This window comes from Ictidomys tridecemlineatus, chromosome 13 (assembly GCF_052094955.1).
Source record: "Ictidomys tridecemlineatus isolate mIctTri1 chromosome 13, mIctTri1.hap1, whole genome shotgun sequence".
NCBI lineage: Eukaryota > Metazoa > Chordata > Mammalia > Rodentia > Sciuridae > Ictidomys > Ictidomys tridecemlineatus.
Genome location: NC_135489.1, coordinates 84,844,212 through 84,916,300, shown reverse-complemented (window position 1 = coordinate 84,916,300; position 72,089 = coordinate 84,844,212). Strand labels below are relative to the sequence as shown.

At 38.8% G+C, this 72,089-nt stretch overlaps 1 long non-coding RNA gene and 1 pseudogene across 2 annotated transcripts; both read left to right on the top strand.

Moving 5' to 3' along the window:
- Positions 1-18,367: 18,367 nt before the first annotated feature.
- Positions 18,368-62,952, top strand: LOC144369944 (uncharacterized). 2 transcript variants are annotated; one of them, XR_013429790.1, is made up of 5 exons: positions 18,368-18,872; positions 23,314-23,459; positions 25,720-25,875; positions 26,473-26,679; positions 58,926-62,952. It is a non-coding gene; the product is annotated as an uncharacterized LOC144369944 (long non-coding RNA). The 2 variants fall into 2 exon arrangements; XR_013429791.1 differs by lacking the exons at positions 25,720-25,875; positions 26,473-26,679 and having other exon boundaries at positions 18,369-18,872.
- Positions 33,795-35,059, top strand: LOC144369943 (C2 domain-containing protein 2 pseudogene; annotated as a pseudogene).
- Positions 62,953-72,089: the final 9,137 nt, after the last annotated feature.

The window sequence follows — 72,089 nt, the reverse complement described above, 5'->3', positions numbered from 1 at the left end:
GTCTTACTTAAGTATGATGTCATCATGGAGTTTTTCATTTTATTTAAGTTATTCAATTTATTAGCAGAGTGCTTCATAATATTTAATTATTACCCTTTCAATATACATATTCAATTACACTCAATATTTTTAGGATATATAGTGATGTCTTTTCTTTCATTTTTGTTATTCCCTTTTTTACCTTAATGAGTATAGATAAAGGTTCATAATTTTTATTGATATTTTTGAAGATTTAAGTTTCAATTTCATTGGTCTTCCATAGATCTTTTTATCTATCACATTGGTTTGGCCATTCTAAGAATCTCCTAGCTACTTTCCATTAATTTGCTTTCTTTTTCTAATTATTTTTTTTCTTTTTAATATACTTAAACCTGTAGATATCTTTTTGGCTTGCTTTAGCTGAACCTCACAAATTTGGGTATGCTGTGTTTTTATAATCATTCAATATCAAAAAAGCTTAAGGCGTGGTGGCCTGAGCCGGGCGTGGGCTGGGAGAGCTGGAGGGCAGGGCTCAGTGAGGTAAGGGGCTCTCCAGGCCTGCATCAGCAGCCTTGTAGGTCCTCGCTCCTGTAGGTCAGCGGGTGAGCTGCGCCTGGGCGGCCCTGGCCCCTGGCGACATCAGCAGCTCTGTGGGCCCTGAAGGTGCGGCTGTAAAGCTCTACCCGTCTTCCTCGGCTCCTAGGGCGTTACGGGTTCACCTGCACTCTGCTCACCTTCATGTTTCATGACATGGCCTGGCGACTGCGGGTGAACTTCCCCTACTTCTACAAGGTGGTCTCGGTGATATTCGATGTCTGCTTGCAGGTGCGAATCGAGTGAGCGCCAGCCGCGGTGATGGCCAGGTCAGAGCGAGGCCCGCCCACCAACGCCGGGACTGGACATCTTGTGAAGAACAGCGGAACATCCTGGGGCCTCCAGGACACTTTGGAGTTCAGAGGCAGACTGGCCTGGACCCTCCAACTGTAGACACCCACGGCTGGGGGACTGCTACTGGGCCCGGGCCTGGACCCTGACTGCAAAGAAACTCAAGCAGCGGGTCCTTTGCATTGGGCTACAGAAATTTAGGAGTCCAGCTGACCTGTTGCCACACACTGGCCGAAACTGGAGAAGCAGAAAGAAGGAATTTTGCTGCAGCAAATTCATTTGCAGAGTCTGAGCAAAAAGGCATTGGTCTTTGTAGGTTGTGGCCAGCCCTTTCTCTGGCTTTGTCAAGAGTCTGATCCCTGCAGGGAATTGTCTCTGTTCCTGCAGCTGCCTGGAGAACAACTGAGTGAAATGCCCAGGAGGAGGGGAAGGGCCTTTTTGATAGAGGCCCACCATGGGCAGACACTCCATTCTCTGCCTGCTGGGTTAATCAAATAAATGCATTATGAGATGAAAGTGTCATTAGACTGTGGTGATTTCTTCATCCTGTGTCCCTAAGTGACTGAGAAGAGCAGATATCTACTGCTGACCCTCATTGGGTATGTTCCTGTTTTAAGCCACCACAATTTGAGGATTACCTGTTATACCCAACCTGTCTTGACTGACACATAGGCTTAATCAATTACCATAGTAGTAAGTGGAACCTTTTTGGATGTTATCATTATGACAACATAATGAGCTAAGGACTTAATATTTATTGGTTCAAATCTATAGTAAGGTTCAGGGTATTGATGACTCTGCGTGTATGTATATATGTGTTCCATTAACAACAAAGGGCATATTATAACAATGGCTCCATCAGATTTTTATAGAGCTGAAAAATTTCCATGGCCAAGTGATGTACCAGAGCACAATGCAGGACTCAGGTCTGTGGTGATGCTAGTATAAATAAACCTACCATGCTGCCAGCTGTATAAAAGGATAATACATTGGGTGCAGTATATAATACTTTAACAAAAGACTATGTTTTTGGTTTATGTATTTACTATATATTTTATAGTGTATTCTATTTATTAAAAAAAAAGTTTACTGTAAAACAATATACCATGTCACACCAGCAGTAGCATCACACATTTCATGTTTACTGCATCAAGAGGCCATGCCAAGTAACTGACTTATGTTATTCTACTTTATGTATGTATACTCTATAATGTCATCACTATATATATATATATATATATATATATATATATATATATATATAAATCTTGAGGTATGTATCTTTTATCTGCATATATACATTTCTATATTTTGCAGATAATATACATAGTCTAATGATTGGGTTTTTTTCCACTTGCTTGTGATGTTTTTCCTATATAATAGGAAATCACATGAGTATTTTAAACTTACATATATGTGTGTATATGTTCATACATATATCATGCATACATAGGTACATGTATATACATAGTTTCTCACACAGAATACATACCAGGCCAACTTTGGCATATGGCAGAAAGCTAGGGCAGGAGTGGTCAGTGTTAGCTTACTGTCCTGAGAGGAAGAAAGTGGGCCACATAGATCTGACCACTCTAAACATGATGTTCTGCTGACAGGACCATCTTCCCTGCAGCTGGAGCTATCTCTGAAATAATCCAGAAAAACTGCAGGGCTGGAAAGTGCAGCTATTCACAATGTGTATATCAGAAATAATCAGCAGTTAGAAGGACCAGAACTGGTGAATTTGGCAAGAGAGAGCTGAAAGCAGCTGCCTCCTGCCAGATATGGCCTGGAGAAACAGCAATGTCAGGTACTTCCAAGACAGACCTAGTAAACACCAAGAACTATTCATATCTTAATAACCTTATCTTTCTTGTCATCTTAAACCACCAAATCTTTTAATTAACCTAAAGATATAAAAATTAATTTTGCAAGAATAAATTCTCTAAAAACAAAAAACTATTCTGTCTACCACCCACTTAGGACAATAGCCAACCCTTATCATCACCCAAGGCCTTGCACATGCTAGGCAAGTGCTCTACCACTGAGTTACATCACCAGCCCATCATGGCACTGTTTTAAAAAAACATATTTTCATGACTCTGGAACTAGAGGATTTAAAAATCCACACAAAAGCAGAAATACATATTTGTGCTATGTATATCACATCACTTGAAAAAGAGATATCTGATACTTTTTAAGAAATCATGGAATGGATTAAAAATCCCCAATTTGCCTCTATTGCTCTGACAGATAGCAAGTTATATCTAATAGTGTGTGTGTATAGAAAACTAACATAACTAAATATAATTACTGTACATGTATTTTAAATGGTAGATGGCATGGTCATGTTTTTATTTTTATACTATTGTGTTGAGGTTCTGAAGGGTGGCTACAGTGACTCATGTGATAGAAGGGAATATGCATTGGAAAAGTAAAATAAATTTTACATTTTATAGAAAAAAAGGTATTGTGTCCAACTACAACTAAAAAATAAATATTAAGAAGAGTCCTAGAAAAAATGATATGGCCATTAATTATCTTATTAAAGCAATAATAGAGAATGAGAGAGAGATAGTATGAGGGAGAGGGAGAGAAAGAGAATGAGTTTGGGAGTCATTTTTCTGTTTTGCAGCCAAGGGAAAAGTTAATTGACTCATATTTTTCATTAGTCTTAGGCGTCTTAGCAAGCCTGCTGAGTCTTTGTGTTTCAGTGTTACCCATGCCCAGGGAGATTGCTGCCTATGGCTTTTTAACCCTCTTTTTCCCAGTTGGCAATTAGGCCAGGTTTGAATGTAGGAAATGGAAAACTGGGAATAGAACCATCATTTGATCCAGCTATCCCTCTCCTCTGTCTAAACACATACTACAGGGCCACAGCCACATCAATGTTTGTAGCAGCACAATTCACAATAGCTAAATTGTGGAACCAACCTACATGCTCCTCATTAGATGAATGGATTTTAAAAAAATGTGGCATATATACACAATGGAATATTACTCTTCAATAAAAGAGAATAAAATCATGACATTTGCAGGTAAATTGATGGCGTTGGAGAAGATAATGCTAAGTGTAGTTGGCTAATCCCAAAAAAACAAATGCTGAATGTTTTCTCTGATATAAGTTGACTGACTCATAGTGGAGTAGGGAGGGGGAGCATGGGAGGAATAGACAAACTCTAGATAGGGCAGAAGGGTGGGAGGGGGAGGGAGGAGGCAGGGGGTTAGCAATGATGGTGGAATGTGATGGATATAATTATACAAGTACATTTATGAAGACATAAAGTGGTAAGAACATACTTTATATACAACCAGAGATATAAAAAAATTGTGCTCTATATGTGTAATAAAAATTTTAATGCATTCTACTGTCATGTATTTAAAAATAAAAATCAATTAATAAAAAAAGAAAATTATGAAACATTATTAATGGAGATGAAGAAGAGTGGTACCATTAGGAGAGCAAAAGAGGGCTGTTGAAGTTTTCAGGTGAGGCCCATGAGAGTGAGTATAGGAGAGAAGAAAGAGGGAGAAGGAGAGGTAGGAGTAAGAGATGTGATGTTGAGGTCAGGATAAAGGTAGACTCCCTATGTAGTGAAGCTGCATCTGAGTAAGGTGATGAAGTGTGGCTGGGTGGGGCAGCAGAGCAATAAGGGTGGAGGTTCAGAAGGTGAAAAATGATTTTGTGGGTTAAAAAGGGGAAAACTGGTAGGATTGGGAGGGGAAAAGGGTTAAGGGAGAGTGAGCAAGGAGAACCTATGTAGGGCAGCAGGATTGACACAGAGAGTAAGAACAGAGGGAATGTTTAGAATGAAAAAAAAGAGAAAGCTTGAATGCAAGGTATTTCCTTCTTTTTATTCAAGCACTCACAAAACTTGTTAAGATCCCACAAAATGTTGGGATTGAAGGTGCAATTAGGAATTAGGTGGCCATTTGTATCCATTATCCAGGTCATAGAAAGGCCATGACTTTGTGGAAATTTAATCAGTTGATGGACCTTTAGATCTGGAGCCAAATGGAGGGGGGTGAGGAGGCAGCTGATAGGTGAGTTAGAGGGGGTTTTGGATTGAGATTTACCCATGGCAAGTTGGAGTGTTGAAGCAGCTAGAAGCAGGCATCCCTGGCTCTAGGCCAAACCAGAGAAAAATGAGAGACAACAGTGAAGGGGGATTGTCACCACATGATTCACTGGCCCAGGGCTAAACCCCCTAAGGGACTGAGAGAAGAGGGTTCATTACCCACTACTTCACTAGTCCCAGGCTTGTGAAGCATGTCAAGAGTCAGGGCTTTTGTAGCTCTCCCAGATAGCCATGTAGGCCCAAATGGCATAGAGCCAAGACTGGAGTAGAAAATTGCCAAGGTGGAAGGGATGGGAAAGTAGGTCACTTGTAGTGAGTCTTAGTGCTGAGCCAAGACTTAAGTTTAGTAAGTCTCTGGACTGGAGATTTGTGAGGAGGAGGGAAGGGGAAGGGGAAGGGGAAGGTCACTTACTCAAATAAGAACCATGTGGGGATGTAGGAAAAGCCGTCTGTGAATGGAAGGAGGTGTCCTGTAAAGGTCCTGTGCCTTCAGGCCAGGATATTGAAGCAGCTCAAATCCCTGGAGAAGAGAACATGGTCAAGGGGAGAGCCTGTATCAGATCCTATATCCAAGTCACTGGATCCAGTGAAAGAAAAGTGGTATAGGACTGACCACAGGAACACCAACTACAGAGGCATAAGCAGATTTATTGTCAGGCACCTAAGAAGACTGTCTTGCACAGAGAACTACAAGAGAGGGAGAGCAGCAGCAAGCATGAGAAAGCACCAGGAGAGGGAGAGCAGCAGCAACTCCCCCTTGAGCATTACCTTTTACAGGCCAGAATCATGGCTGCTTGTTAGGGGCATGTTTAGCCTTTGTGATTGGCACAGAAAGAATCACCTGATTTTATGAAAGGCAAGTTACTGTTTCTTTTAATAGCATTTTTTCCTTCCTTCTTTCTTTCTTTCTTTCTTTCTTTTTTTTTTTTTTTTTTTTGGTACTGGGGATTGAACTCAGAAGCACTCAACAACTGAGCCACATCCCCAGCCTTTTGTGTATTTTATTTTAGAGACACGATCTGACTGAGTTGCTTACAGCCTCACTTTTGCTGAGGCTGGCTTTAACTCCCAAGCTTCCTGCCTCAGTCTCCCAAGCTGCTGGGATTACAGGCATGTGCCATCACCCCTGGCTAAGTTATTGCTTCTTAAGAACAAAGAGCAACTTTTTATCTCTCAATGAGAGAACAGAGACCCTTAGGCTTTTATCTCTTGAGAATAAGAACAGTATTCATAAAGTGGGCAAGGTTTAAGGAAGATGGATATAGTTATGCCAACAGGGGTCCTCTCCCAAGGCTTCCCCACCTGGCAGATGTCCTAGTTCCTCTGCAGAGGCCATAGCGAGGAATGGGGTAAGCAGCCACCCAGTGTAATATGGCCAGTCCCACGCGGGGCAGGCGTGGGCAACATAAGGTCCTCAGAGCCTGTCTGGGTACCGCTATCTCCCATGTTCTGCTTCCTGAGTAGGATGACTCTGCAAGGAGAAAGACCGAGGGCCTGGAGCAGTCACCATGGAAGCCATCCCACCTACTGGTTGCCCTCTGACTCTGATGCTCACTGCCCCAAACCCTAACCACTGCTGCCAGCCTGGAGCTTTCGCCACAGCTACCAGACTCCACACATGGCCATCAGATGCTATCTTCACTGCCACTGTAGCCAGACTCCTGTCACTGCTGCAGGATGAAGATGCTCAGGGCTTGATGCCTCTGTTGCTGCTGCAACAGCTTCTGGACTCTCTGGTGCCACCACCACTGTGCAGCCACTGAACTCCCAGACCCCAGATGGACACTGATGCTACTCACCTCTGCCCCAGTGTCAATGCACTTCACCCCAAGCCCACATTCCTAAGGTCCTATAACTGACACCAGATCTGATGCAGCTGCATATTGCTTCTGCCACACCACACTCTGAAGCTCCACATTGCTGCCACCAGACTCCAACATGGATGCCAAATAGTGACCCTTAGCACTGGATAGTGACTTTATTGCAACTGCAGCCAGACTCCTGTCAGCACTGCAGGACAAAAGCTCTCATGGTTGGAAGCCTTCGTTAGCCCCACCACTGCTTTTGGACCCTTCCACTGCCACTGCCACCGGACCACCCTGCAACCAAACTCCCAAACCATTCAGCTGATGCCTTCACAGGTGCCCCAACACCAATGCTCAACTCCCTATGCAGCAAGCAGCTGCTTGTTGCTGTTACCAGAGGCCACCATTCTGTGATGCTGCTGCTCCTGCAACAACTCAATCCCAAGGCTGCTGCTGTGCTGCCCAAGACTGCAGGAGCTGGGGAAGCTGGACATTCTACATGACAGTGGCCTCACTAATGTCCACCACGTGCCACCTGCTTTTCCTCCCCTAGGACTAGCCACCAGTCCTTCTAGACACTTGAGTAATTGTGGTACTAACTGAGGGAACTCATCCAAGGAAAACAAGTGAGTACTTTAAATAAAGGCTTCAGTTCTCATAGCACGCAGTAGGCTGGGCTAGGTGGGTCCAGCCAGCTGAAGAGGGGCCAAGGTGGAGCCTGGGGACTGCTGGCCAGGTCTGGACCTAGACCCTGTGGTGCAAGCTGGAGAAGGATCTCTGGCTGCTCTGGGAGCAGTTTCCTGTTTTGAAAGCTCATATGTTGAATTAGAGGTTTGTAGCAGACATCAACTTCATCAGAACCTCAGTCTGGTGACGCCACAACCTGGCACCTGCCCAGGCAAGTGTCCAACTGTGCCTGGCTCTTTGCTACCAGAAGATAGGTGCCCTGACCAAGGGTGGTGGGACCTGCATTTCAGTTTCCTTACTTGCTTATCTTGGGGAAAACTTGACTGTTGTGCTCTCCTTTAATTTCTCATCTATGAGGATATTTGTCCAATTTGCCCATGGAGCTGTTAAAGATTAGTGAAAAAATTCATCATATTTAACAAAGTCTGGCTGATTCAGTGTGAAGAGGGGCTTCCTGCCAAAGCTGGCTCTCTGACTGACCCCCACCCTCTACCTGCTCTCCTGTGTGGTTCATCTGCCACGCTCCAAGGCAAAGGGACCCTCCTCTGACCTGTATCTACCAAAACAAAAGTGGTCATTGTCAGTTCTCTCAGGGGGTTCAATCCCTAAGTAGCAGTGAGAAGTGAACAGTGAAATGCAAACCAATAATAGGGCAAGGTCATGGATTTTCTTTAAGTTACTGTAAGATTTTCTTTAAATTACTTTTAAGGCAAGTGGGTAATAAGATAATGCAGAAAAACAACAGGTATACAGATAAACAGAATAAAGGGAACTAATTAAGAAATACATCAAGAAAGATTAGTGGGGGCAATTACTAACTCTTGCCAGGGTCAGCTGGTGTCATTGTAAAGCTAGAAAATGGGACCTTCTGAAAATAGGATCTTATTTCCTCATATATATTCTTATGGCCATAGGTATCTCAAAATATTTCTGATGAGAAATTTTCTTAGTAGTTCAGGAGCAAAAAGGTAAATTCTTGTCTAGTCACTGACCCCAAAACTCACATTAACGTAGGAATGACTTGTAAGTAAATCCCCACTTTAATAGGATGGCCACCATGATAGTTCTGGGGAGGATCAACTAGGATCAAAAACTCTATCACCTGACATGAAGGAGTTCAACACCTGATTGGCAAAGAGTGATGAAGTGGACCCCAGTTCTCAAGGCAACCATAAAACAGCAGTAAATTTATAAAGAGCACTATTTCATTTCTCATTCTCTGCTGGGAGATGACTCACTCTCATGAGAAGGCTCTTTGTTTGAGGCTTACTTTACTTTTTACTTATAATAAAGTTCTCTTGCATGGCTTTAAGTGTTTGGCTTTCTTTCTTTGGAACACAAGAACTTAAGTTTGGAGCTTCAACTTCCCACTCTCCTGTGACAACTAACCTGGTGCCTTCATTTGGATCAACAGCCATCTACATGACAGGTATGTGAACTTCACTTTGTTCCTCTCCCAGCTTTGTTTGGTTTGATGTCTAACTTATCCCCTGATATCTTGCCTTTTGCTTTGAGCTTCCCTGTGTATACTTTCCTTTGCCCAAACTGTTCAATATGCCTTAACCAGTGCCATCTTTTCTTACAAAAAATAACTGCAGTGGCACCTTTTTTTATCCTCCTGACATGCAGATGTACACTCTCTCTTGCTTTTTGTGGCATATTTTTGAGCAAGGCCACCAGAAAGGCAATGAGACTCCACTGTTGTGGCTGTTGCCTTATAGTGTCCTCCTGACTCTTTTCAATAATGAGCATCATACCTCCTTCTTTTAGAGGCTATGTCCAGAAATTGGAGGCCAATGAGTTCACCATCTTTACCTATTTATGAATCACCTCATAGGGCACTAGTTAGTTTAAGATATCCCACAGCTAAGAAACCTTTTCTCAGCTGGTATCTTCTCTTCACCAAAATGGTACTTTTTGTCTTTACTGTATATTGAATCTGCATGGACATTATGTCCCCTCACAGTTTCTATTCCAAGGGAGAACCCATCCATCCTTCCTCTTTTCTATGTCATTTATTTTGTTATTTTTGGACTTGCTATGTTTCCAACAGGGTGACACAAAAACCTCTGGCTCCCTCCACTTTTACTACATCAGGCCCATCCTACTCTTTAAATTATCTGCAAAAGGATTAAGGGTCACTCCCCAAGTCATATCAATTGTCTAGAATAAGGTTATTAAACATGTATAATAAATAAGATTACAAGGCTTGAGAAACAGAGTTCAAGCAAATAAGGCATGAGTTGCTGAACTTGGACACACATGCTACACTACATCTAGAGAACTACAAAGGGATGCCTCCTGGTTTAAAATGCAATGTATGTGGGAATGCCTTCAGTTATCTGTTTTGCAGGTCAGTACTGCTGAGGAACTCTTGGGGTATCAACAGTCTGTTATTTCTTTAATTATTTATGGTGTGTGTGTGTGTGTGTGTGTGTGTGTGTGTGTGTGTGTGTTTTGTAACAGGGATTGAACCTAGGGGCACTTAACCACTGAGCCAGCCCTTTTTATTTTGAGGCAGGTTTTGCTAATTTGCTTAGGGCTTTGTTATGTTGCTGAGTCTGGCCTTGAACTTGCAATCCTCCTGCTCACCCTCCCTTTTCCCTGAGATCACAGGAGTATGCCACTATACCTGGCTGGCTTTATTTTACAGAGAGGAAATCAACCATTGACATAAACTACCACCTCCTTGGGGTACATCCTATGAAACTAGGACCATTTTTTTTTGCCTGGAGACCCTAAAGAAGAGATTAATTTTCTTTTGTAATGTTGATTGGCCTCAGTATAAATTAGGGGATAAAAATAAATGGCTCACTAATGGAAATGGAAGTCTAAACTATAATTCTCTTTACCTTTGAGATTCATGTTGCATGAATTAAAGGAAGTAAAATGGCAGAAGTCTCCTAGCTACAGGCTTTCTTTTTACTAAGGAACCAAAAAATTTTATGTGAAGCATTGATGAGACCCTTCTAGTAATGATGAGTCAAAATATTACTGGCCCCCAAACTACCCCTTCCTCTCTTTCAACAATGTACTTCATACTTAGAGCTGTCAAAACCTAATTCTTCCACTTTCCTCTGTACCCACCATTACCTACTGCTCCCACTCCCCGCATTGTGGTTTCCTTCACCATGAGCCTATTCCTACCAAGCCCACTTCCCATTACAACAAAAAAAAATGGAGAATCTGGACCAGTCAGAAGGCAGATGCCTTTTTCTAGAAAATATCTAAAAGAAATCAAGAGGATTTAGGAAGGTTTTCTGATGATCCTGATAAATAAATAGAGGGATTCCAACATTTAACCCAGACTTTGGGAGTAATCTAGAGATGTACCCATAATTTTCAGTCAAACTCTAACAGATACAGAGAGGCATCAGGCCACAGAAGCTTCTAGGATTTGGGGGAATGATTTACATATCCCTAATACCTTATACCCTGTGGGTCCTTCCACTGTTTCAACTGAGCGTCTTCAATGGAATTATGATGAATCACCTGGAAGGTAGCACAGCAATCACATGATTATTTGTCTCAAGGCAGAACTTAAGAAAATAGTAGGATGAAATCTATTAATTGTATGAACCTGGCAACAATCAATCAAGGGGGTGGAGTGAAATTCCAGAGCTCTTGTAGAAAGAATGAAGAAGGCTTAGTAAAATATATGCTCTTAGATCCTACATCTCTTGAAGGGTAACTTATTTTAAAAGATAAGTTCATTCTTCAATTTGCTCCAAATATTAGATAGAAATTATAAAATTGGTAGTAGGCCCTGGGACTTCCCTTGAAGGTAACCACACAGGTCTTTTATGATTAGACTAGGAGGAATATTTAAGGGATAAATAAAAGAAGAAATGAAGGACAAGAGACTAGTGCAATTATTGACTGCAATTCTTAATGGCCACCACTTTCTTCCTCCACAGGAACCTTGAGCCTCTGAAAATGTCCATCAATGTTATAGAAAGGAAGGATATTAGAAGAAAGATCACTCAATTAAGGGCAGGCTTCAAAGTCTCCTTGCTCTATATGTGGCAGGAGAGGCTACTAGAAAATTCACTGCCCTGAAGGCTGAAGGAACCTCAGATCAGACACTCTCAAAATGATGGTCCAAAAATGAGAAAGAATTTGGAATCAGCCAGCACCCAAGACAGTCACCATCACTAGGGTTGGACTGGGGGTAACTTGAGGTTAGGATCATTCATTTACTTTATGATACTGGCACCACCTATAGTGTCTCAACCTTGTTCCCTGGACACTTCTCTGTTGATTCCTGCTTAGTAGTAGAAGTCAATGGAATACCCAATATAAGACATTTTACTTCTTTACCATGTTGCAATGAGAAGATAGCATATTCTCTTATTCTTTTTTGGTAATGGCTAAATATTCAACTCCATTATTGGGTCATGATAGCTTAACAAACTTAGAAGTTTGTCTAAGTTTTCCACTCAAGGCACTGAGTTCCTTTCTTCTGATGTCAGCAGTTGAACAATCAAAACAATTGGTTGGCCCTAGCTTGTTGGTATCTCCCTACAAGGGAATGACTAGGTAAAATTATGGTCTCTAATACTAGATAAAAGGGGAAACATGAACTCATTCTGAACCACTTCTTGTGCAGATGTTAAATTATTTCCTACAAATGAGAATTTATCACATCCAGGTCATGGAAAAAACTTCAGTTTAGAGCAAACCAATTTCCAACCTTTCACAGTCATTAAGCCACATTTTAATCCATCTTCACCTTATCTCAAGTTATGAATGCCAGAATATCAAAGATATAAGAGAGGTTACTATCAAATTTGGGATGAATGTGGATGGGGTTGCAGCTTAGTGATAGAGAGCTTGCCTCATATGTGTGAGGCCCTGGGTTCAATCCTCAGCACCACATTTTAAAAAATTAAATAAATAAAAGTATTGTTCCCATCTACAACTAAAAATATATTTTTAAAAAAAATTTAGGATAAGTATATATGGCTTACACCCACCACAGGACATCTCAATCAAAAGACCACAATCTGTTGTGAATAACTGTTAGAGTCTGTAAACAAGTCTGGATGGCGCCTGGCATATTGCCAGACGGAGTGGTTTGTAAAGTAATGCCAGCGAGCCATTAAGTGTGGAGATTTCTTATTGGTTGACTGCTGTATCTAGTTTATGCTAATTAAGATAAGCTGTGTGGGAATGGATAAATACCTCTGTTTTCCTACAATAAACGGCTTCCACTCCTGCTGTATCAATGTACACAAGTTGTTCGTCACCCCCCAGTTAGTTTGCTGCAGCTGGACTGCGGCAAATAACATAACCACACTTAGTATATGTGGCATAGTTCCATTTGGGAGTCAGGATAGACCCCAAAGTCTCAGTGTCAACATATTGTGATTTTACAGCCTATGATTAGTTTGTGACTAGTTGGTTCTTCAGACCTGGAATTAGATGGCCAGCAACCAAAGGGACACAGTGTATATGTGAGACTAACCCTGACTTCCTGCAGGCTGGATGGAAAGATGTACTGTTAGGTACCCATGGATGGAAGGAAGATGGACATCAAAAATAAGTCAACCTGCATACCTCCCCAGGTATGGACATCAAAAATAAGTCAACCTGCATACCTCCCTGCATACCTACCTCAAGCGTAGGTGGGGACAATCTGTTTTTCACTGGTATGATCATTTAGCTTCACTGTTATCCCCAAAATTGGTCTAGAGGATGTAAATGTAGTACATGGAAATTGTAGCCAATTATATTCAAAAACTCTCAATGACATTGAGAAAAGTATTTCTTTCCTTAATGCAGAGATGGTACTCATGAAAAAAGCAGCTCAGGGTGGCACTGGTGCCATCATTCAAATGAAGTTTTGCATTTACAACTCAAAAGATTTGCATTCCCAACTGGGTGCAGTGGTGTATTCCTATAATCCCAGCAGTTGGGGAGGCTGAGGCAGAAGAATTGCAAGTTCAAAGCCAGCCTCAGACACAAATTTGTGTCTGTTGCTTTATGCCATCCAGTTTATGGTGTTTTGTTATAGCAGCCTTAAAATACTAATACCCCAAGAGAGTCTCAGTGTATTTTTTTCTTTCTCTGGTGCAAAATTACTGTCATTTTTAAAAGAATATACCAGGGAACTTGTAGAAAAGTTTACATAAGATCAGGGTTTTGAGCAACTAATAGATTTCTGATGATTAAAAAAAAAATCAGTGTCATGTTTAGTCAAGTATAGCCTGAGAATCTAGAATCATCCATTCAGGGGCCTCCTTAGGAATTAATGATGCCAACATCAGAACTGAAAGTCCCCCTCCCATGGTCCCCAAGGCGAAAGTGCACATCTCAGGTAAAAATAGGGAATCAGAAAGACAGGCACTTCTACAAGTTTCTACACCCACAATGGAAGCCATGGGGATACATGCTGGCTTCAGGTCAGTGTAGTGAGTGTGGCAGGGCTATCCACCATGGAGGCTGAGAAAGACTATAGGTTATGAAGCAGAACACCATCACTGAGACTGTTTAGGTGTTTAACAGCATGAACTCCTGAAGAGCTGAGAACAAGCTAGCATGGTCCAATCCACTGGGTAGGGGTTGCCTGCAGGTTCACCAAGGCAGAGGTTGCCCAAGAAAAAGCAGAAGAGCTACCTTTAGACTTCCTTCCCTGCAATCTCAAGAGCCTGGCTCCCCTCAAGCCCTGAAATACTCATTTCCTTCTCTTCTGCAGCAGTTGGGCATGGGGCTGGCTCCCTGAAGCTGGATGCCAAAGGAAATTTCCCAACAGCCCAGGACTCTATGCTCAAGACCCACTGAAGGGAAAAAAAGATACTGACCCAGCAAGTAAGGGGTTCTGTGGGGAATACTCAAAACTGTGAGCAAGAAGGGAAGAAGGGGCAGCACTGGGCAGGCACTGTATTTAAGAGACCGCTACCCATTAGCATTTACTAAGTGCTCCACTGGAACCAGCACCAGCAACAGGCCTCACAGAAAGCATGGAGTAATCTTCAGGAAAGTGTTGCCCCAGCAAACAACATTGATGTGCAAGATCAGCTCCTATCTAATATACTATTACCTGGACACACCACTTATTACATGTTGTAAAAATCCTTGAAGTAAATGCAGTTATGATCCCATTTTACATGAGGAAAAATAGATGAGTCAGAGATCAGAAAACAAGGCTGGGGAGAACCCATCAAGGTCTGGCCTCAAACCTCTTATTCTCCCCCATAGGATTTATGGTTTTGAATTTGAGATAAAGAAAAAAATTAATTAATTGAGATGGGAGTGGGGGCATGCCTGAAGTTTACCTGAGATATATAAAAATAAATTTATAAAATGAGTCAATTAGAAAAGAAGCAACACATAGGTGAATACACCTAGGTCTTAGATTTCCTCCTGACCATGAATGCTGGGAGTAGGTGGGTCTTTTTATTCTAAAGTGTTTGATGGACAATGTTAAACCACAGTGATAGTCTCTATCTAGACTCTTCTTAGGGCTGGTTTTGTTTCCAGAGGCTCAACTTCTCATGGGAAATTTGGAGTCCAGCAATTCCACATGGCTTGCCAAGAAGAACCATGACCTGCAGGAAAATAAAAACTTCACTCCCATGACAAGGCACACTCCTGAGAAGAAACAGGAAGGACTGTCCCTGAGAGGCTGGGCAGCAAGAAAAGAAGGCCCACATCTCCTGGCTCACAGGACTCCAGGTTGCTTCAGTGGTCCCTGGGAAGTAAGGGGCTACCATCATGAAGTATCTCTAACTGAGTGGCCCATAGCAGAAAGCTCCATTCACATTCTGGAGGCCATAGACTGGAATCAAGTACTCAATTGGGATGTGGTCCCTCTGGCATTCAGGGTAGAATGGTTCCTTGCTACTCCATGGCTTTTGGTGGCAACTGCTGGCTCTCAATGCCCCCTAGTTTCTGGCTACATCACTCCAACCTCTGTCCCTGTTGTCACATGATGTTCTTCCCTTGAACTATCTTCTTATGAGGACACCTTTCAGATTGGATTAAGGGCTCACCCTATTCTGGTGTGACATTATGTTGACTAATTACATCTGCAGTGACCCTATTTCCAAATAAGGCCACCTTCTGAGATACTGAGAGTCAGGACTTTGACATGCTGCAGGGAGACAGAATTTACCCCACTGCAGTGAGATTCTGACTTCCAGATTGTTAAAGAAGAGCAAGAAGCAGGATATCGCTTCTAAGGGGCAGAGCCAGAATTGTGAACCAGGTGGCCTGATCCAGATCCTCTGCTTTTCCCTGCTGCCCTGTGCTATTTCATACATGAAGGATTTAGCTCAGTACCAGTCTTGTACAAAGTGCTCAGTCAACATTAGTAAGTATCATTAAATGTCTTTTGCTATTTCTTAATAAGTCTTACCAGGAATGAAGACTAAATTTATTCAGTAGATAACTGCTTTATTGTAGGATTTTTATTTTTTATCCCTAAAACCTTCCTCGATGAGTTCTAAGTTTAAGCCCCACCAGCCAGGAAATCCAGAGTGAATACAGGTACAATATACTGTATTAAAAATGTGTGGGACCAGCAGCACTTTAGATTTGGGATTTTTTTTTCAGATTTTGGAATATCTGCATAGACATAATAAGATATCCTAGGGATGAGACTCAAGTCTAATCATAAAATTTCTTCATTTTTATATGTGCCCTTAAAATACAGACTGAAGGCAACTTTATATCATATATTTAATAATTTTGTACATGAAACATAATTTTATAGTGTGAAATTTTCCATTTGGGGCATTGTGTTGGCACCCAAAACATGTTGAATTTAGGAGCTTTTCCAACTTTGGATTTTTCAACCTGTGCTAACAGCTAATACATATGAAGTCAATGCCTGCCTCAGGCACTCCAGTGAAAACTACATAGGCTACCTTGATTAACCCCTTACCAGCCATAATACATCATATCACCCGTTTCACAGATAAGGAAACTGAGGCAGTGAAGAAGCTGGACTTACATCCTTTCTCAAAGCCACAGAGCTAGAAAGTGGCAGAACTGGGATTTGAACACAGACATTTAGGTCTTACCTCCCACTCTCTAACCCATGGTGGGTGCAGACCTTGCCCTCAGATGGTGGGGGACAGGGGGATATTTTTATTTAACCACCCAAAAATTCTCTCTGAATCTCATGGTTTCTAGGTATATTTAATGATTTCCACTGAAACACTGCCATGAGTATCTTCTTGTCTCTCTCAAGTTCCCCAGCTAGGGCCTGCCTTCCTGTCTTAAGAAGTGAAAGTGTGGGGACACCAGCCCATATCTGATATAGTTTCAGATCTAAAATTAGCAACAATGACCTAGCTCCAGCCTGACCCTCAAGAGAAGAAAGGGGAGAAGGGAAAGGGGAAAAAAAAAAAACCAACAACCAGTTCTTCACAAATTAGGATAATAATAAAGGTTCTTTCAAGTGTGGGCGCATATTCTTAGCAAGATTGTAACACCTAAATCAAGTCTAGGCTATAAAAATGGCACAAAAGCCAGAAGTCAGGATACAGGCCTGACTTCCTTTAGGGAGTCAGGGGATTTCCTGGGTGTCAAGAGGCTGGGTGGCAGAGATGGAGCCAGGCAGAGCCTGACTCCCTAGCAGGCACATACTTCTGTCTGTCCCCCATTGAGTTCCTTCTGGGGCTGCCCATACAACCATGGGTGGGGCTCTGGAGCTGGAATCTTCTGTAGTCATCATTGTACCTCTTGATCACCTTCCCAGATACTCTTCAAACAGCCCAAGTGCATACGATGCCAGCCAGGTGGGCAACATGAGGACACATCTTACAGACCAGCAATCTAGGTGCCCACTGGACTGAGCGTTGTGGCTCTGAAAGTCCCCTGCATTTGTAAGAGGCCATGTGTCCCAGGGTCCACCCCTAGCCTGTGTCTGAAGCAGGATATTAAGGCAGGCCCATTTCTGGAGAACACAGAATCACCTAGACAGCTCAAAGATGCCCCAGGGGTTTGCAGAATATTCCTCAGACTGCATAGCCACCTGGGGCCACCCAATTTTCCCCAATTTCTTTCCTTCACTAGGAATCAGGTCTCATCTTGCCCAGCTCCATTTTATCTCAATAAAGCACTTCTCCTAATAAAACCAGTACATATTTAATCCCCTCTTGGAGTCTGCTTCTTGCAAACCCAGACTAGCCCCATGCCTCTTCTCAGAGTTACCCCCTTCTAGGGGCTTCTTATCTTAACAGAAGCAAATGCAAATTTTTTGCACTGGCCTCCAAGGCCCAGGACCTCTCTCCCCTGAACTACTGTATTAGTTAGCTTTTTTGTCACTGTGACGCAAATACCTGATGAGAACAACGTACAGGAAGAAAAGTTGATTTGGGCTCCTAGTTTCAGGTCTGTGTTCAGCTGAACGTTGCTCTGTGCCTGAGGTGAGGCAGTACTTGATAGAAGCACGTGGCTGAGAAAAGCCACTCACCTCATGGTGATACAGAAACAGCACAAGGAGCCAGGAACATTACAACCCCCAAGGCACACCCCTGGTGACATACCTCCTCCAACCATACATGATGTGCCTACAGTTACCACCCAATAGACCACTGATTAGGCTACAGCTCTCAAAATCTAATCATCCACCTCCTGTGTCAGCACCTGGCCTTTTGGAGGACACCTCATATTCAAACCCATAACAATTACTAACCTTGTCCTCAGCTTAGTGCTGTTCTGGAGGTTCCTTGATCACCCCAAGTTGATTCTACCTCAATGCCTTTGCATCTGCTCTTCCCCAGAGTCACTTAACTGGGTCTAAGTTGCACCTGCCCCCTCCTTTCCTGCTCCCTCCTCAGCTCTGGGACTGGAATTTTCACAGTGCTCCTGGCCTCTGAAGGCCATCCATCCCTGCTGGGAGGCTTTGAAAGGGACAGTGTGAAGAACAAAAGCCACTGTTCACAGAGGCAGCTGGTGCCTCCAGGCCCCAGGCCTGAGGGGTGAGGTCTGACTGGAAGACACAAAGGACCAGGGACAAACAGTGATGGAATCCCTTTTATTTACCTGAACCTGAGGGAGCTGTCAAGTGTGGAACAATGAGGTCGATTGCTGGGCAGAGCGGTGGGAGGAGCAGCCTTCCAGTCCTTCTCACCGCTCAGCTCTACAAGAGCTGGTTCCCCAGAGCTGCAGGCGGCGCTGGCCAATGGGGGCCTAACGGCGCCAAGGAGGCGGGGCCGGGCCGGTTAGGGGGAAATCCCGCTCCACGTTGAATTATCAGCCGCGCTGGGGTCTTCGCAGTGTGCGCTGCTCCTTCCTAGAGGCAGGACGAAAGCTTTCTCTAGCCCAGCTAAGGCTCGCAGAAGCAGTGCCCAGATGAGGCCAGCCGTCCCCAGTGGCCCCAAGACCTGGGCACCTTCTGCTTTCTCTCAGCTTCCCGCGTCCGCACAGCAGTCCCCGCCTCGTGGGGAACCTTGGGCGCCGCCGGCGGTTCGCTCCTGCAGAACAGGTGAGCCCGCCTTCGCCGCTAGGGGATCTGCGGTCCGACTAAAGGCTGGCGGAGCAAGGGGAAGTGGGGAGGGGGGCGTGTCAAAAACTCCAGCCCCTTGCTGTAGAATGAAGAGCCACTCGAATTTGGTTGATTGCCTTTAACCAGAGAGGTTTTCAGTTCCATTTCGCAAGCTACAATAGCTGCATTCAATTCCATTTGAGCTCGGTGAACTACATAAAACATGAGGCCTACACTTATAATAATCTGTAAACAAAAACAAAATATCCACTAACACTGTTCTGCAATGACATCTTCCATTGTCCGCAGGGGGGTACTCAAGTAAGAATTCAGAAGCTGGGTAGGAAGCAGTCCAACTGAAGATGCCATCAGATAGTTGGGTAATGAGAGATCAGTAATCTCGGCCACCCCGGACCACCGTGCCGCCGCCTCTGCTGCTCCCGGGCCGCCCGCCAAGGCCCTGCCCGGCGCCGGCACCTGGCCGCGGGCTAACATTTTCTGGAGGTGGAATTAATATTGTATGATTCAAAAGAAATGTATGATTGTCAAGAGCCTAGTGTGCTGTCCAAGGTCTAACAGTCACTTCCCTAGTGGGCAGAGACAAGTTCTATTTGTATTACGGCACAAACAAAACGGACTAGTTTTTAATTGCACAGTTTTTTAGAAAAGCAAGAATCATTTTCTGGATATGTAAGTGTAAATGTAGATGCAATTTTGGCTGTACCTCTTTATCATGCCTGTAATGGCCTATAAGTCTGCACTTTAGTGTTTTTTAATTATTTTATTTCTGGGTACTTATGAACAGAGAAATAACCCAAATATTTTTTCTGCTTAGTGTCTTTATTTATAAAATATACATCTTCTTTACTTATAAAGCTGAATTAAAATATGCAGTCTTAAATATTATTGGATGTTCTTTGCTTAGTCTTTCCAGAAGGAATAAACAGTGTTTTTTTGTTTTGTTGTGTTGTGTTAAGTGGGACCACTTTGTTTCCCTTTTCTGTGTTAGAAAAATGACATTAATTTTCAGTTGAATGTATTTTTGCAAGCATCACATTATTATAGGGACATTTACACCTTTTCACACAAGCTTAAATCCTACATTGTGGGACTGAAGTGCTCTTAAAATAATCTTTTTATTTTCACTGTGTAATATGCAAAGCAAAAGGGAAATTATTTAGTGGGTGGTGGCTGAAAATTAGAACTCATGTTCTAGTTTGATTACATTGGCTGTACCCTCCTTAGATCTTCCATCAAAGGGCTGTCCCATTGCAATCTTACTAAAACATTTTATTAAAATAAACCTTTTTTCCTTTTTATAACAATAATTAGGCTTTGAAATAAAAATATTATTCCTTTTTTTTAAAAGAGAGGGTGAAAGAGGAGAGAGAGAGAGAGAAAGAGAAATTTTTTTTAATATTTATTTATTTTTTTTAGTTCTCGGCGGACACATCTTTGTTTGTATGTGGTGCTGAGGATCAAACCCAGGCCGCATGCATGCCAGGCGAGCGCGCTACCACTTGAGCCACATCCCCAGCCCAATATTATTCCTTTAAAATGGTGGGCTTGCCATCATTGAAGATGTCACTCAGGTGGCCTTGTTTAGCCTTTTTTAAAAATCAAGCTTTAAAATCATCTTTATAGTTCCATGGAAGTACTTATATATCTGTCTCATAGTTTTCAGCTTTAGAACTCTAAATATAATAGTAACTTAATTCCCAGATTTGTGTTATTTGCTCTATTATAGGTAAGTTTATTTTGTTTTGTTTTAGTACATGTTTTTCTCTGATAAGACTCAGGAATTCTGAAATGTGAAATTAAGTTTCTCAATTCTTTCTCTTGTAGCATGAATTAATATATTTATTAGTAGCACTTATGATTATTGACAGAATAATTCAGCGTATATTCAAATGACATGTGCAATATTCATCAGTCACCTCTATTTTAAAGTAATTTAATTGTAAACTTAATGATTAGTTTATTTACAAATGAGATTTTAGATATTAGTGCAAATTTTCCAGTAGGTAGCTCTTTTTTGGCTATGAATATTTGACTTATCAGAGATCTCTCATTTGCCTATTAATTAGGGTGACACTTTTGCCCTGATTAATTAAAATACAAAGTAATTCTTTGAAAACAAATTATTATATTCCTATGCTAGAGAAGAATTTAATCATAAGGGGTTTTTTTTGCCCTATTCATTATAATTGTTTTTCTTTCCTTCATAATGAGTAAATTATCTTTAAATAATGGTAGAAGACTTCAGTTGCATAATATTCTGAGAGGCACTTAGATCTCAGCACTTGATTGGCCTCCAAATCCTTCCTTCTATTACTGGTAAAAAAAATTATATATAATATTGAAATATCCTTATTCTTCTTTTGAGCCCTAATGCTTATTTACGTTTAAAAAAATGAGTTTAGCTCAACAATCCCAGTGAACAATATATTTTATTTATTCTTTTCTGTCTGACATGGCAGTGTTTTTCTTGTGCATCTTTGCTTGTTGGTTAATTTTGGTTAAAGGAACCATTACTGAAGATCACTGTTTCCATACTTGTTTCATACTTCATGTATTTTGAAGTACCTTTGTTTACTTTTAGTATTTGTGACTTGAAAACTTCACCAAAATTGAGTACCTTTTGGTAGTTTGTAGTGGGTTCTTTAAAATGTTATACTTTGCTTGGTACTTGTATTAAATATGTAAAGGTAAAAGAAATAATTTTTCTGTATTCTGCCAATCATTTTATATAATAAATCATTCATTTTTTCTTAAAACAGTAAAATAAAAAAAAAAAAAAAACAACTCCAGCCTGGAGAGTCACAGGCACTGGGGGTGAGGGTCGCAGCGCAGGAGGGGCTGCAAGCCATTGTGCCTTGTCTATCATTTTTAAATCCCTGAAATTGAGGTTAAGTTTATTATCCTTTAAGATTTTAAACTATTAGCACTGCTGCAAGGATCGCTGTGATTAAGTACTTTTGTTATACCCACTTTGCTTTGTGTCTGTATGCTAATATGGTCGCCCAATAAGCTTAAAAATATCAGTCAACATACATTTTAGATTTGCCCCATCAGATATATTTTGGTGATTTTTCTAGATAGTGTTAGACATCACATTAGGGAATAACTCAAAGCATTAAGACAAAAGAGTCTTAAAACCATTATTTTGTGTCTCAGTTACCCAATAAAATTTTCACTACTCCATTTTGCCTGAGGAGAATCTTCCAAGAAATATAATTTTGATGGTTTAAAGCTGTGGCTGTCAAAGTATGGTCACCAGCTCAAGCACAGGGACACCAGGAAGGAACTTTTTGAAATGCAATTTCTCAGCTTCTACCTCAGACCTATTCAGTCAGAAACTCAGGGCTGAATCTCTACAATCTGTGTGCAGCAAATGCTCCAGAAGATTCTGATGCATTAATCATTTAACTATTGCAGAACCATAGTGGCAACCGGGAGGGTGAGGGTAAAATCATTTTCACCAAAATAATCTTGGCAAAATCATGTATAGAACAAACTCATTGGCTAACTTCAAAGCAAGCCTTAGTTATTCATAATGCCACCAGGGATATACATAGGAATATGTTCTGCCAAAACGTGAAATTGTTTAAATTTTTCAATATCAGGGTTTCATTATTATATTGCTATCCAATAAGCTAGAGAACTTCATTTGAACTTGATTAGTTATATTCTTACTTTGTTCACCACTTTGTTATATTCACCACTTTGTTATATTCACCACTTTGTCCAGTAGTGGCCAGCTGGACTGTTGACACATATCCTTTCCACGATGCCCTCAGTCTGTGCAGGTCCCTACTCAGAGGGGTTTTATATCATAGACTGCAGAAGTAGTGACATCATCAGCATTAACTGATTAGTTAGCTTCTCTGACCAGCATCCTAAAGAGCAACTGTCCTGGTGTACATGTAAGAAAGTAGCTTTCTACAGATAGCACCAACTAGCCCTGGATTTCATTGTGCGTAAGAGAAAGCCCAGGTCCTTTAAGATAATACATATAAGGACTTTCCAGTCCAGGCTTGTTCTCAGTGTTCCCTTAATTTGGCGAGATTTTTGGGAACAGAAAGGGGGCATTTAGGGATATGGAGTTTTACTGTTCCCCTTTCCTTTAGGATAAGAAATTATACTTGGATAAGCTATTATACAGATCACCATGGAAATAATGATACAATATTCTCATCTAAAAATAATAACAGTACTCATATGACTAGAAATGGTAATAAGGGGATTGAGTCTCTCTATAATGAAAACAATGATAAATCTGCATCTTAAAACTTAATTTGGAATTAATATGACAACATAATATGCAAAGCAAATTTGAAGACAATTATCATTGTATGTGTAAATCATTAATATTTGGGACAGATAATCAGAAAATAATTAAACAATATTATTTATATAATTTTTTTCTTTCTAACATCAGCTTCGGAGAGATGGACATGGAAAAATACACGTAAATACATGGTGTTGCCACATAAAAGCTTCCCTGGGTGTTTTGAAAATCTCTGTTATAATGGAGTGGATATCATTGATTTGTCCAAGAAACACAAACCAGAGATACTCATCATGGTAAGAAAGTCCTAATTTGTACTTAATAGAAAAGATAGATGCAATTTGTTTCATTGATTCAGTTTTAAATATGTTTTTTCTAAAGGAACAAATAATACACAATTTTGTTTGTTTGATATAATTTTATGCGTGTTTGAAATGGATGCATGTTACAAAATCATGAAGTATAATCATATAGCAGCTTTTAATCCACTTTTTGAGGTGATGAGAACTCTGAACATGAGTAGGCTTTCTTAACAAATTGTAAGTGGGCAATAACATATTAATTAGGCCGAATGTTGTAAAGCAGATCTCTGGAACTTATTTATCTTTAGTAATTGAAATTTTAAATGAGTTACATGGTAACTCTCCATTTTTATTTGCTCTCAGGTCCTAGTAACTGCCATTCTTTTCTCTGCTTCCATGAGTTTTGACTGTTTTAGATATCCAGTCTAAGTGGAATCATGCAATATTTGTCCTTCTGCAAATGGCTTACGTCACTTAGTATATGGTTCCCCTGGTTCATCTGTTCCTGCATATCACAGGATTTCCTTTTTAAAGATTGATAATATTCCATTTCATTTTGGCTATTGTAAATAATGTACAATAAACATGGGAATAAAGTATTTTGAGATCCTTATTTCCCAACAGAGTCCAATTATGTTCTTTAACTTGTGAACATGATGTTTTCCCAACACCATTTGTTGAAGGGACCATCCTTTCTCTGTTGTATATTCTGGGCACTCCTGTGAAACATCTGTTGCCTGCATATTTGTGAATTTATTTCCAGTCTTTATTCTGTTTAATAAATAAATATTTATTAGGTCAATATTCCTATCTTCAATACCATTCTTTTTCAAATTCTATAGCTTTATAATATATTTTGAAAAAAAAGACATATGATTCTTCCTGCTCCCTTCTTCTTTCTCAAGATTGCTTTGGCTATTCAGGATTCTCTATTGTTCTATATGAAATTTAAGGTTGTTTTCTATTTCAATAAAAAATGCCATGAGGATTTTGGTAAAGAATGGATTAATTTTGTATATGACTTTGGATTATATTGCCATTTTAACAGTATTGTTATATCATCCATGAACATGAAATGTATTTCTGTCTTATTTCTTTTATCTATGTTTTGGAGTTTTCTATATAATCCAAGGTTGTTGTTGTTTTAACCGCCTTAATTAAGTTCGTCCTCAGTATTTTATTCTTTTTGATGCTGCTGTAAATGAGAGTGCTTTCTTAATTTCTTTGTCAGTTTTCTGTTACTGTGTTAATATACCTGTGATAATCAATTTATAAGGAGGAAAGGTTTATTTTTGCTCATAATTTCACAGGTTTCAGTCTCTGGTCACTGGACCCTGTTGCTTTGGATCTGTGACAGCAAAATATATCCCGCAGGATGATGGGGCAGAGGAAGCCACTTTGCCTCATGGTAGCTAGTTAGCAAAGAGGAAGAAAAGAGGGGGCCAGAGTCCCAATACCCCTTTCTAGAATATACCCCCAGTAACTCAACTTTCTTCCACTAAGCCCTACCTTCCCAGTCAGTAATACCATAGGCTGAGAATCAGGCTTCTAACACATGAGTTTTTTAGTGCTAGGGGTGGAATGTGATAGGTTGGATCTTGAATGTCCCCCAAGGGCCAATGTGTTGAAGGCTTGATCTCCAGCCTGTGGCACTATTGGGGGGCAGTGGAAACTTCAGGAGGTATGGCTTTTTGAAAGTAAACTAGGTCATTAGGGGCACTTTGAGGGACTGTGGGACTCCATCTTCTCTCTCTTTGCTTCGCAGCTTCCATGAGGCGAACAAGCCTCCTTAGTCATGTGTTTCCACCATGATTTGCTTTCTCACTGTAGGCCCAAAGCAACTGAGCCAAGCAACTACAGACTGAAATCTCTGTAACTGTGAGCCAAAATAAATCTTGCCTCCTTATGAGTTGACTAACACAGTTTCCTTAGAAACAGACTTTTTGCGTGTTAATTTTTTTTATCCTGCAACTTCACTAATTGTTTTCATTAATTCCAATTTTTAAAATATTTAGTATTTTTTATATCTAAGATATCATCTGCAAAAGAGATAATTTTACTTCTTCCTTTTCAATTTTGATGTTTTTATTTCTTTATCTTGCTTAATTGCTGACTTTTATTTAGATATTAACTACAAATGGTAAGAGTGGGCATGCTTGCTTTGTTCTTTTTTTTTCCAGTTTCCAAAATTTTATTATCAATTATGTCTGTAGTTTTCTTACTATTATTAAACTAATTTTTTAAAAAATCCCAGACAGAGCTGAGCAATTTACCAGCACCATCATCAAGCAAACTGCAAATCTATCCTTGTCACAGAGCAAGAGGACACTTAAGATCAACCCAAGAACATCTTTAAGTATCCACAGGATACTGAGCTTGCTGTGCACTGCTGCAGCCCCCTGCACAGGGTGTAAGTGTTTTTCGTCCTTAAAAAGCTTCTGTACACAGAGGTGGCTATTTTATCCTGAACAGTGTCTTGCTGAGGGGCAATCACCACCTGGCTAATAAAGACTCTCCAATTTGGACAAAATTCAGCCTCAGAGCTTTCTGGAGGATCTGACGTTTCTCTGGCAAGGAGGGAGGGGACTGTCACTTTCCCTTTAGGAGGTTCTTCCTTCACCTGTCTTCCTGGTCTCTTCATATCTTGAAGACTGGGAGTGTACTTTGATTTCCAGCATTGCCTTACTAGAGCAGGGGTCTCCTGAGGCCACACCTCCACTCTCTTCCCTTGACTCATACCTGGCCTTTGCCAAGCTTGGGCTGGACTTGAGGCTGCCTCTTGCAATTCCTGTGATAATCCTCCCATTCTGGGATCTTCTCTAAAGACTATAAGTGTAAGTCGGAGAAAGCAGGCGGCCCTCCAGTGTAGTTGGAGGGACCACTGAGGGCTCATAGCTGCCACCCAGTGGGGTTCCTTTCCAGGCCTTCTGCATCACTGCAGGTGAGGGATCAGGGAGGAAACTCTGCAGAGAGGGAACTGACATTTTTTAATCACCTTTTCTCCTAGACGTTTCCAAGGAACTCTTTCTGGGAAACTGGAAACCTTCGCAATGGAGTTGACAATGGAGTCACAAGAGACTAAGGGAAAGTTCAACTGTGTAAGAGGCAAGGGTGGTCTCTTATCAGAGTTGTGATTCATGGGATCAAGGACCTGGAGGTGTGGACTCAACCTGTGTCTCACTTGAGACCTTATAATATTTGTTTCTAGCATCAGGTGAGTTCCCAGACTAAGGAAGGAAAGATTCTGGGAAGGAGATTGCTGATCCTTGGAAAATGCTAGATTGCTGCTGGGATAGAGGAGTTGTTTGTTTGTTTTTGTGGGTGTTAGACTTTGGAAAAGCATAGTTGACAGTAAGCCAGGATGCACATACATAAGTGGATATTATGCCCTTATTAATCTCAACCAACTTTATGCTCAGATGGTCTTGCAGGATTTTTTTTCAGTAGTTTCTTGGTTGAGCCTATAGATATGTCACTTTCTGAGTCACACTTCCATGTCCTCTTCAAGTCACTTTCTGAATCCTCCTTTTCATTCCCAGAGCCTTTACTGAGGTGCTTCTTGAATTCCAGGGTAGATCTTCCACATCGCTCTCTAGGTCTTGCTCTGGTCCCTAGAGCAGCAGGACCTCACTTTCTGCACAGCTTTGCTACTTTCACAAGCAAGTTCAGAGGACTGGGTGGCCAGGAAGGGGCCATGCTTATCTTTTGCCTGGCACCCACAACACTTCCTTGAGAATTTTCCCTGAGCTCTGTCAAGACCTGGGATGCATGAAATTTGCAGGGAGGGCCAGACTGCTCTTCTTCTGTAATGAACCTCCCTAGACTGTGTTGCTCTGGTTGCTCCTGGAGCTTGGTGCTGTTAGAATCCTGAGGAAGGATGGAGGCCAACTTGAGGCTCAGAGAGGTGTGACTGCCCTGGTGATGGTTAGAGTGGATTGGTTATTGGCTTCCTGAGCTTTTTGGAGCAAAGAGGGTAAAACCTTCCTGTGTTTCTGTTGCTTCTGTAAGGGGTTCCACATGCTGATTTTTAGCTGGGATGAGAGGCCATACCTCCTCTTGGGATATAGGGCAAATTTTTCTGTGGGTCCTCTTCTAGGGTGTAGATAAAGGTGGTAGGTTTGGGAAAGGTCTGTGTGGTTCTGGACCTGAGCCACAGATGGGGGCAGTGTTTGTGTTAAAAATTGGGATTGGGTGACATATTTGGGCAAGATCTGGTCCTTAGAAAATTGTGGAGATTTTTGAGCCTGGGATTGAACTGGGAAAGAATCAGAGACTGTTAAATGTGACAGCTTTACATTGTGCAGAGGAAGACCTCATAGAGATCCAAGCAGTAGCCACCAGGGACTCACTGTGCAGAGAGATCAGGCCCCAGAACAACTGACTGCATTTGTGCTCTGAAGGTCCCCCAAGGCCTTGTGGTAAGAGAAATGCTGAAAGAAATAGGAAGATGCTCTAGTTTCCTTTATGTGTTCCAGAAGGGTTGTGCAGTGGTGTCTCTCTTGCCCCTCGGTGACTTCAACATTTTTCCCAGAGAATCCATGTTTGGGGTCATTGATTTGAAAGAGGACCCATTCTGAGCATTTTCCTTTCACATTTTTGATTCTACTCTTCTGGTAATTAGCATCTCCAGCAGTTTCTGGATGTGAGGGTTGATCAAAGAGAGAACACAGCCTCTACTTACTGGTGTGTAAGGTCTCCCCAGAGTGTGGGGGTCTGGTCTATTTTATAAAAAATATGATAAACTATTTTGAACTATAGTCTCTTCACTGTGCTGTAAAGTACTAAAACTTATTACTTTATCTATTTTGGTACCCATTAACAAATAACTTTTTGTTTTGGGCACCAAAAATTGAACCCCAGGGGAGCTTAACCACTGACCCACATCCCAAGCCCCTTTCATTTATTTATTTATATTTGTTTTGTTTTTTAATTTTGAGACAGGTTCTAGTTAAGTTGCTTTAGACCTCACTAAATTGCTGAGGCTGGCTTTGAACTTGCAATTCTCCTGTCTCAGCCTCCCAATCTACTGGGATTAAACATGAGTGGCACTACACCTGATGACAATTAACTTAAAAAAAATCTAAGTATAGTCAGAAGAAAAAGTACCCAGAGTTAAATATTTTAAACCTATTTGTACAATTATGCCAACTTAATTTTGATGCATTGCTTGATATTTTACAAAGTGTAGGATTCACTTTGGAACCTGAGGACATGCAGTTGCCTAATCAGGCCAGATTTTAAGATGTGAACTTGGCATGCAATTTTAAAGAACTCAAGTGAGAGCTACCTCTTACTTTTAGCATTTCCTTTTAGGAAAATGTTGTAGTTTGCATCTGGAATGTCCCCGAAAGACTTATGTGTTGGATACTTGGTCCCAGTTGGTGGCACTATTTGGAAGGTGGTAGAGACTTTAGGAGGTTGGGCCCCTTTAAAGATGGGTCACTAGGGGTGTGCTTTGAAGTATTATTTTGTCCCTGATTCTCCCCCTACCTCCATTTCCTGGCTATGAGATGAAGAGCTTTATTCTGCCATACCTTCTGGCTCACTAGAGGCCCAGAAACAATGGAGCCCTGTGACTATGGATGAAAATCTCTGAAATCATTAGCCAAAATATTTCCTCCTCTGAGTTTTTCTCAGGTATTTTATACATCCACACAAAGCTGCATGATTCAGAAAAGAGAAATGTTTGACATTTCAGATTATTGGCTGACCTGTGAGTGCAGAAATGTGAATTTCTGCATGTAGCGTAAAATTGATTTAAGCAATCACTGTGTAATATTTATGTATCATACCTACAATAATTTTAATTCTTGAAATACTTTTAAAAGACGTCCTTTCCCTGAATTTTTAATGGCAGATTTTTATCTACAATACTCACATGATTCTGATAAAAACAAATGGAAGTGCTCATTAAATATTAGAGTAGATGTTGCCAGGTAAAGTTATAGGAACGGAAGCTTACATGGGAAAGGGACAGCATAAAAGAGTCCAAAAACAAACAAGCAAACTAGTTTGGAGCAAAGTTCACATATCCAGAATAAATCTATTTATTTTACATCTTTTCAGGCTCCCAAATATCACTAAGCAGAGGGTTTTTGTAAACACAGCAACAGCATTATCTCAAAGTAATGTGCTATAATTGTACACTATGGAAGTATAATTTGGATATATTAGAGTTTGGATCTGGAATGTCCTACAAAAGTCCATGAAGTTCCCAGGGTAGTGCTCTTTGGAGCTCACATAACCTGAAGGGAATGGGGTCTAGGTGAAATTTTTAGGTTATTAAGGGTGTCCTCTTAGAGGGGATTGTAAGACACCATTCTCTGCCTCTCTCTCTTTTTCTTCCTGGCTTTGAGACTAGTAGTTTTGCTTGGCCATGCCCACTTTCCACTATAAGTTTCCCACCACCAGAAAGCTAAAAATAGGTCTGATCAATCATGGACTTCAAAACTGTAAGATAGAATACACCTTTTCTCTTTATTAGTTGATTATGTCAGATATTTATTATAGTTATGGAAAATTGACTAACACCCTAAGGCACCAGTATTCTTAGGAGATCCATCAATGTGCTAATGCACTAAAAGCTTTGTAGTCTTGATGCAACACCAGAATACAGTATTCATCCGGGGCTCTCAAAGTGTGAGAATTGGGACTGCACTTTGAAATCTGTCAATTGGATATCCATGTCCATGACCCTCTACCTCACCATTCTCCTTTCTTTTCTCTAATAAGTCTCCCTGGTACTTTCATGCCTTTTTTCACCCCTAGATTTCACATGAGAAAAATTGTATACTTGTTTTTCTGTGAATGGCTTATTTTGCTTAATGTTATGATCTCCATTCCATTTATTTTTCTCTAAATGACTTGATTTTGTTGTTCTTTATGGCTATATAATACTCCACTCTGTGTGTGCGTGTGTGTGTGTGTGTGTGTGTGTGTGTGTGTGTGTGTGATTTTCTTTATCTATTCATCCATAGACAGATATATCTGGTTTGATTCCATAACTTATCTATTTTGAATTGTGATGCAATTCACAGGAAACAATAAACTATGGGATAGTATGCTTACTTTAATTCTTTTAAAAAATATTTAATTGATTTTATTTTTTAAATACATGACAGTGGAATGCATTACAATTCTTACTACACATATAGAGCACAATTTTGCATCTCTGTTTGTATATAAAGTATGTTCACACCAGTTCATGTCTTCATGCATGTACTTTGGATAATGATGTCTATCACATTCCTCCATCATTGCTAACCCCCTGCCTGCTCCCTTCCCCTCCTACCCCTCTGCCCTATCTAGAGTTGTCAATTTCTCCCATGCTCCTCCTCCCTACCCCACTGTGGGAGAGCCTCCTTATATCAGAGAAAACATTCGCCATTTGTGTTTTGGGTATTGACTAACTTCACTTAGCATTATTTTCTCCAACACCATCCATTAACCAGCAATTTCCATGATTTTATTCTCTTTTATTGCCGAGTAATATTCCAATGTATATATATGCCACATTTTTTTAATTCATTCATTTATTGAGGGGCCTCTAGGTTGGTTCCAAATTTTAGTTATTGTGAATTGTGCTGCTATAAACATTGCTGGTGGGAATGCAAATTGGTGCAGCCAATATGGAAAGCAGTATGGAGATTCCTTGGAAAACTGGGAATGGAACCAACTTTTGACCCAGCTATCCCTCTCCTTGGTCTATATCCAAAGGACTTAAAAACAGCTGATTTTAATTTTTTCAAGGAATTATATAGCTGGATCATAAGTAGTATTATATTTAGTATCCTAAGGAACCTCTGTCCTGATTTCCATATGGCTGTACTAATTTATATTCTCACCAACAGTGTGTGGGTGTTCCACTTCCCTCATATCCTCACCAGCAATCATTTTTGTTGTTGTTGTTGTTTTCTTGATGATTGCTATTCTTTTTTGCTGTTTTTCTTTTTTTAAATAAGTGACAGTGGAATGCATTACAATTCTTAGTACACATATAGAACACAATTTTTCTTATCTCTGGTTGAATACATAGTATATTCACACCAATTCGTGTCTTCATACATGTACTTTGGATAATGATGATTGCTATTCTGACTGGGCGAGATGGAATCTTGGTGTAGTTGTGATTTGCATTTCCCTGATGGCTAAATATGTTGAACATTTTTTTTTGTACAATTATTGTTCATTAGTGCTTCTTTTGAGAAGTTTCTGTTCAGTTTATTTGCCCATTTATTGATTGGTTGTGTGATTTTTCTGTAAAGTTTCTTGAGTTTTATATGTATATATTTGGGGTATTCATTCTCTGTTCAAGAGTGGCTGGCAAAGATTTTTCCCCTTTCTATATTCTGTCTGTGGAAATTGCTTCCTGGGCTGTGCAGAAGCTCTTTAAACTGATGCAGTCTCATTTGTTGATTCTTGCTATTATTTCCTGAGAGAAGACGAGAATTCTATTCAGGATGTCATTGCCTGTTCCAATGTCTTGGAGTGTTTCCCTGTGTTTTCTTCTAGTCGTTTGAAAGTTTCAGGTATTTTGTTAAGGTTTTTGATTCATTTTGAGTTGACATAGGTGAGAATAGGGATCTAGTTTCAGTCTTCTACAGGTGGATGTTTATTTAGTTTTCCCAGCATTGTTTGTTAAAAGGACTGTCTTTTCTCTAGCACTTGTTTTTATTACCTTTGTTAAGAACCAGATGGCTGGGTTTTTTGGGTTGGTTTCTGTGCCACCTATTCCATCTATTTGTTTACATGTCTGCTTTTATGCTAGGACCATGGTGTTTTTGTTACTATGGCTCTGTGGGATATTTTTAAGTTGAGTATTGTGAAGTCTGCAGCAATGCTGTTTGCTCAGGATTGTTTTTGCTATTCAGGGTCTTTTGTTCTTTGCAGATTTTTTTGTAGTTCTATAAAGAATGTTGTTGTTGGATGGTGCTTTCATGAAATCTCACTCATGAATTATTCATAAGAATGATAGAAAGTTCAATTTATAAAAGGATGAAGAGAGATGCACTACTCAGGCGTACTGACCATTCCCTACCATGGCCTCCTGGCTCCAGCAGTGTATTCCCTCCCTGCTCCTCTCACTGGGCCTCAGGGCTCTGCACCTCTCCAAGTTTGGGGCCATTGTGCCCTCTTCAGCCACTGGCTGGCCACCAGCAGATGTCCTAAGTTCGCTGCTGGCCAGGTATGAGTCCTAGCACAGGGATTACTCCAGAAAGTTAGGGCAAGGCAGGCAGGGTATGAGCCAACATCATGGCCCTGCTAGGCTCCTGGATTGGTGAGATACAGTGGTTCATGTAGATATTACTCTTCATTTTGGCCCTGGTCATGGGGGGCCTCTACCTGATGCAGTGGGTGCTGGCCAGGGGGTGACCTGCTGCCACAACAGTGGGCAGAGCCCAAAGAGAAGCAGTGCCTGGAGTCAGATGTGCTGCTTTCTTTGATCCTGACTCTGAACAGCTGAAGAAAAAAGTGGTAGGCAGCCTGGATGGTCACCCTGAAACATGAGGTCAAAAGGAGAAGGGACCCCCTGCAGCTCTCCTTTCAGCAGGATCAGTGGCCACAACTCCAGGAACTGGTAGTTGGAGAAGTCTCCAGTATGGTCCAGTCAGCCCAGGAGAAGGTGGTGACCTGTCACATGGTAGGCAAGAACCATCAGTTCCTGGTCAGCGCAGCATCTTCAGCAGTGGGCTCAGACATCAGATGTATGACATGCAGCGATTCCTGGAGCTATGCGTGAAAAAAAAGAGAGAAGACATCAGATTAGGTGGTCCTGCATCCATGTACCAGAAGTGACCATCCAGATCCATCCTAGAGCACCAAGGGAGGGCCAGATGGGTGAGAAAAATGCAATACTTGAAACCCTCAAGGATATTTTGAAGAACCTGGTGGGTTCTGCCTCTCTATCAGTGGTTCTGAGCACCAAGCCTATAGATGTAAAAGAGGCTCAGAATCCACAGCACATTTCATGTAGTATTCAGGAATCCTGTCCTCCTAAACCTCCAAGGACTCATGAACTAAAACCACAGGTGAAGTGCTGAGAGAGCCATAGCCAAGTAGGAATGACGCATGGCATTTTTGGTTGAAAGGTGACCCCAGCAAGCCATTGAGATGATGATGATGATGTTAAGATTTGCATTCAATTGGAGTTTAGACCCCTGCTGTCTGCCTAGGCCTGCTACTTTGGAGCTCTTTGGGACTCCCGGAGAGTTCCCATTGGTAGGAGGGAATTCCGGAGGAGGGATTTCCTGTTTGTTTAGTGTGTCCTGGGGGAAGGCCGAGTACCTGGAATTCACGGGAGTTTTGGAAATAAAGTTTGTTCCTGCTTGAGTGACTCGTGATTTTGTGCCCAGCCAGACTGCAGCAGTGAAGAATATCAGGGCCTCACTGCAAAATGATCTTGGTGCTTCAGGTACTATTAACCCTATGTGCATTGCCCAGCTAAATGATCCTGTCCAGAGATTCACCAGTACCCTAGCCAAGAACACTATTCACCTCATTTGGAAGGAAGAGTTTCCTTTTGAGCTGAACACCAAGTACAGGGAGTTACACCTGCGGATTACAGAGGACTGGTGGTCCTCAGAGGTCTGCTGGCCATGAACACTGTCTCTCTGGACCTATTCAAGAAGCAGTTTTCCAGGCTACAGAACTTTTTATTGGCCCACCCTCATCAGCTTGGGGCTGGGATCAGTCGCTGAAGAGTTTCCTTACATAGAACCCAGTGACTTCAAATCCTGTCAAACCCCTCCCCCTGTTGCTGCTGCCAAGATAGAAAAGGACCACACTGTGATTCCATGTGGGACTGTGGTCACTAATGTCACTGCCATGAATACCAAGCCTCACTGTAATATGGGGAGGCTGTCCCAGCTGAGCTCTGAGTCTCTGCTGAAGATGTCCATCAGGTAAAGGTCATCAAGAAGGACACTCCATTGAGGCCATCTTGTGTCATGGTGTGCCTGTCAGCAAGATGTTCTCTTCTTCAGATACAGACCTGCTGGAGTTGAACAGCATCAATCAGATCACTAAAGTTGCCATCCAGCAGCTCACTGAATCTTCAAAGCTGAAATTCAAGTCTCCACCGAAAAAGAACACTAACATCATTTTGGGGCTCTCCAAGATCTCACATCATGCCCTACACACAGGCAGATGAATGCCAGCAACAGGCTTTGATGTGATTGTTTCAAGATTATAGAAAGCAACTATACAGGTATGTCCAGGATCCTGTGTGTTTAGGAGTTTTCCTCTATTTTGCATTAGATGACTGCCAATTTGTTAAGTGTTGATTTTATTTATTAATACATAAAAATTACACAGAATAGTGGTTTCATTGTGGTATGTTTGTATATGCACATTATAATTTCATAAATTTAAATCCTCAGTACCCCCTTTCCCTTCTTCCTTCTCCTCCCCTCATTTCCTTCCTCTTCCTTATTGTTCTCCCTTCTATTTTCATGAGTTCTCTTTTTTTTTCTTACTATATTCCACATTTGAGAGAAAACATGATTCTTGACTTTCTGAGTCTACTTTCTTTTGTGTAACACAATGCTCTCCCATTCCATCCATTTTCCTGCAAATGACATAATTTTGTAATTCTTTATGGCTGAATAAAACTTCATTATGTCTATATATCACATTTTCTTTATCTATTCATCTACTGACTGATACCTAGGCTGGTTCCTAACTTGGTAATTTATACAGTAATTCACAGTTCACAATAGTGAGTAATGCTGCTACAAACATGAACAGGCCTGGATCACTATAATATGCTGACCTTAATTCTTTTGGATAAATATTGAGGAGTAAATGGTATAGCTGGATGATATGATGATTCCCTTCCTAATCTTGGGGGGAATCTCCATAATGATTCCCATAGTGGCTATACTAATTTACATTCCTACAAACTGTGTATGAGAGTTCTTTCCTCCCCCCCCATTCTGCTAGCCTTTATTGTTATTTTTATTTTTGATGGCTGTCTTTCCAAATGAAGTGAAATCTCAGTGTAGTTTTAATTTCCATTTCCCCGATGACTATAGTTGTCTCAAGGCAACTATATTTTTAAATGTGTTTTATAAATATATATTTTTAATTTTTTATAAATACACAAACACATTTTTAAATATAATTTTTGACAATTTTTTACTTTTTTGAGAAATGTCTGTTTATCTTTTTTTGCCCACTTATTAAAATGGGTGTTTTGATATTAAGTTTTTTTAGTTCTTTGTATATTAGAGATATTAATCTTTTGCCAGAAGAATAACTGGCAAAGATTTTCTCCCTTTCTGTAGATTCTGTCCTTGTGCAATGAATTGTGTCCTTTGCTGTCTCCTTTGATGTTTTAGTTTGATGCCATCTAAATTACTGCTCTTGTTCACTGAGTTGTAGAAATCCTGTTAAGGGAATCATTGCCTATACTTGTATGTTGTAGCTTTTCCTTTTTACTCTTCTGTCAGTTGCAGTTTCTGGTCTTATTCCTAGGTCTTTGGTCCAATTGAGTTGACTTTTGTACAGAGAGAGAGAGGTATGTATTTTCAATCTTATGAATATCCAGTTTTCCCAGCATCACTTGTTAAGGAGGCTGTCTTGTCTCCAATGTAACTTTTTGGCACATTTGTCAACCATATTTCTGTAGCTGTGTGGGTTTGTTTCTGTGTCTTCTATTCTGTTCCATTGGTCTCTGTGTCTCTATGCCAGTACCAAAGTGATTACTATGACTATGTAGTATAATTTAAAGTCAGGTATTGTGATACCTCCAGCTTTAATCTTTTTGCTGAGATTTTCTATGACTATCCAGGTCTTTTGTTCTTCTAGATAAATATAAGGATTTTTTTCTGGTTTTGAAAAGAATATCATTGGTATTTCTATTGCACTTGCATTGGATCTGCAGATTGATTTTGGTAATATGGCCATTTTAACAATATTAAATCTCCCTAACCATGAACACGGGAGGTCTTTCTATCTTTTGGTGTCTTCTTCAGCTGGATTTTTTTTCATTTTTTTGTAAATTTTTCTTATAGAAGTTTTTAACCTTTTTTGGTTAAATTTGTTGCTAACTATTTTATGTTCTTTGAAGCTATCATTAATGAAAAATTTTTCCTGATTTCTTTTTCAGCAGATCCATCACTACTGAATAGAAAAGTGATTGATTTCTATATGTTGATTTTGTATCCTGTTAATTTTCTGAGTTTATCAGCTTTAGAAGTTTCCTGGTGGAGCTTTTCAGATCTTCTAAGTTTAGGTTAATATCATTGCAGACAGTGGTAATTTGACTTTCTCCTTTTCTATCTGAACCACTTTTATTTCCCTTTCTTGCCTAATTCCTGGGGCTAAAGTTTCATGAACTATAATGAATAGGAGTGGTGAGAGTGGACATCCTTGTCTTGTTCCTGATTTTAGAAGAAATCCTTTCAGGTTTTTCCTATTCAGTGCAATGTTGACATTGTGCTTGTCATAATGGCCTTGATATGGTAAGGACTATCACCAGTGTGGCCAGGAACACCAGCAGTGTCAGTCCAACATTGTGCACATCTTGAGCGGAGGATGGTCGCCTGAAGTTGGCTGGCACGGTGACTTCAGCATTGGTTGCCAGGTGCTGCAGGGCACTGCTACCCCCTCATCTCTCTGGAGAGCCCAGGACCATGGCACCTTGAGACCCTGTGGCAGTGATGCCCTTCCATGGTGAACACAGCACATCTGAGGAGAGGGAGTGAGCACGGAACACCTGGCAGCCACAAGGCCCTGAATGCCACTGCTGGAGGAACCCCTGGCCTCTAGGGACACCAGATGTCAATGTCTCCTGGAGGCTGCTGCAGCAGCTTCTTTAGCCCGCAGTATGTTATATTTCTATTCTTGTTTGAGTCAGAATTTTTTAGTTTCTTCTCAGAATCCTTTGTTGATCAAATCATCATTAAAATGTGTATTTTTCAATCTCCATGTCTTTGTATAGTTTCTGTGGTTTTCTACTTGCTGTTAATTTTTAATGTCATTCCATTATCATTAGAATAGGATACATGGAAATATTTCAATATTTTCATTATCTGCTAACACTTGCTTTATTACCTAAAATATGATCTATTTTGGTGAAAACTGAAAAGAAAGTGTATTCAGCAGTTGTTAGATGAAATATTCTGTAGTATCTTTGTTAACTTTATGTCTGGAAGACCTATCTATTAGTGAGAGAGATACATTGGAATCATCTGGTATTATTATACTGGGGCCTATATGAACCTTTATGTTGCATAGTGTTTTATGTTATTAGGTGTGCACATCTTGAGCAGGCCAGCATGGTGGCTTCAATGGTGGTTTCCAGATCCCGCAGGGCACTGATACCCTCTCATCTCTCTGAGAAACCCAGGACCATGGCATGATTTTTTCCTTTATGAGTATGTGGTGACCTTCTTTTTCTCCTCTATTTTTTTGCTTGAAATGTGCACTGTTGGATATGAATAGATATTCCTTCTTGCTTTCAGATGTCATTTACATGAAATGTCATTTTTCATTCTTTTTCTTTTAGCCTGTGAATATCCTTGACCATAAATGTGTTTCTTGCAGGCAATGATAATTGGGACTTGTTTTTTTTTAGTTCAGTCTCACGATCTATGTCTATTATTTGTAAAAATGAGACCATTTATATTCTCTATGTCTATTTTTTGTAGAAATGAGACCGTTTATATTCAGTGTTATTATAGGAGGAATGTGTTATTTCTTGTCATTTTGATTTACATTTAATGTTTGCTTGTATCCTAATTGTTACATGTTCATCCACACTTCTAATGTAATTTATTCTTATCCAAGATCTCTCAGTTGTTTTTAATCTTCTATATGTAGAATTCTTCTAAGTATCTTCTACAATGCACCCATAGTAGTAATGATTTTTTTTTATTTATACTCATCTTAGTAGGTGTTTATTTCTTCTTCATTTCTGATACTACCATTCCGGTGGTTTATTGGAGATAGTGATCTTAGTTGGCTGTTATTTTCTTTCAGAAGTTGAAATACATTATTCCAAGTCCTCCTGGACGTTAGGGTTTCTGTTAAGAAATTGACTGTTGGTTTTTCTGTAAATGTGACTTGGCTTTTGAAATTCTTGTAGCTGTTAAAATCCTTTCTTTGAACTAAAATTTTGACATTGTAATTATAATATGGTGTGAAGAAGAAGAAGTTTTTTTCTGGTCTGGTGTATTTGAGGTTCTAAATGCTTCTGGTGTCAGGAGGTTCATCTCATTCCCAAGGCTTCAGGCATTTTTCTGCTGTTATATCACTGTCATGGTCTTGTATCTCTGATCCTTCTCTAATGTCTGAGCATTAAGTTTGATCTCTTAATATTGTTTCAGAGTTTTTGTAAATTATGATTGTAGTTTCTTATTATTTTTAAATACTATCTGAATGTTCTTATTATTTTTAAATACTGTGTGATGTCTGCATGATCTTCAAGCTATGAAATTCTGTCTTCTACTTAATCTATTAGAAACACATTCAGTTCAGTTTTTTATTTGATTAATTTTGTCTGTCATATCCAAGATTTCTTTAGTTCTTTTTCAATATCTCTATCTCATCATTGAATTTTTTATATCCTCCTGTACTGATGTCCTTAATTCATTCAATTTTTTTGCATCATCTTAGAATTCATTAATTTTTAAAAAAATATATTAGATGTTGATGGGCCTTTATTTTATTCATTCATTGAGAATGGAAACCAGTACATGCAAGGCAAGGGCTCTACTGCTGAGCCACACTCCCACCCCCCAGATCCATTAATTTTTAAATAATACATTTTTTAATCCAGTATTTCATCCTCTTTGATACTTTTGGAGTCTGTTGGTGTATTACAGACCTTAAGAGGTGTCTTATTACATTGTTATTTGTTTGTTTTTTTAATATTTATTTTTAAGTTGTTGTTGGATATAATATCTTTAATTAATTCATTTATTTTTATGGGGCACTAAGGCTCAAACCCAGGGTCTCACCCATGCTAGGCAAGCATTTTACCACTGAGCCACAATCACAGCCCCTACATTGTTTTTTGCTATCACTTGTATTCTTATTTTGAGATTTGTATATCTGATAGTCTGGGATTTTCTTCCTCTTTTATTTGAGGATATTCTTAAGCCCAGCTTTCTCTTAGCAAGAAGTTCTAGGATATCAGGTTGTTGTGGATTGTTGAATATATTTCTCAGTGGTTTTTGCCATATAATTACTCTGCTAATTTTTTGTGATTATTAGTGATCAAGGCAAACATTCAAAGTTGTGTAGTATGTCAGAGCTTGAGAATTCCCCTTTCTCTGTAGATTTCACAGGATCTTTCTAGTAGATCCGACAATTATGTTGCATATATCAGGGTATAGACATACCCTCCGTGATTGCCCCTCTACATTTGACAACTCTGTATATTCTAAGAGTGTATAGGAGTGTCTTATGTTGAGGTCTTTCTGTTATTTCTCTCTGCTGTGGCTGTGTGATAAGCAAGAATTATATAAACTAACTAGTTTTAAAAGATGGCAAAAATACATTTCATTAAGAAGGAAGAAAATGGGAAAGGAAAGCAAGGGAAATGTACCCTTAGAGAGAGCAAAGGCTGGGCAGATGATGCAACCCTTACTCTTGTATTGCTTGACCGACTGCTGCTGGAATGGCCTAGATTCAAAGCTTATTTAAATAGCTCTTGACTACTCAGCCTCACAAGGTAGGATTGAATGGTAAGTAATGTCTGTTGAAGTTTGGTTAGGACAGACTAGACTGATGCATCCCCGGATTGGGGCTGATATTGAATTATAAATGGGAAACTCTGGTGGCTGAGGTCAAACTCTGTGTTGAACTTTTTTGGGTGGAGTCTACTACACTGAAATTAGGAGAACACACCCTTAGGGCCTGGCAGATGCTCTAGGGTCTGTATCTCAGGTGACTTCTGAGAATTCTACTTATAGAATCTCCTGGGTGGAGAGGTTGTGACAGGTCTTGGGCACTCCACCATCAACTATGGCCTTTCAAGGCAGTCCTCAAATGCAATTATGTCCACCTGTTCAGCTTCCAAATCCTCCTCAGCTGATTATGCAAGCCATCAGACTGAAAGGGAAAGCAAGTTTCTCTCCACTCCAAATCTCTGACCTCAATCCCCTTTGATTTCAATAGATTTCTGCCAGGTGTACCCTGACCACATGATAGGAGTTGGCAAGGACAGTCTGGCAATATTTGCTGTGATCTCCCTGGTTCCTGCAGCAGCACTAAGCAATACATCAACAAATTTGATACACATTTTTGAGAAAGCTACCCTGGATGCATGTGGAGAGTGGGTGGCATCAAAAGTAGATGCTCGTATCTCCAGTTGAGGTCAAGAACAGGTCACTTGGATTTGGATGATAATAGAGGAAAAATACTTACATGGCTGGATTGGAAGCAGCCTTAGAAGAGGACTGGAATAACTGGCTATTGGGAGACAAAGATGTCAGGGTCTGCCTTAGACAACTGGTGAGATAATAATACCCTACACACAAAGGATCAGCTGTGGGATCATTTGTTTGATTTTACACCTGGTATGTTTTTGGTGTACTTGAGGATTCATAATGAGGCTGACAAATTCAAAGCTGGGACTGGGTCTGTAACTATCATTCTCTTCATAGGTATTAACAGAAGCCACTGCCATGAGAAAATGGATTATTAGATTTTAAAATGAAATCTATATCCCCTTACAGGTGATGATTTTGGGGATGATCTTGAAGTATAAGTAAATTTATAATTGTAAGGCAATATTACAGATGAATATTAACATTTAGGCTAAACATGAAATTATGTTTTAACATTTAGCCTAAACATGAATTTGCATTTGAATAACCAAGTTGGCGTTCTGGCATATTCTAATTAGTTATATAATTATATACAATTAATTATATATTCCACATAGCTCCTCTGAACGAGAGTCAATTTGTAGAGAACTTCCTTTGTTTCCTTTCATTAAAAAGTAACACTGCATGAAGCCAACTTTTATTCCAGAAGAAAACTTATCTAGGTTCCATCCCAAAGATCCTTTACTTTATCTTTCCATCTTGGGCTGGTTTATGACAGCCATTACTTTCTAAACATTTATGTCAAGGTTGACTGCTGGCTCTTCCCACACTTATTGAGTATGTGAACTTTCACGTAAGTGCTCAATCAGCATATAACAAAGATGTTTGTTTAATCATCCCAAAGTGATGATTACTTTGGATTACTTAATAATCAGGAAATTCAAGCAAAATCAAAGGAAGTTCTCTACAAATTCATTATTGCAACAACTGGAATTTTTAATTTAATGCCTGGAATGTATTGCAAGAAATGTCCTTTTAAAGAATCATACTACCTTGTTATATTAATGCTTACACTATGAAATCCAGCCAGATGGCAAACAGAAAACAAAGAATGCAGGAAGGAAGCATTAAGAAACAGAATACAAAATAAAGTGACACAAGTATATCCAAACACATTTGACATTCAACATTTTGTGATAAACTTCTCTAATAAAGCAAAGAATCTATAGTTAATAAAGTTACATAAAGGGGCATAAGAAGTCTGCAGGGTGCAGACAAGTGGTAAACCAGGCCTCCTATAGCCTTCCATGATACTTTCTGTTTACCCCTAAAATCAGCTTTGTTTGCCTATTTCTTATACATACATGGGTTTTTCAGCTTAAAATTAACACCAGTAAAATTGGTTAGATACTCAAATAAACCTGATATATCTGGGAAGAATTAAGACACAAATATTGAAAGTATAATCAATGATTTGGTCTTACTCTAATCAGTTGAGGAGATGTCCTTAGCTCAGAATTGCTTAGGTAATTGTAGTTTTTGTCCCCCATGAAAGCAATAATCTAAATGAGCTTTCTTAGATGAGTTTAAATGTTATTTCAGTTTCTGATGTTGTGTTCTTACTATAGGGGACAATGCAGCACTCAGTGTAGTATGGCACACAGAGGTTGATGAGTATGTCTGTTGTGTCGAATGAACTAGAAAGAGCCTCTTAGAGGTCTAGAGAAGCATATGTTTGCTCATATTAATAATTTTTCAAAAATCAAATAAGATTAGGGGAGTAGGTCTCTTTATAGCTCCCTCTTCTAAAAAGGATAGAATATGACAATAACATGTATTTGTTATCACTTTATGCATCACACCTGTGAAAACACAAGCTATGTCTCCAAAAAAGGACAAATATCATTACAATCAAATAAAATGTGACTAAAAAAGACACATGATTTCATAATTGACCGTACATTTAGAAATGCTTGTGAAAAGTGAATGGAGATATAACTGAGGTCACTAGAACCAAGAGAATTAGTCTGGGTCATGTTTGACAATAGAACTGCACTTTGAAGGAAGTTTTTTGGGATAGAACATAAGCTCAACTAAGAAAGAAGATTAGGCAATTATATGTTCCAGCCCCCCAAAATCCAAACAAATAGATGGCTGCAAGGAAAATTCAGATTTCAAAATTAACAAAACTAAAAGTTGGTTCTTTGAAAAAATAAATAAGATTGACAGACCTTTAGCCATGCTAACCAAGAGAAGAAGAGAGAGAACTCAAATTACTAACATACGGGATGAAAAAGGCAATATCACAACAGATGCTACAGAAATACAGAAGACAATTAGAAATTATTTTGAAAACCTATATTCCAATAAAATAGAAGATAGTAAAGACATCGATAAATTTCTTAAGTCATATGATTTGCCCAGACTGAGTCAGGAGGATACACACAATTTGAACAGACCAATATCAATGGATGAAATTGAAGAAGCCATCAAAAGACTACCAACCAAGAAAAGCCCAGGACCGGATAGGTATACAGCAGAGTTTTACAAAACCTTTAAAGAAGAATTAATACCAATACTTTTCAAGTTATTTCAGGAAATAGAAAAAGAGGGAGCTCTTCCAAATTCATTCTATGAGGCCAACATCACCCTGATTCCGAAACCAGACAAAGACACCTCAAAGAAAAAAACTACAGACCAATATCTCTAATGAACCTAGATGCAAAAATCCTCAATAAAATTCTGGCGAATCGAATACAAAAACACATCAAAAAATTGTGCACCATGATCAAGTAGGATTCATCCTTGGTATGCAGGGCTGGTTCAATATACGGAAATCAATAAATGTTATTCACCACATCAATAGACTTAAAGATAAGAACCATATGATCATCTCAATAGACGCAGAGAAAGCATTCGACAAAGTACAGCATCCCTTTATGTTCAAAACACTTGAAAAACTAGGGATAACAGGAACGTACCTTGACATTGTAAAAGCTATCTATGCTAAGCCTCAGGCTAGCATCATTCTGAATGGACAAAAGTTGAAGGCATTCCCTCTAAAATCTGGAACAAGACAGGGATGCCCTCTATCACCACTTCTATTCAATATAGTTCTCGAAACACTGGCCAGAGCAATTAGACAGACGAAAGAAATTAAAGGCATAAAAATAGGAAAAGAAGAACTTAAATTATCACTATTTGCAGATGACATGATTCTATACTTGGAAGACCCAAAAGGGTCTACAAAGAAACTACTAGAACTAATAAATGAATTCAGCAAAGTGGCAGGATATAAAATCAACATGCATAAATCAAAGGCATTTCTGTATATCAGTGACAAAACTTCTGAAACGGAAATGAGGAAAAACACTCCATTCACAATATCCTCCAAAAAAATAAAATACTTGGGAATCAACCTAACAAAAGAGGTGAAAGATTTATACAATGAGATCTACAGAACCCTAAAAAGAGAAGTAGAAGAAGATCTTAGAAGATGGAAAAATATACCCTGTTCATGGATAGGCAGAACTAACATTATCAAAATGGCAATATTACCAAAAGTTCTCTATAGGTTTAATGCAATGCCAATCAAAATCCCAATGGCATTTCTTGTAGAAATAGATAAAGCAATCATGAAATTTATATGGAAAAATAAAAGACCCAGAATAGCAAAAGCAATTTTAAGCAGGAAGTGTGAATCAGGCGGTATAGCGATACCAGATTTCAAACTATATTACAGAGCATAGTGACAAAAACAGCATGGTACTGGTACCAAAACAGGCAGGTGGACCAATGGTATAGAATAGAGGACACAGAGACTAATCCACAAAGTTACAACTATCTTATATTTGATAAAGGGGCTAAAAGCATGCAATGGAGGAAGGATAGCATCTTCAACAAATGGTGTTGGGAAAACTGGAAATCCATATGCAAAAAAATGAAACTGAATCCCTTTCTCTCGCCATGCACAAAAGTTAACTCTAAATGGATCAAGGAGCTTGATATCAAATCAGAGACTCTGCGTCTGATACAAGAAAAAGTTGGCTCCGATCTACATATTGTGGGGTCGGGCTCCAAATTCCTTAATAGGACACCCATAGCACAAGAGTTAATAACAAGAATCAACAAATGGGACTTACTTAAACTAAAAAGTTTTTTCTCAGCAAGAGAAATAATAAGAGAGGTAAATAGGGAGCCTACATCCTGGGAACAAATTTTTACTCCTCACACTTCAGATAGAGCCCTAATATCCAGAGTATACAAAGAACTCAAAAAATTAGACAATAAGATAACAAATAACCCAATCAACAAATGGGCCAAGGATCTGAACAGACACTTCTCAGAGGAGGTCATACAATCAATCAACAAGTACATAAAAAAATGCTCACCATCTCTAGCAGTCAGAGAAATGCAAATCAAAACCACCCTAAGATACCATCTCACTCCAGTAAGATTGGCAGCCACTATGAAGTCAAACAACAACAAGTGCTGACGAGGATGTGGAGAAAAGGGTACTCTTGTACATTGCTGGTGGGACTGCAAATTGGTGCGGCCAATTTGGAAAGCAGTTTGGAGATTCCTGGGAAAGCTGGGAATGGAACCACCATTTGACCCTGCTATTGCCCTTCTCGGACTATTCCCTGAAGACCTTAAAAGAGAATGCTACAGGGATGCTGCCGTATCGATGTTCATAGCAGCACAATTCACAATAGCTAGACTGTGGAACCAACCCAGATGCCCTTCAATAGATGAATGGATAAAAAAAAATGTGGCATCTATACACAATGGAGTACTATGCAGCAATCAAAAATGACAAAATCATAGAATTTTCAGGGAAATGGATGGCACTAGAGCAGATTATGCTTAGTGAAGCTAGTCAATCCCTAAAAAACAAATACCAAATGTCTTCTTTGATATAATGAGAGCAACTATGAACAGAGCAAGGAGGAACAGCAGGAAGAAAAGACTAACATTAAACAGAGTCATGAGATGGGAGGGAAAGGAAGAGTAAAGGGAAATTACATGGAAATGAAGGGAGACCCTCATTGCTATACAAAATTACATATAAGAGGTTGTGAGGGGAATGGGAAAATAAACAAGGAAAGTAATGAATTACAGTAGATGGGGTAGAGAGAGAAGAGGGGAGAGGAGGGGAGGGGGGATAGTAGGGGATAGGAAAGGTAGCAGAATACAACAATTACTAATTGGGCATTATGTAAAATTGTGGATGTATAACCGACGTGATTCTGCAATCTGCATTTGGGGTAAAATTGGGAGTTCATAACCCACTTCAATCTAATGTATGAAATATGATATGTCAAGAGCTTTGTGATGTTGTGAACAACCAATAAAAAAAATAAAAAATTTTAAAAAAAAGAAAAAAAAGAAAATTCAGATTTCAGTTAATTTCTCTTAGATATCAAAATCAGAATCTCCAAAGGATTGATGTAGTAAAATAGGTTTTAACCAATTTTAAGTTTCTCATGTCCTAGTGAAATCTCTATATTCTATTCAATTTCCTTAGTCCTTTGAAGATAGAGGAGGCTGATTATTTTCTGATTATCATTCTCTTAAATATCTTATTATGTTCATTATTTCATTATTGCTGTTTATTTTTCTGCCCCCATGATGACTTTTACTTTTGTTCATATTCTGGATACTGTGCATAGTCTAAGAGGTAAAAAGTATTAAAGTAAATGTAATTTTGTTTTGTTTGGTACTGGGGATTGAACTCAGGGACACTCAACCACTGAGCCACAACCTCAGCCTTATTTTGTATTTTATTTAGAGATGGGGTCTCATTGAGTTGCTTAGCACCTCGCCTTTGCTGAGGCTGTCTTTGAACTCGAGATCCTCCTGTCTCAGCCTCCCAAGCCACTGGGATTATAGGTGTGCGCCACTGCATCCAGCTGAAAGGGAGTGTAGTTTTAATTATCATGACTAAAGTTATATGACTGATGATCTTAAGGCATTTTTTATAATGGAACGTTTCCATGTACAAGGGCTTTCTAACAAAGACCATCTCACTAAATGGCTCTTTCAAAACAGTCTCAGCTTTATTCATTCTGCACACTATCAAAATGGTTGCATTATAGTATGATGGCCTTATATTAATGTTCTCCTTTCTCTGCTATGCTTTTTAATGACATAACTTGCATTTTTATATTACTATTAGTCAGCAGACTACATATCAGATTACCTGTTTTCCTACTATCAAACCACTGTATATGAAGCCCTTCAGAATTTTAATATAAAGTCTTAATTAGCAAGTATTTTACCAGAACTAAAGTATCTGTATGCTTATAAATGATAAAATAGTTATAATAATAAAAAGAATATAAACTCAGTAATCCAGATGGCCCATGGCATGTTCTTGAAAAAACAATCTTTTGAAACTATCAAGTTACACTTTATGCAAGTTTCTAATTCCCAGCCCCTACCACTAGCTCTTGACACTAGTAAGTCAGTGAGGATGTGCTAAGCCCCTATGTATTTCTTCATTTGTGATGGCTGAATCTTAGAGAGCAAGTTAAGTGATTTTGCCAACTTTCTGGAGTCTTTTCCTGGCATCCAGCTTCACCTGGACAGAATTCTCTGGCCACTAGACTGTGCCAGAGATCACCCAGAATGTGAAATGACATGTGCCAATGATGACTGGTGGTGCAGACAATATGCAGTGAATCAGAGTGCACTCTCTTCCTCCAAATAATAATCTCTATTTAAAAGATTGATTTTATCAAAATTTAGTCCTGCCTGGGCTTGTTCTTACCACAGAGTCCTTCCTCCTGTAAGTGACAGTTGAAGACAAAGCTTTCATCAGTAACTTGATTATTAATTAAACACCTTTGTCCTGGAGAGAAGCCTTACTCCTTCCATCAGAATATAATGACAGAAAAGGTGTTTCAGAACTTAGAAGCTTAAGTGGCAAATGAGTGTTACTTTGCCTATTAGCTATGGCTCTTTTTCAATGAGTATACTTGTTTTCTTGGGTGGCCATAGCAAAGTGCCTCAAACGGGGTGGGGGGGTGTATGTCACAGAAATTTTCTCAAATTTCCCCTTTTTATAGGGACACAGTCATATTGGATTGAATTCTACCCAATGTCCTCATATTAACTTGAATGTCTCCAAAATCATGTTTCTTTATGAGTTCATATATGTTGGTACTGAGTTAAGATGTCGAAATCTTTTGGGAAGACACAGACAGTTCAACCCGAAACAAGTCACATATTGCTCTATCTTTAAATGTTGTCAAATATTATAAAACCCCTTCTTGCTGGTTGTTCTAATGACTACGTAACTACTTGTTCTAATTGATCTTGCTAACTTTGTCAGCAAGAATCTTTTTCTTTCCTGTATTTCTTCCTTTTTTTCTTTTTAATTTTCTGTCAATGACTTGACTAAGAAATAATTTCCCATTTCTTTTCTTAAATTCTTTGTCTCTATAATGTATACATTTCATCTTTTTTTAACTTTGCATTTTAATAAGCTTTCAATGTTTCCATGTAGATACTAATACTCAGTCCTGGGAGTTTGTTTTATTGCTTTTAATCTTTTACATATCACAAATCCTTTTAACCATTATTTGAGCTTGGCAACACTCTAAACATAGAAATGCACTTTAAAGAGAAGGAAAAAAAATAGTAACATTTTACACTAAAATGAAAGACAAATCATCACTGAGAGTCATTCAGCACCTTGTTTATTAATATCTCCTGTTGTGATATTGGTTAAATGGGAAGCAGGTACATATATATGACATTCACAACTCTGCACTATTTGGCTCTTTTCTGCATGACACCCCTCAGTAGTGTCCTATGACCATCCCCCATCCTGCATCAGCCTAGCTCCCTGGACTCTGGCAGTGGTTTGCCTTCACCCAATGGGAGATACTTGTGGGGAGTGGTGGGCTGGAAGGGAAAGAGGCCAGGGTGCTCATTATCTGACCTCTGTGGTTCTTATTTGGAGACAGCCCTGGTAGGGGCTGAGTTCTGAGACCATTGCTGAGGTGGTATTTGTTCTTCCATGATAGCCTCAAGCCAAGGTCCAGGAGCATGCCTCTCCCTGTCACACCTAGATGTGCAGCCTACTTTTAGGTGGTGTTTGTCCATCAAGGGTCTCCTCATACTTGCCCACACCTCTGAGAGCAGTCCTTTCCTCAAAGATTCTTCATCAGTCCATCTTTGCCATGTCTTCCAAGGTCAGGGGATTCTGACTTAAAATTTGAATACAGTTCTCTTTCTTTTCCTATGAACCTTGGAAGAACAACAAACAATCCCTGAGAAAGCACTTGCCTTTCAGCAAGTTATGAAAATGGCCCATGAAAGACCATTTCCATTCAGAAAATAGTTCTTCAAGGGTATTCTACACTTTTGTAGAATGTTCTAAATACGGGGAGATAAAGATGTTTTCTTTAGTTCAGTTAGAGCACCAGCACCCTAGAAGGTGAGACACTAAGCCCTACTGTAAAAAAAAGTAAAGGCAAATATTATGTGGGCTTAACCTCAAGGATACCTTATCTCTACTGGGGCCAGATGTTTATTCAGACATAAACATCACCCACATCAGAATGCTCTTGGAGTGTCTAATTCCACCTTTACTCATAGGCTGGTGTTCCATGGCTCAAACCAGGTGGCTGTGTGGATTATTACAATATTGAAATACTTACATAGTGATTGGTGAAGAATCCTGAATGGCCCCCTGCTGCCAGCCTGTCCCTGCGTCTCCTCTGACAGTATCTATACCTCCCTGTTCTCCTGGCAGTTGAAGTCCTCTGGGTCAACTCCAACCCTATGGACAGGAAGTTCATTCTTACTGGCTGCAATTTGTGCTATTTTAGTGATTAAGTTTTTAATATCATCTAGTGGATCCTGCTCTTATTTAGCTTTTTGACATTTTGGAGTTCATCATAGCGTTTTCATGTTAATTTGGATTTTTGAAAGTTGTACATTCATTATCTTGACTACTACTTTTTGGCATCCCTTAAGTTTTCCACCCCATCTTCATCTTAATTCGCTCTGGAACTGGCCCATCTGTACTCATTCTGGCATACAGTTTTCAAACTGTTAGGGCTGTTATGTGATTTAAAAAAAAAAAGCAATGAAATGATGAGAATGGTGTCAGGTGTTGCTGGACAGAGTGACAGACTCATGTGAAGGGACATGGGGCCAAGATTGCCATTGAAGAAGGCAGAGTCCACCTTCTCTTTCTCTCTGTAGAAAGGGGTATATAGAGTCAGCTTGGGCTACCATAACAAAGTGCCATGACAGAGTCACTTGAACAATAAAAATTATTGACTCACAGTTCTAGAGGCTGTAAGGCTGAAATCCAGATGTCATTAGGATATTTTCTTCTGAGAATTATCTCCCTGGATTATTGTATATGCCATCTTCTCCCTATGTTCTCACATGGTCCTCCTTCTTGTGTGACTTTGTTCTAATCTCTCCTTTTTCATATGTATGTATGCATTTATTTATTTATTACATATTATTGTATAAATTAACAGGTTTCATTGTGTAATTTCCATATGTACATGTATAATGCATTGTCCTTCTCTCTACCCTTTTTCAACTTCCTCTATCCCTGCTACCTGCTTCCTGGTCTCTAATAATCCTTTTTTCTGGATATCTTTTTTTTTTTTTTTTTTGGTTTTTAGTTTCCACATATGAGAAAACACAAGAAATACTTGCCTTAATGTGTCTGAATTATTTCCTTTAACAAGATCCATTTCTGTTTTCCTGCAAATGACAGGATTCATTTTTTTCTTTGACTGAATCATACTCCATCATTTAGACATAGTATATTTGCTTTATTCATGCATCTGTTGACAGGCACCTTGGCTGAGTTCATATCTTACTTATTGTGAATAGTGTCACAAGAAACATGGTCATTCAGGTGTCTTTTTTATTTGCTGATTTCATTTCTTTTGAATAAATACCAAGCAGTGGTATAGCGGGGTCATATGGTAGTTCTATTTTAATTTTCTGAGGACCATCCATACTGTTTTCTATAGATGTTGTACTAATTTACATTCTTAACAACATTGTGTATGATTCTGTTTACATCCTCATAAGTGTTTTTTTTTTTTATAATACCTATTCTAACTGGAATAACCATCTTACCCAACTTGTTAAGATGTAATCTCCTTGTAGATTTAATTTAAATTTTTGTAATGCCTAAAGAGGTTGAGCATTTCATATATAATTATTGGCAATTTGCATTTGAGAACAATCTTGAGTAGAATAGTTTGAGGATAGTCTTCTTTTGAGAAGTGTCTATTAGGTCATTTGTCCATTTATATCATATTACTTGCTTTTTGGTTGTTAAGTTTTCCCTGTATTCATCCTCTGTCAGATGTATAACTGGCAAAGATTGACTCCTATTCTCTTTGTTTTCTCTTCACTCTGCTGATTATATTCTTAGCTGTGCAGAAGTTTTTTAATTTGATGCAATCCTGCTAGTTCATTCTCATTCTGATTTCCTGTGCTGTTGGAGTCCTATCTTGGAAATCATTACTTTTGCTACAGTCTTGAAGCATTTCCCCTATGTTTTCTCTAGCAGTTTCCAAGAATCCTGTCTTACATTAAGATTTTTAATCCCGAGTTGATTTTTGTACAGGGTAAGAGATAATGATCTAGTTTTGATCTTCTACATGGGAGTATTCCAGTTTTCCCAGCACCATTTGTTGAACAAGGCTTGCTTTCTCCAATATTTTGGCACCTTTGTTGATAATCAGTTCGAGTGTGTATTTACTTCTGAGTTTTCTGTTCTGTTCCACTGATATATTTGCTTCTTTTTATGCCACTTACTATACTGTTTTTGTTACTATGTCTCTCAGGTATAATGGTGTTTCTAGCATTGCTCTTTTTTCTCAAAATTGTTTTAGCAATTCTGGATCTTTTTTTTTTTTTTTGCTGACATATGGATTTTAGAATTTTTTTCTATTTCTGTGAAGAGTATTATTGGTATTTTATTGGGTACTGCATTGTAGATTGCTTTGGATAGTATGGCCATTTTAATAATACTAGTTCTCCTGATTCATGAACATAGTAGGCATTTCCAACTTCTAATGTGTTCTTCATTATGTTTCTTCAATACTTTATAATTTGCATTGTAGAAGTCTTTCTCATTCTCAGGTTTATTCCTAGCTATTTTTTCCTCTTCTTTTCTTTAACCTTCTTCTCCTATTCTTCCCTTTTCCCTATCTTCTTCCCTTCCTCTTTGTTCATTGCTAAAATAAAATAACTTTCATGATAACTTTCTCAGAGAATTTCTTATTGGTTTATACAAAACAACTGACTTTTTAAAAAAAAATTTTTTAGTTGTTGGTGGACTTTATTTTATTTGTTTTTATGTGGTGCTGAGGATTGAACTAATGCCTCACACATGCGAGGCAAGTGCTGTACCACAGAGCCTCAGCCCCAGTCCTCATGATACTATCGATTTGAGTTCTATTTTATTATTATTTTTATGTAGGCATCATTGCTATAAACTTGTCTATTAGCACTCTTTTCCCTGTTCTGATATGTTATGGTTCCATTTAATTTAATTCAAGGAGTTTTAAGATATCTTGTATAACCTACTGTTCACTTAATAGGTTTCTCAATCTGCATGTGTTTGTGTATTTTCTACAGTTATTTCTAGTTTCTTTTCATCGTGATCAGATAAAATATGAGAAATTATTTCATTTACAAAAATCTGGTAGGAAGTGCTGGAGTATGGCTCAGTGGTAGAGCACTCATCTAGTATGTGTAAGGCCCTGGGTTCAGTTCTCAGTACCACATATCATTAAATAAAATAAAGGTCCATCAACATCTAATATATATATATATATATATATATATATATATATATATATATATATATATATATATATATATTTTATTTATTTAAAAAAAAAATCTGGTAGGAGTTGCTCCATGGCCTAATATTTGGTCTATTTTGGGAAACATTTACTGTGCTGAAGAAAATGTGTATTTTATAACTGTTGGGTGGAATATTTTGTAGATGTTTGTTAAGTCCATTTGATCTATGCATGGGCTGTCTCTCATCTAGTGAGGAGGTCCACAGAACAGGGTAGAGAAGAGTGTGTCTTCAGAGTCGCTAATCAAGACCTCCAGAGACCATGCAGGAAGCAGGTCTGATTTTATTGCATAGTAAATATGTATATATATTCAGGCAGTAGCTAAGCTGATTACAGGCAGCCACCAATGCAATTTCTGGCCAGCTGTCCTTGCAGCAACCAATTGAGGAGCTGGTCGTGGCGTAAGCACTGGGACCACAACACATGGCCTCATGCCCAGGACTGTGCCTACAAGAGTAAGCAGTTTGCAGCTCACACGCCTAGCATGAGGGGAGTGGTTTGCGGCTCAGGCATCCTTAATGTATGCCATGTATGCAGTACTTCATGCACTTGTCCTCACAGATCTATAGTGTAATGTAAATCTGATGTTTCTTTGTAGATTGTTTTTGGTCTGAATTTATTGAGACCTATCTTTCCAAATTGTTCAAGGAATTAGTACATAATGCACATGATTAGTACATATGATTATATTCATATATAGACTATAAATTAAAAAAATACAAAAAAGTATTCATTCTATCTTTCCCTTTATCTCTACTCATGTTTGTTTTTAAAAGTTGGGTGCTCCAAGACTTATTGCTTATACATTTACAAGGGTAATGAATTGTTCCTTTGATCACTGTATAGTGACTTTCTTGTATCTTCTGATTTTATTTTAAAGCCTATTTTATCAATTATAAATGTAGCTACTCATTTTTGCTGTTGGATTCCCTTTTCTCAGAGCATCATTTTCCATCCTTTCACTATAGGTGTGTGTATGTTTTTGCATATGAAGTAAGTTTCTTGTAGGCAGCATATTGTTAGGTCTTGATTTTTAATTCATTTAACCAATCTGCATCTTTTATATGGAAAATTAAAATCATTTACATTCAGGGTGATTATCAAAAGGTATATGCTTGTTCCTGTCATTTTGCTCTTTTTTCTTCTGGTGGTTTTGAATATTCCATGTTTTTTTTTCTTCCTGTCTTATTCATCTTGATGTTTTACTATATTGATATTATGTGATTCTTTACTATTTCTCATTTGCTTCTGAGAAGCTCCATGACTACTTCTTTAGTAGGATTTATTTTTTTACATTTGGTGATGATTTGATCTTCCTTCTTATTCTGGAAGTATTCAAGCATTCCCTTTTGTATTATTTTAGCATTTCATCACTGCTGACATAATATCTGAGTAAAACTCTTAAAGAAAGATTTATTTTTACCTCATGGCTTCAGAGGTTTCATTCTGTGGTTGGCCAGCTCCATTTACCTAAGGTGAGGCCAAACATCATGTCAAATGGACTTGGCAGACGAAAGTTGCTCATCTTATGGAAGCTGTGAGTCAGAGAGAGGGACAGGAAGAGGCTGGTGACAAGACGTAGTTCCCAAGGTCCTGCCCCCAAGGACCCATGCCCTTCAACTAGATCTGACTTCCTACAGTTTTCCACTACCTCCTAGTAATCCATTCATATTATGAAGTCAGCAATGGATTAATCCATTTAGGAGTTAGATCCCTCAAGATTCCATCATTTTCTAAAAGCCCCATGCCTCTATACTATTGCACTAGAGACCAACATGCCAGAGTATGAGCCTTTTGGGGGACATTCTGGATCAAAACCTTAACAAGTATCTTAATGATACTAGTCTAGTTGTCATTAATTCCCTTAATTTATTCTTATCCAAGGTCTATTTCTTGAAGACTAAAACTGCTGGATAAAGAAGACATTTTTGGCACTCTATTCCTTTACCCAGACTACTTTCTTCTTTTTAATGATCACCAGTCAGAATACTACTCAATTTATTTCAGGAAATAGAAAAAGAAGAAATAATTACAAGCTCATTCTATGAGGCCAATATCACCCTGATCCCAAAACCAGGCAAAGACACATCAAAGAAAGAAAACTTCAGACCAATATATTATAATGAATATAGATGCAAAAATTCTCAATAAAATTCTGGTAATTTGAATACAAAAACACATCAAAAAGATTGTGCACCATGATCAAGTGAGATTCATCCCAGGGATGCAAGGTTAGTTCAACATACGGAAATCAATAAATGTAATTCATCACATCAATAGACTTAAAGATAAGAATCATATGATCATCTCGATAGATGCAGAAAAAGCATTTGACAAAATACAGCACCACTTTATTTTCAAAACACTAGAAAAACTAGGGATACCAGGAACATATCTCAATATCATAAAGGATATCTACGCTAAGCCTCAGGCCAATATCATTCTAAACCGAGAAAAATTGAAGGCATCCCCTCTGAAAACTGGAACAAGACAGGGATGCCCTCTTTCACCACTTCTATTCAACATAGTTCTTAAAACTCTGGCCAGAGCAATTAGACAAACAAAAGAAATCAAAGTATAGGAAAAGAAGAACTTAAATTAGCACTATTTGCTAATGATATGATTCTATACCTAGAAGACCCAAAAAACTCCACCATAAAATTTCTAGAACTAGTAAATGAATTCAGCAAAGTAGCAGGATATAAAAATCAACACCCATAAATCAAAGGCATTTCTGTATATCAGTGACAAAGCCTCTGAGAAGGAAATGAGGAAAACTACACCATTCACAATATCCTCAAAAAAAAAAAGTTACTTGGGAATCAACTTAATGAAAGAGGTGAAAGATCTATACCATGAAAACTACAGAACCCTAAAGAAGGAAGTCAAAGAAGAACTTAGAATATGGAAATATCTATCTTGCTCTTGGATAGGCAGAATTAATATTATTAAAATGACCATACTACCAAAAGCACTATACAGATTTAATGCAATTCTGATCAAAATCCCAATGGCATTCCTCATAGAAATAGAAAAGGCAATTAAGAAATTCATCTGGAAAAATAGGAGACCCAGAATAGCTAAAGCAATCTTTAGCAGGAAGAGTGAGGCAGGTGGCATCGCTATACCAGACCTTAAACTATACTATAGAGCAACAGTAACAAAAACAGCATGGTATTGGTACCAAAAACAAACTGGTATACCAATGGTACAGAATAGAGGACACAGAGACTAACCCACAGAATTACAATTATCTTATATTAGACAAAGGTGCAAAAAACATGTATTGGAGAAAAGATAGCCTCTTCAACAAATGGTAGTGGGAAAACTGGAAATCCATATGCAACAAAATGAAATTAAACCCCCATCTCTCACCATACACAAAACTTAACTCAAAATAGATCAAGGATCTAGGAATTAGACTAGAGACTCTGCGTCTAATAGAAGCAAAAGTAGGCCCTAATCTTCATCATGTGGGATTAGGCTCCAATTTCCTTAATAAGACTCCTATAGCACAAGAATTGAAACCAAGAATCAATAAATGGGATGGAATCAAATTTAAAAAGTTTCTTCTCAGCAAAAGAAACAATTGTGAGGTGAACAGAGAGCCTACATCCTAGGAGCAAATTTTTACCCCTCACACATCAGATAGAGCACTAATCTCTAGGTTATATAAAGAACTCTAAAAGCTAAACACCGAAAAAACAAATAACCCATCAACAAATGGGCCAAGGACCTGAACAGACACTTCTCAGAAGAGGATACAAATCAATCAACAAATACATGAAAAAATGCTCATCATCTGTAGCAATCAGAGAAATGCAGATCAATACTACTCTAAGATATCATTTCACTCCAGCAGAATGGCAGCTATTATGAAGACAAACAACAATAAGTGTAGGCGAGGATGTGGAAGAAAAGGTACACTCATACATTGCTGGTGGGACTGCAAATTGGTACAGCCAATTTGGAAAGCAGTATGGAGATTCCTTGAAAATCTGGGGATGGAACCACCATTTGACCCAGCTATTCCACTTCTTGGACTATACCCAAAGGACTTAAAAACAGCATGCTACAGGGACACAGCCACATCAATGTTTATAGCAGCACAATTCACAATAGCTAAGCTGTGGAGCCAACCTAGATGTCCTTCAGTGCATGAATGGATAAAAAAAAATGTGGCATATATACACAATGGAATATTACTCAGCATTAAAAAAGAAAAAAATCATGGCATTTGCAGGTAAATGGGTAACAGTGGAGAAGATAATGCTAAGTGAAGTTAGTTAACCAATCCCCAAAAAACAAATGCCGAATGTTTTCTCTGATATAAGGAGAGTGACTCATAATGGGATAGGAATGGAGAGCATGGGAGAATTAGATTAATTCTAGATAGGGAAGAGGGGCAGGAGGGAAAAGACGGGGGCAGGGGATTAGCAAGGATGGTGGAATGTGAAGGACATCATTATACAAAGTACATATATGAAGACTTGAATTGAATGTCAACATACTTTATTACAAACAGAGTTATGAAAAATTGTGGTATATATATGTGCATTAAGAATTGTAGGGGCTGGAGATGTGGCTCAAGTGGTAGTGCATTCACCTGTCATGATCAGGGCACTGGGTTTGATCCTCAGCACCACAAAAAAATAAAATAAAGATATTGTGCCAACCTAAAACTAAAAAATAAATAATAATTTAAAAAAATAATTGGAATGCAGGGTTGGGATTGTGGCTCAGCAGTAGAGCACTTGCCTAGCATGCGTGGGGCCCTGGGTTCGATCCTCAGAATCACATAAAAATAAATGAATGGAGTAAAGGTATTGTGTCCAACTGCAACTAAAAAAATAAATATTAAAAAAAGAATCATAATGCAAAAAAAAACCAAAGTACGTGTATAAAGGCATAAATTGGTTTGAACATACTTGATATTTAGAGATATGAAAAATTGTGCTCTGAATGGGTAAAAAGCAACTCATTTGTGAGAAATCTGACAGTTTGACCTTGGGACACCAGATACATACTAATAATAGGCTGGGTGCAGTGGCCCATGCCTGTAATCCCAGCGGTTTGGGAGGCTGAGGCAGGAGGATCCCAAGTTCAAAACCAGTCTCAGCAAGTTATAGTAAGGTCCTAAGTAACTTAGTGAGATCCTGTCCATAAATCAAATATAAAAATATCTGACTATGTGGCTCAGTGGTTAAGTGCCCCTGATTTTAATCTCAGGTACCAAAAAAAAAAAAAAAAAAGATCAATAACCTAGTTTTTTTTTTAAAACCTTTATTTTATTTTTATGTGGTACTGAGGATCGAACCCAGTGCTTCATGCTTCATACATGCTAGGCCAGCGCTCTACTGCTGAAACGCAACCCCAGCTCCGTTTTTTTTTTTTTTTTAAACAAACCATACTCCCTTTTTTTGTGTGGTCACATGTCATTATGACCTTCATTCAAAAAATTGCAGAAAACAACTTAAATTTTAAAAACACAAGAAACATTTTCCCCATCATTTTAGAATTGTGTATATATGGAGAATATATATCAGCAAACAGTTAAACCTGTGTTTGGATATACATGCTTTCACTAAAAGCCTCATGCAATTTAAAACTTGAGTAACTCAGGACACATGAGTGATAGTGGCAAATTGTAAACAATATATTTATTCATCAAACCTATATCCTTCATGGAAACGTGAGGATAATCATGAAAGCAATTTATGAAGTCATTTGACTGGAGCCAGAAAAATGCAAGTTGGAAAATCAGATTGGACAATGCCTTGTGACAGGTGGAAGGTGTCCAGGCAATATGAAATGAGGTGCATTATTTTAGGAATGTTACTCTTGGACGGTATTGGCAATTCTCATTTTATTGTCATTTGTAACATACAGTTGAAAATAATGCAAAGTCTCATAAAAGAAAACTTGATCTCACTGAATAAAAGAGGAGCAGGTTCGTCAGCATTTGTGCATATTTCTGTTTTATTCCTCTCTCCTTTTAGTGCAGGAAGGATGGGAAATGGCTGGTTGGGATAAGAGGAGGTTTGAAGGTCGCCCCTGTGTAGTCAATTTGCCTTGGGTTTTAATTTATGGGTTTTTTAAGTTTGGACAGCATCCAGATGGTAAGTTTTCCAATAGAGAGGGATAAATTAATAAATAAATAACCCAAGCATCCCATTAGATGACATGCTGCTATTTTGACTCATTCATAAATAATATCTGGGGTTTTAGCAGTCTTTAAAGGACGTGCTAGGAAAGAGGACACCCCTGGTCACCTTTTGATAATGAGCCCATTTTAAATAACAGACATTTTCTTGTTCTAGGAAGCAACTTTGAAGCCCATGAAAGTGAGAGGTGTATTCCTGCGAATGAAGTAAGAAGCGTCTCGGAAAAGACTCTTAACTCACACCTCTGTCAGCCCTGCTTCCTGCAGACACTAAACTGTGACCAGATGATGAATAGAAGCTCTTATAATACCATCCTCTTGAGAGCTGATGCTGGCCCAGATGCATCTGGCCTTTCAGAAGTTAGAATACGAACCTTTTTAGTGTGTGAGAAGGGAATGTGGTAAGGAATCTGCCCTGCCACTTTTTCTAAGGAAATGTTCACACAGAGAGACCACAGGTAGAAGATCCTGTCTGCCATGTTTGTTCTGTATCCCAAGGCCACAGGCAACCAGACCAGGTATGAGCCACCTGACCCAAGGATGGACCAGGGTCTTTGGCTTTAGGTCCAAGAGACTGTCAGTGAGTATCAATCTTTAACCTGCTAACTCAGTATCAGTAACCAGCCATGGCACAGACTGAAGGAGCCTGTTTATAGCAGAAGAAGAAATACTAAGGATGTAGTCCAAATTCTGATCTAGCTCCTCCTCTTTATTCAGTGAGATCGGGTCTTCTTTTATGAGACCTTGCATTTACTTTAAGCTGTATATTACAAGTAATAATAAAATATAAATTATGAATACCATAAAAAATGCCTATCTTTCACCCAGAGGTGGTAAAGTGGACCCTTAGGCTCAGCCCTCAATACACTTAAAAGAAAAAGGAAGGAATCATGCAGATACAAATAGGAACTAAAGATGTAAAAAAAAAAAAAAAAAAGACTTCTACTTTCTAGCTTCTGTATCCTTTAGCTCCTCAAGACCCTCCTGTATCTTTATAATAAGCTTTCATCTGCTTAAGCTGACTTGAATGAGTTTCTGTTACAAGCAACCCAGAAGTGCTAACAAAGCCAGGTATATGAAGTGATCTGCTTTCAAATTGTGACCTGAATTTCTTCTGGATGGCCAACATGCTTCCCAACATAATACGGCAGGGAAACTTGCTCTGAAAAGTAAGATACGTGTGCTCATGAAACCAAACATTTCATAATGTGTTTGGTCATGCCTTGCAGTTTTGTTTGGAATCAGAATCACTCCTCTCCCAGAATATGACAGATTAAACTATTAAAAATGTATAGTCAGTAATGAGTGTATCATTGCCAGAAACACGAGAATATTTTCTAGTGGAATGTGGATGTCACCACAGAAAGACCATTTTGAAAGAGCTCTTCATGATAGGGAAAAAAATGCCTATTTTTCAGCAGGATATTAAAAGAGTATCTTTAAAAAGTGGCTCTCCTTTATATGGAAGACTCTTTTTATCCCTTTTAGAACAAAGAATATGTGGCTTCTCACTTCCAGTAAACTACTGTCTCATCCTTTCAGTAATTAATGGATGCTTTGATACCAAGGAGTCCTAAAGAACATTTTTCAAGTCTTAAATGCAGGCTAGGCTGATTCACACATAGCACATCTAAAAAGATCTGGGAATAAATAATCAGGAATTGCAAACACTTGCCCGGAGCATTTGAGTACCAATCAGATTTCCAACAAGTGATGTGATTTTTTATTGTAACAAGGAAAATTACTTACTGAAACACAAAAAAGTGCCTCTCTTCCTAACCCCTGACCCTGTCTTATAGATGAACACACACATTTCCTGGGTGATCATTTAGCAAATCCTTCTAAAAAAAAAAAAGTCATGTTGGCTCTGGGGCATATTTTTTGATGGATTTGGAAATCTGTGCTCATGAAGGAAGTTTATTTCTTTGGCTAGGCTCTGACTAGGGTGAAATCTGATTAAGCAAGCCTACAGGTAAATTTTTGTCAGCTGCTTGGTTTAAAATACAAGTCAGCACTTGAAAATATTTGGACGAATTAGATTTAGCATGGCATACAGGCTTTTCCAGGTAAGTGACAAATTATTTTTTAACCAATCTTGCTTTGAGCCAGGACCCTGGGCATGTAGGACTGTAGTTGTCACATGGGGTCTCTGAGGGATGACTGATCCAACCACAGCCCACTGCATTTTGGAGAGGCAGGGGGGAGGGGGGCACAAGGAATGCTGTGACTTCCAAGTAGAGGTGACACTGCCAGTTACCATCTGTGTCCCAAATCAGAACAAAGCATTAGTAGTGGAGTTCAGATAAGAAAGACAGTTCTGGGGCAGGTAGGATGCTGGGTGAAACACAGATCTCCTTAGCCTCACAGTGTTTTCCATACCTGTATTTGCCTAGAGGTCCTCTTTGCTCTATGCATTGGTGGTTTTTGAAATCATTTGCCGAAAGATCATTTTAGGTTAATATAATGAGCTTCATCCCTAATTTGCCCTATTAAATAGTCCTGGGCATGTGGAGGGATGTGGGGGTACTCTGGAGAAAATAATTTAAACTGTACAGGGCCCTTTTGCTCAGAGACTATCTATGTGGACTCTCATTGATTCCTGTAAAAGAGTGTTGCTTTGACTCAGCAGTAGTAACAATAGTAAGAGCAGAGGATGATAGTAAAAATTGCTACCATTCATTTTCCCATGTTAGGCACCCTGCCAAGTTCTATCAATATAGTACTGATTCTGCTTTACATAACTATCATCTAAGTGGGGTTTTTTTTATACCTATTTTTGAAATGAGAATACTGAGGCTTGCACAAGTAAAGTCTCATGCTCAGGCCTTTCCAGAGGAGCAGAGGGTCCCAGACACATGTATCCCTCATGCTCTAACTTGCTACCTTATTCTTTTGTGTCTCTTGAGATGAGCATCAAGGACATGTCTATGGGAAGAAATCAGAGTAATTTGAGATATAGAAAAGTCAAGATCATGGAGCATTAAGGATTTGTACAGGAAATAAAAAAATAAAATAAAAAGGACAAGTAGTGAATATATAACATATTCAAATGTGCAAAATATTACACTTTTAATATTTAAGTATAAAATTGCTGAAACCTCTGTATCCAAGAAAGCCCAAGACTAATCAAAGGCCAATGCTTAATATAGTCATCATCAAATCCTTGTATATAATAAAAGCTGCTTCAGCCTAGAAATCAATTCCATTATGGCTACTTATTCAGGGATGCTAGGAAATCTATGAGAAATAAACTGACCTCACTTACACCATTGATTACCTAGGCTTAAGACAGATGGCAGTGCATACTTGAATGCAAGGGTTGCAAAATCATTTTTCTCTTTAATAACATACCCTTTATTGAAAAAGAAATCATTTAAGCATCATGACAATAAAGCATTACAATTTCTATTAACCTTTTGAAAAACTTTTGATTAGAAATGTATCAGTAAAATATGAGAAAGAATATAAAAATGGTTATGCCTTCTAAATGCCAGTAACGGAGGAAGCCACTGCTAGAGATTCTCTCTCTTAACTTGATAAAAATTGGTTAGGCCATCATTAAAGATTAGAGCAGGCATGGCCCATACCACCAATTTTTTTTTTCAAATCAGATTATTTTTACTATGTCTTTATGCTAAAACATTTATAACTTTTGCATTAATTCACAAGACAACTGTTCTGAAATTTGGTGGCTTTTAAGGACAACTAGATACTTGAGGTGAAAAAAAATTAGAAAAAATGAGATCACATGAAAAGAATTCCAAGACAGAGTATTTCACAATTGGTTCCCATTTACAGTTTTCAATGAAACAAAAGCCTTGCAGCTCATTGAGGTCCTTAACAATCAAAATAAAGAAAAGATATAAGGTTGATTATTGTAAAAATGGAAAAGTATTCATCAAACGAAGTGGAATCCCTAAAAAAATATCTACAGTTGTAGATCAAGGGAACAGCAAACTTTTAAAGGACTTCTGTGGTTGCAAACTAAATTCTTCAACACCAATGCAAAAGGAAAAAGCAAAGTTTCACAACTTAATGTGGACACATCCGCATCACAAATATGCGAACTGGAACTGGGACTGAAGCTCAGGTTTGGAATGCTTGCCTAGTAAGGAGGTGGCCCTGGGTTCAATCCCCAGCACCAGCAAAGAAAGCAAGGCAAATAAACAGTTTTGCTCTCTCTATATAGGCATTCAGTTGCTATAATTTTTTAAAACAATAAAAATCTCTCGAGTGCAGAGGTGGGTAGTGACAACAAAGACACCACATATTAACATTTTTAGTGCTTCTTCCTACTCCTTCTTACACTAACTCTGACTTCACTGCCCACATATGAAAACTTTCTGGTCCAACTCCCAGCCTATTACATAAGGATCTCCCTTCTAAGGAAGGTCACAGGCTTGACTTTCAGACTCAAGAAAGATAACTCTTGGAGTAATGAACAATGAGAAACTGCTAAGGTTAGCACAACACAAAAGAGGTAAGTCCTGCTTTTCAAGAATGATTACTATGGAAAATGTGGTCATTTTGCATTATCTGATGGACAGAAACATCGAATGTCAAAAGCCATAAAACAAAGCTCTATTTATGACCCTAAAACCAGTACAATGATTTCAAATCCAAAGCATTTATCTGATTTATGGAATTTAAATTAATTCATCAACTGATCAATCCAAATAGATAGGATAATGCATTAGGGTTAGAAGGAAGATTTGCATCCCCTTCTTTCTTTTTTTTTTTTTTTTTTTTGGTTCTGGGAATTGAACCCAGGAACATTTAACAACTGAAATGAATCTCTAGCCTTTTTATATATATTTTATTTTGAGACAGAATCTTGCTAAGTTGCTTAAGGTCTCTCTATGTTGCTGAGGCTAGCTACAAACTCATAATCCTCCTGTCTCAGACTCCTGAGCTGCTGAGATTACAGGCATGTGCCAACCTGCCAGGCTCCAAATTTTTTTACTTCATTCAAAAATCCACTTAATATAAAGGGTAATAATAATAAAATGAACAAAAAATTCTGCAGTAGTGAATGAACTGGGTAAACCACTCATAGCCATTGAACTTGAGATCCCTTCTGATTGAAGTATCCATTCTATCTGTACTTAAATAGAGGGAGAACAGACTACCTACGTCTGATGAAATAATCCTAATTAATTCATTACAATAACAGTTTCAGATATTCTTCTGAAGTTTCCATGTATTTAAAAAAAAAAAAAACTTATGTTCAGAGCTGGGAATCGAACAGTAGTAAACAGCTTGCCTTGTATGCACAAGGACCTGGTTTCAATCCTCAGCATAGAAAAATAAACCCGAACCTACATTCTATACCTTATTTCGAAAAAAATAAAATAAAATAAAAATAAAAACCAAAAAACCCTCACAAAGATAAAGTAGTGGCTTTATCTATTCCTTCCAAAAGAAATTATTTCAACAAAGTATTGCGAGTTCTCCAAAAGCATTTTTGTACAGAGATCTGGACGACCAGGTTGGGGTAAACCAAAGGACTGAATTAATGCAAAACGGACGTGAGAAAGGGTGACATGGGATGTTCAGGAAAAGAATTGGCAATGTATCTATTAATTTGCTTGATTTGGACATTCTACAATGTCTCCATCTATCAAAACATTATGTACACCCTAAATATATACAACTTTGTCAATTCAAAAAGTAAAGCTGAAGGGGGTGGGGGAGAGAGGGAGGAGGAACCAGTAAACAGATACCCTCCAGACAGTGTTATTGAGCTGGGGATGTGGCTCAAGTGGTACTGCGCTCACCTGGCATGCGTGCAGCCTGGGTTCGATCCTCAGCACCACATACAAACGAAGATGTTGTGTCCGCCGAAAACCAAAAAAAAATAAATATTAAAAAATTCTCTCTCTCTCTCTCTCTCTCTCTCTCTCTCTCTCAAAAAAAAAAAAAAAGGGTTATTTCATCACTTTCTAATAGTGACAGAAAGCTAGGCTTCTTTAAATCCCTCCTTGTCTGAGAAAAAGGATATGTCCTAAGCTAAGCTTTTCATTGAGGACTCACATATTCACCAATAATTAACAACACTATTATCATGGTTAACAACACAGTTATTGAAGGATTATTGTCCAGCATCTCACAATCTTATTCATATTTTATATAAACTTATATTTATCCAGGGTTCAGTAACTACATTCCAAAACACTGTCACAACCAGCAACTCCTTCACCATTTGCCACAAACCAGGGACCTGCATCTTAACTTCTTTGTATTCAACGCTTGGCATTGACAAGGTTGGCCCTGGGATCTCAGAACATTCACTCAATTGACTGTGAATTCCCTATCAACAAAACAGGCAGAATTTATATACATCCCTAATTCAGGCAGTTACACCATTTTGGCACCTGTGCAGGAAAAAAAATGATTTTTGTTTGTTTGTTTGTTTAGGAGTAAATAGGGATGATACATAGAAAGTAATGCATATTCAAAAATAACCCTTGGAGGAGTGCATAGCGATAAGAAATATTCCAAAGCAGATGGAACACTTACTAGCAACATTAGAACAGAAATGGTTGGAGAAATCCCAGCAGGAAGGTGTAAAGAGACTGAAAGAAACAGGGTCTTTGGCAGAAATTTCCAAGGAGACATACCTTGGAAAACACATTAAAAGTACTCAACACAGTTGAGGAAATTTCCTTGTAATTCTGATGTTGATCAATCCCATCTTTAAGCCAAGGACAAGTTGTGATTTCCTGAGGTGTTCATTAGTACCATGGGGGTGTGAACCACACTCTCTGCTTATTAACATCTCCACAACATCTGAGGTTGATGTGAGGTTGCGTGTGAAGCATACTTTACTGGCAAGACAATATGCATTCCTATTGCTCCCCCCCCCCCGTTTTATTAAATGTTTACAACAGGTAATTTAATCATAACATATGTAACAGTATACAGTATAAAGTTAAGCTGCAGCCTTTCGAGGTTAAATTTGATTAATTAGTGAAGTGTTTTCTTAAGTAATGAGTTCATTTTGTTTTGAATTTATTTATTATATTATTTTAATCAACAGGGGACGAACACATTCTTGAAAAAAAAGAACAGCCAAGGAATACAAAAACCTCGAGATAAATGATATATCACCAAGAAATTAATTACATATTTTGCTAAGTAAAATAACAGCCTTTATTTTTTGTAGAAAAATTGTTCCAACACAAAATCCACCAATAGCTCATGCACAAAATACCTTTGAAATGCAAGTAGCACTCGGTTTGTTATCTTAAGCTACTGCTAGGTGAATTTCAGACCCCCAAGGCATATCATTCCAGCAGCAAATCGATTCACTAATCCACCCAAGACTCTATCAATCCTGGAGCCAATCTTTCTACCTATCACTAAAAACCAGGGTTCCGTCCCCATTCATAGGGACATTAGACATGTCAAATAAATTGAAGGTCCTATTCAAATCCCAGTTCCCTGCCAGTTCTCATCTCTTCCTCCATCATTCACACCATAATCTACTTAAATTGAACAAAGCCTGTTGGGTAAGACCTCCTGAACTTTCTACCCTCTCCTGAATCAACAGAAGAAGACAAGCACTGGGCCTGTCATTCAGTGATGTCAAAACAAAATGCCCATTAGCACAGGTACCGGTATGCCAAGTGCCCGTGCTGGACCTAAATGTCATGATAGGGTATCGACATTTTATGATCCAGTTGTCCCAAACCACAGCTGGAACACTCCTCAAATGTCGAAATGAAGTAGGAGAAAAAGCAATGGGTTTATTTTTAATGGAAATTTGAAATAGGTCACCTGTAACACACAAGCCACTCTACTTGGCACTGAGGTTAAGGAAATTAATGAGACAGAGGTGGTCCTCCCTGCCCATAGGATGCTGTTAGAAAAGTCACCTACAGCAGCCTGCCTGTGACTTTTTAATGCTCAGAAATTTCACATCAGTAATGAGGTGCTGAATTAAATTATAGGTAAGTTTGATATATTCTGTACATTAGAAAGACAATTAGTCCCAAAGAAAAGAAGGATCTGTTCCTTTTTCTCTAGATATTTTATTTTTGGAGGGAGGCTTGCAGAAGACAAACTGAAAATGATATTTAAATCTGAATGAAGCACTAGATCCCCTCTCATACAGTACAATAAAAAAAGATATGCATATGCACAAAATTTCATACATGAATAGAGGAGATTTATTAGTCTTCTCTTAGGTGTCCTTCTTTGGTATCCTGGTGAAGAAAAGCTATTATGCAGAGTTTCAGAATTCACCTATAAATCTACCATTGTTTTAGTCAATCTTTCATTGCTGTGGCCTGTAAGAACAACTTAAAGGAGGAAAGATTTATTTTAGCTCCTGGTTTCAGAAATTCAGTCCATGGTAGGTAAACTCTCTAGCTCTGGGACCAAGAGGAGACAGAACTTCATGGTGGAAGGGTGTGGGAGAGGAAAGCATCTTAGGACATGGCCATCAGGAAGTACAGAAAAAGAGTTTTGCTTTCCAGGGACAAAATATAAACCTCAAAGGCACACACCTACTCCTTCCATCCACACCCTACCTGCCTACAGTTACCACCCAGTTAAACCATGTCAGTGGATTAATCCACTGAGTAGGTTAGAGTTTTCATAAACTGATAATTTCACCTCTGAACATTCTTTCATTGTCTCACATATGAGCTTTTGGGGGGTCATAGCTTAACCATAACAGTTATATCATATAGTATCACCCCAAGCAATATTTAGTATAGCATCCCAAACATTCCTAAGTAAGTAAAAGAAATCAAAGACAGCTGTAAGACAAAAACCTTTACAACTGAGAGGAAATGTTCTAGATATGAAACCCTAAGTGATCCCCAAAGACCCATAGGTAACCTGTGAAGACCAATGCAGTACATATTAACAGAAAGGGGCTATGTCTGTACAAATATAAATTCCTGGCTTTTTCAAATATATTCCCAGTTTCATTTGAAAGTTTAAAGTTCTGACTAAGTTGGTTAATCTTTCCAAATATTGATGAGTCAAATAGTGTTGTAGGACATCCCTACCTTTCACATTGGCATCCTAAGCCAGGCCTCTCTACAAGACCTGGGTTCATCTAAAATATATGATCAACCCAGCTGTGGCATTTTTAACAGGGATCAATGGAAGGAGCCCAAATGTCCACCAACAATGTTAGGCAAAAAAATAAATTATGCTGCATGCATTCCATGGAGAGAAGCAAAAAATGTATTGATTACCTACTATGTGACACTATACTAAGTACTTCATAAACACTACAATTTTAATTCTCATAAAAACTCCTGTCAGAGAGATATGATAAAACTGTGTACAGCATCTGGGCATTTATAAAAGCTTTATCTGTCTGCAAGAAAAACATGCTTTCTTTACCTCACAAGTTTGCTTAAATTATTTTATACTGAATATATATTATATTGACAATCTGAAGGCCACAAATGATTTGCATTTTAAGGACAATTTGCTTTTATGATTTTATATTGTACTTGTTATTGCTTAGCAAAATAAGTTCTTAGAAATGACATTAAATCAGACTCATTGTTCTGCTCTCTTTTTTTATTTCCTATTCTGAAAAGTAAAATGCACTAATTGTGGAAAAAAAAATCTGTAGCATGCAGTAAGGTGTAAGCAGGAAAATCAGATTTAATTCTTAGAAGTTCTGAGAACTTTAACAAAGATGGAAAACAGAAATAAGATTTGAAGTCACACAGTAGGCTAGGAACACAACTCCTGTTGATAATGGCTCTACATACATTGGACCCTGTCCTTTGCAAAATACTTGAAATGCACCATAATGATAGCATATCACTCTGTGATCAATGAGAAATGTCACCTAACTCACAAGGCTCCATATCTGATTTCTAGCAGGTCCACATTAGGTTATACAGAGATGTCTATCAGGATGATCCCTTTACCTTATTTTTGTTTTTAAATTCATAAAGTAGAGATATCGGTTACTTTTTAAATTATTTTTTTTAGTTGTAGATGGACACAGTACCTTTATTTACTTGTCTTTATGTGATGCTAAGGGTCAAACCCAGTGCCTCACATGTGCTAGGAGAGCGCTCTACCATTGAGCCACAACTCCACCCCCAGATACTGGTTATTAAGTGCTTTTTTATTTTCTAATATTTTTCCTAATAAATGATAATTCAATGACAGAATGTATATAGAACACTGTAAAGAACCATAGTCAAGTACTTTTTGGAAGGTCAACTATCATCATTATCTCAAGAATTGTTTCTTCTTTTTAATTTTTAACTGACAAAGACACATTTTACATATATTAGTATTGTGTTTTGCATGTGACGTGTCTCCCAAAAGCTCACTTGTGAGACAATGCAAGAAGGTTCAGAGGAGAAATGATGGGTCATGAGAGCCTTAATCCAATCAGTGAATTAATCACCTGATAGGGATTAACTCAGTGGTAACTGAAGTGGTAAGGTGTGGCTGGAGGAGGTGGCATTAGGGGCATGGCTTTGGGGTCTATATTTGTCTCTGGAGAGTGGAGTCTCTCTGCTTCCTGATCACCATGTGAGCTGCTTTCCTCCACCACACTCTTCCTCCATGATGTCCTTTCCCTGAGGAATGAAGCTGGCCTTCCGAGGATTGAGACCTCTGAAACTGTAAGCTCTCAAACTTTTCCTCCTCTACAACTGCACTGGTCATGTCATTGAGTCACAGGAGCAAAAAAAGCTGACTAAAACAATTAGTTATAAAACATGATATTCTTATATATGCTTACACTGTGGAATGACTACATCAAGTTAGTATATCTATCATCTCATTTATTATCTTATTTATTTTTTTCTGGAATCATTTTAAAAATCTACTCTCTCAGAGCTGGGGTGTGGCTTGGTGGTGGAAGACACTGATCTGGGATGGCATGAGAATGCACAAGGACCTGGTTTTAAGGCCATAAAACAAAACCCCTTCTCCTAGCAAATTTCACATATTCAACACACTGTTATTCACTACAATGACCATGTTGTGCAATAGATCTGAATTTCTTCCTCTTCCAACGAGCTGTTTTTCATACAATTTTGGGCAATATCTTTGAATTCTCCACACATGATAGAGTAGGTCCCTAGCAGGACAAGTCTCATGGCTAACAACTGCTGTTGACCCAGGGGCTGTGTCACAAACTGTAATCGGATTCTTCAGCAGAAACCACTTCTGTACATCTTGGTTCCCTCTGGGACATCAATGACCAAGCAGATTGTTTCTCTAAGCAAATCCCTTCAAAAACTGTCAAACCCTCTATCTGCACACCGCTGTCCATTCCAATCACTTTCTCTGGAGATGAGGCCAGCTCACTCTCTGCAATCCACACCCTCATTCATAACTTATCTGGGTCCTCCTTTCCTGGAAGTGACTCACCCAGGCCTGCCTGCCTTTATTTATCACAATTGATGTCCTAAGCACCTTCTCCCAAGAGATGCCTTGCTCTTGACAATGCTCCACTGGGGCATTATGGGGTGAATCCTACTAATGTTTCCAAACCATCAAGAACTCACATTCCATTCCCTCCTTAGGTGAGACTCTGAAAAAGCAGCAATACCTTAGCTGCAAGAGCAGATTATCAAGCATTTTGAGATTGGCTAAAAAACTGACTAGAAAAAGAGAGTGTCACCTCCAAAGTCTACAAATCACATATTCTTTGACTCCAGGACTCCAGTTTCAGCTTACATTGTGGGATTCTAGTAAATTTTGGAAAGAAGGTAGTGCATATTATAGAACAATGGAGAGGCATTCATAGGAAATGTTGTATGCATTTTATTAAAACATGGAAATGCAGATGAGAAAGAAGAGGAGGAGGAGGAGGAGAGAAGAGAATGTTTTCATTTACGGGGGGGGGGGACAACAACTCGAATGTGCTTTTAAAAGATAAAAAAATGTCTACTTCCTTTTAATGTGAATTCTGGTTAAGATTCACTCTGCTGGTCCCTTAGGTTCCATGAGCTCAAGAGGCTGGTTTTTCGTGTTCCTTCTGACACAGCCATGACTGATTCTCAATAAATACAGAGGAAGACACTGATCTGGGATGGCATGAGAATGTAGCAACCTCAGGACCTTCTGTGTGTGGGCATCAGAGCACCGTCCCATGACAGAGCTGCAGAAAAAGGCAGCACATCATTCTTACAGCTTCTGCCTTAGCTCTCGACCAAAACTGATAATCTCAATCTAAAATTCCCAATGGCGTGCCTTTTAATTCTGCAACAGTAATTGCTCGTGTGCATATTAACAGCTCTCAAAAACCTGGACCTCATTGACTAATTGGAACAATCTGTCTTGATACTTGGGAGTAATGGTTGTTATTAGAATAGCTACCCTCTCGAAGTACAGACCTTAAAAAGATCCTTTTCTGAGCCACATAACTAACCCTCAGCCTCATGGCATGGGGCAAGAGGATGAATGTGTTTATTTGAGAGTAACTAATTTATTTGGGTCATTCACATTCTTCATACAAGAGGTAGTTTAGGGGGAGGATTTGCTTCTTTAAATATCTTTATAATGAATGAATTAAAAGTTTCCATTCTCAGGAATTCGTTTCTTGCTCTTTAACCAGTGTGCCCACAAGATGAGATAGAAAACAAGAATGTTATTTTCCTAATAGATATGATTGCTTATGCTGTGACGGGACTGTCTTCATTAGTAGCTGAGATTTAGCAGTGAACAGACAGACTCCTTTCCTCCATAGCTTTATAGACAGCGAGTGGAGGTGGTTGAGGGGTAGGAGAGTTTAAAAAAACCTAGTAAACAAATTAATATATAATTATAAACAGTGGCAGTTGCTATGCAGAAAATAAAACTAAGTAACTGGAAAGGACTGAGTTAAGAGGAGAGAGCATGCTATGTTATACCTGGCAAGATGGTGACAGGAATGAGCCAGGAGATGCAATAAACAGGAAGAGAACATTCTGCAATCAAAGAATGCATGAACACAGGGTGTCGAGGAGTTTAGGAAGGGAGTGGAGGTATAGGAATCAGGTCAAGAGGGCACTGAGTGTCAAAGTATGAATTTTTATTAAAGATGTGATTGGAAAACACTAGAAGAATTTAAGCTAAAGCAATCCAAGCATTTAAAAGTAACCTCTCATTACTGTATAAAATCACTTGCTGGGGGCAAGAAAGACCTTTGAAGAATGAGTAGCAAAATGAAAATCAGAGATGGTAATGGCTGGAGCTAGGGTAGAAATGATGGGAAAAGTGTCATGGTAGGGAATAGATGAATTGAAGATCAGCATGTTGAGAAGACAAGGTAATGCTAATAACTGCTACAGAGGCTTCTCAATTTAGAATGGGATTATATTCAAATAAATCCACTATA